Raw genomic sequence first — 72,089 nt, forward strand, 5'->3', positions numbered from 1 at the left:
TCATCACAGAAGTGGGAGGAATTTTAACCAATGTTGTATTGGACACAGCTTCATCTACAGACGTAGTATCCGGAACTTTGTTTCGCAGAATTAGTAAAATTAAGAAAATCCCTGTCCTACCAGTACAAAATTGTCGAGTTATAGGTGCAGTGGGAGTAAAATCCCGGAACGTCAAGATACAAACGCTTATAGAGATAAAATTGGGAAATGTAGATAAACAATGCACATTCCTTGTAGTGGAAAAGTTGTTAGTAGCTTGTATTCTTGGCATTGGAACTTTGCAAGCCTTCAATTGCAAGTTGGACTTGGTAGAAGGAAAGGTGCATTTTAAAATCTAAGATCAATTTGTTACACTGATCTTACTGAGAAAGGAGGCAGTGTATGAGCGATATTTCCGTGGTGCTGCTGTGCAGTTGATTTGTGCTGAAAATAATAATATGTGCCGACTGCCGATCAAGTCCATTCAAGAAGAGGATTTCAGACAAACAGTCGAACAGAAGATTGCTGAGTAAGATTGCCTAACGGATAGTCAGAGGGAACAATTATTCAATATATTAACAGAACATGAGTCAGTTTTCGATGAAAAGCCCGGAATTATTAGAGGATATGTTTGTACATTACAGATTAAGCCCCATAAGACATTTTGCCGCACACACTATCCCATTCCCTGGCGATTAAAACAACCAGTTCAGGAAGAGATACAAAAAATGTTGAACTGGAATCTTATTGAACCGTGGAACAGCCCATATTGTTCTCCGTTGCTTGTTGTACCAAAGCCAGGAGGAAAAGTTCGATTGGTATTAGATGCAAGGGAAATTATCAAAATTATAGTACCTGTGCGCACACATCCGGAGAACATCGATGAGTTAATACAGAAATTTCTAGATGTATCCTATTTAACCAGCATTGATTTGAGAAGTTCGTTCTGGCAAGTCCAGTTAGACAAGAACTCAAGAAAATATACTGCTTTTATATATGGAGGGAGAAGCTATCAGTACAAGGTCGTTCCGTTTGGTCTCAATATCAGCTCTGGAGTTTTTATTTCTGCGTTGGACTATGCCCTAGGACCAGAACTACGTAGTCGAATAACAATTTTTGTGGACGATCTATTAATTGCCTCTAAAACTTGGAGGAACATGTACAACTTATTAGGAGGATTTTTGCTGTGTTCAAACAAACTGGTAAAACTGCAAATCTAAAAAAATCCCAATTTTCTCTACAGAGAATTAAATTCTTAGGACATATGATTAATGCAAAAGGCATTCTTCCAACAGAAGCGAAGATTAGTGCGATAAAAAATTTTTCAACTCCAAGAAACAGAACACAACTGAAAGGCTTTATAGGCTTGGCTTCATTTTTTCGTCGATTTATTAAAACTTAAGCAATGAACTCTGAAGCACTAAACCGGCTCCTGAGAAAAGATGTACCATGGCAATGGTCTAATGATTGTGAAAAGGCTTTTTGTGAAATTAAGGATCAACTGATAAATGCTCCGTTATTATAGCACCCTGATACGAATGTCGGATTCTGTTTAGCCACTGATTCATCAGATGTCGGATTAGCATCTTGTTTATTTCAAATTAGGTACATCGATGGTGTAAAAACCTTTTGTCCAATTGCATTTGCTAGCAGAGTCTTATCCACCTGTGAAAGAGCATATACCACTACGGAATTGGAAGCTTTAGCAGTTATTTGGTCTTTGAAAAGGTTTAATTATTATGTATATAGCTCAAGGATAGCCGTTTATTGTAACCACCAATCACTAGCCTTTTTACAAACTTGTAAGTTGCTGCATCCTCGCTTGTCAAGGTGGACGCTGGCGATGCAAGAATATCAGTTCCAAATTATTCATGTAGCCGGAAAAGAAAATATTATAGCTGACGCGTTGTCAAGATCTCCAGAAGGAATAACACCTGACTGGATGTAAATAATAAGGCAGAATTTCCAGTGCTTCTTCTTCAAGAAAATAATTACAAGTTATATTATATTCATTTATGTAAGACAATGGCTCAGCTTCAGAAGAAGGATCGACGATGGAATGCTATAATTCGACAATTCAATCAACAAAATCCTGTGGTCAATTTGGAATACTACCGGCTTGTGAATAATATTTTATTTTTTAAATCTGGGAAGGCTGAGAATCCAAAGTGGTGTGTCTGCATACCCGAAGAATATGAAGAACGATTGATTTAGTTTACACATTTGACCTGGGGTCATGTTGGTGTTGTAAAGTGTGCTAATAAGATTAGATATTATTGTTACTTCCCAAATATAAGGCGAAAAGTGCACAAAGTCATACAGAAATGTATTCTCTGTCAAAAGGCTAAGCCGGACAACAAGGGATATAAAATTGCGCTTCACTCAATAATACCTGAAGCACCAAGATCACTTATATCATGTGTTATTTGTGGACCACTTCCTAGAGCCAGAGGTGGTGTTAAGTACATTATTGGATTCTATGATGGTTTACAAAATATGTTAAACTATATCCTATAAAATCAGCAACTGCAAGAGCTGCCGCAGTAAAGTTTATAAATGACTACATTCCACATGCAGGAATTCCAAAATCTATAATCTCCGACAATGCGAAGATATTTACTAGATATTTATGGAGAAAATTAGTATCACAACTAGGAATAAAACAGATATTTACATCTTGCTATCATCCACAAGGGAATTTAATTGAACGGGTTTTTCGAGAACTAAACAGATTCATGAGAACGTACTGTCATGATAAACAAACTACCTGGATAAACTATTTGACCGAGTTTGAGCAGATTTATAAAAATTTACCTCATAGTTCTACAAACTTTACCCCGAATGAACTGATGTTCAGAGATAACGAAAGAAACTTTTGGGTAGATAACTTGCCTAAACTTGAGGACACCAAAATGTCATTGGAAGAAAAAATTCGCAATGCTCTCATTAATATTACGGAGAAAGCAAGACAGCGAAAGGAAATCCATGACAGAAACATCAAACGGATTCAGACTTTCAATATCGGACAAAAAATTCTTTTAAGAAGACACATCAAGTCATCAAGGTTGAAGAAGACCATCAGAAAATGGAATCTAATTTATACAGGTCCATATATAATAGTTGATATACCGAATCCTGGTGCGTATTTATTAGCATATCCGGATTCTGGAAGAATAAAAGGATTATTTCCCCATGTAGACCTAAAGAGGTACTTTTAAGGAAAGTGTTTCAAATTAAATGAAAAGTTTGTATGAAGTAATTGAGTGTTAAAGAAAAAAAATTTAAGTGCGAAGGACAGTATGCCTCAGCTACTGTGATAGGTTAAATGACAGCATGCCAAGCATCTGTGGTAGTTTAATGAACAGTAAGCGATTGCTTCTGTGATAGTATAGGAATATTTAGAAAAGTTAGTGGAACTGTAGCTATTGCTGCTGTGAAAACTTACGGATTATCTGTCTACACGATGATCACCAAAGAAGCTTATGCGTGTGAAATAATATACATTCAGGGAGTGTTAATCACCAGTGAGAATAAGTTTACTGGAACTATATGATCGAATACGGCGCTTGCGTGTGAAGTTAGTGTTTGTAAACTGACAGTTCACAGGAGAACAAATGAACTGCGTTAGGAAATTAGAATCGATTGCTACTGTCCACAGATATAAAGACTCGCTGTTTTTTTTTTTTTTTTTTTTTTTGCGCGAGCTAAATTCTATTCAAGAGAATTTAATTAACCAGCTTAGTGTGCGTTTATAAATTTGAGTTAATAAGAAAGTTCTTCGTTCAATTTGTAATAATGTGTCATTTTCCAGTTGGATTTGTTTGTTTGGTTGGTTTTGGGGAAGGAGACCAGACAGCGTGGTCATCGGTCTCATCGGATTAGGGAAGGATTGGGAAGGAAGTCGGCCGTGCCCTTTCAGAGGAACCATCCCGGCATTTGCCTGGAGTGATTTAGGGAAATCACGGAAAACCTAAATCAGGATGGTCGGATGCGGGATTGAACCGTCGTCCTACCGAATGCGAGTCCAGTGTCTAACCACTGCGCCACCCCGCTCGGTTTTGTTATTGTTATATTGCATTCATATATGTTCATGAGAAAATGCGGCATTTGGAGTATAAAAGAGAAAATTTTGATGGTCAATAAATACTAATTAAGATTAATTTCAGCTGGAGAGGTCATGCAGCAAGACTTAATTAAACGTTCTCTTTCAGCAAAATTTCATTTTCATCATGTATGAGTAAGATATAATTTTTTTTGGAAATTGTTTCAAATAATAAAATTTTTAATATTCTGACATGCTATCCACATTCGTACTTGAAACCAAATTAGGAAAGATTCAGATCTACTTCCACCTGGAAAAGCCAACGAAAAAACAAATTAAATAAATAAATAATTAAAACCAGGATTAGAACCTTTCGGCTTACTCAAGAAGATTGATGAAATTATCCATATTTTCAAAAATTGTTTTCCGATCTGGAGTTGTGATATTGTGCAACTACAGTATCGATTAAGACACATAGGTGTGGAAAGTATAAGACGAATGGATTTTCCCATTCCTTAGATGGAAGATTGGATGGATCAGGACCATATTTGAGTTCAAAATGAATCTGGAAAATTCGACTAACCCTTCTCTTCCAGGAATCTTAAATAGTTGACCATTCCTTAGACGAATTTTGATTGTTTCATGGCACAATCCTGAGTACCTGTTCCTGAGATTCCTTCTGGTCTCTCAAATCCGTTACGTCTCCTGTCCGGTACGCCAATGCAACGCCTGTCCTCCGTACCGTGTCCCATGTTCCTGTTCGATCAGTTTCACCGCAGTTCAGCAAGACATCGATGAAGAAAATTTTTCAGAAGATTGTAAAATAAATTTGCATGTGTAAAGTTTTTTTTTTTTTTTTTTTTTTTTTGCTGTGAGGTAGATTATATCTTTCCTATGAATTCTAGATAACTCTCAAATTTCTAAATTATTCTGTCTTTCCTATCATCTGTGATACCTAGTTGGGGTCTAAGCCTCCAGGTTTTCCGAGGTTTCCCTGTGAAGGCCACTTCCTGAATAGGTAGACCTGATTAACAACTATGTAAGTCCATCTTCCCTGGTTGTGTACGTGGGATGCGGGTATGCCCCAGTACACGTGAAAGCAACAACTAGGTATCTAGTAACGAAGATACAAAATTTCTTTCAATTCTTGTAATAAAAAAAAATCTTACTAACTTCTTAAAATTTATAGGAACGTATGTTCCACAAATTCTAACGAGTTAGCTAAGCCAATAGTTAGCTCGCAAAGTGGATACATATCAACTTTGCTCGCTGCGAGGGGCGATGTAATGTCTCTTGCAGCGGTCTCTCCGCGATATTTTCAGAAATTTTATAAATTATATAACTCAGTACATATCTCGAAATATCTCTTCTTATCTTACCGATTATCAATGCAAAGTAGTTTCAAGCCCAATTATTCCTTGGAGCGTCCATTTACTCCATGGAGTAGCTTCTCTGCTATCTATGTTTTCTCTTATGAAAAGAATAGGGGACTTCTTGCCGATTAGTCGTGAAAGGGGGATGTATATGGATGTATTGTTGGGCTAGTCGCCATCTTGATGAGATTCTGTATGAGAAGGAATTTAATACATGAACTAAACTAAAGTAAGTGTGTTCGCGTATTATTTAACCGATTATTATTGACAGTGTCTGCTTACTACGCTGTGTTGCACGGGATCAGTGGGGAACGTCTGATTTACACTGGACGGACCTGCCGTTTTGTAGCTCAAGATATCCAGTTACTTCAAATAAATAGGCTAACATGGTCTTACCAGCAGATCTCCGGTCTTCCCCATGTGATCACCGAAAGTTAATAATTATTACAAATGTTTCCAGGAGATCGACTGACAATTTTTGGCGCACCGAGACTTCTAAATTGCTTCACTGCCTTATGGAATTTAAGTTAAGCTCAATTTAATCAGGTTAGAACAGTATTGAACTGTGTGAATGTGATAAGCCTGCTTTGTCAATGAAAATTCCCTTAATATACGCATGTTTTTACTATCCTGATCAGTGAAGCTAAATCAGGCCGGTGTGAGAGAGGTTTTTAAATTTTAGATCCCACACAAAATATATTAAAGCTTGTCGCTGTGCCCATGGAAAGTTACACTCTGTGCGAAGAAACTGATCTAGGGCGTTAGAGTATTTAACAGAATAATAAGTGAAATGGAAAACAGATTTCACACGTATCTAACCAATTCATCTGACTTTAATTTCCTGTCAGGAAATCCCATACGTGAAATCTCTGTATCTTGAGTTGAAATATGTACGGCCTTTCGGGTGTGCCAAGGGAGGAGGGGGGGAGGGGATGGTGTGGTTGCCTGCCACCCGCCCTCCCCCTTGGAATTTGAGTATAGAGTGTATTTTTTATTCATAATAGAATTCTCGTACACGTGTAGACGTGAATAGATAAGCATTAGTCCGCTGCGTCACAATAAATTTTCTTTTGTCACCTCTAAAATTTCATTCTTGTGGCTTGACACGTCTCGAAACTGATGTACTTATTTAAGTTAAGAAATGGTAATTTTACAATTTCGTAATTGAAATCACTTTTCCTTCGGATGACTTCTCTCCATTGAGAATGACATGCTGCGTTCTCTTACCTAGAAACTCTTCAATCCAATCCAACAATTGGTCTGATAGTCCATATGCTCTTACTTTGTTCATTAAACGACTGTGGGGAACTGTATCGAACGCCTTGCGGAAGTCAAGAAACTCGGCATCTACCTGTGAACCGCTGTCTATGGCCCTCTGAGTCTCGTGGACGAACAGTGCGAGCTGGGTTTCACACGATCGCCTTTTTCGAAAACCATGGTGATTCCTACAGAGTAGATTTCTAGTCTCCAGAAAAGTCATTATACTCGAACATAATACGGGTTCCAAAATTCTACAACTGATAGACGTTAGAGATATAGGTCTATAGTTCTGCACATCTGTTCGACGTCCCTTCTTGAAAACGGGGATGACCTGTACCCTTTTCCAATCCTTTGGAACGCTACGCTCTTCTAGAGACCTACGGTACACCGCTGCAAGAAGGGGGGCAAGTTCCATCGCTTACTCTGTGTAAAATCGAGCTGGTATCCCATCAGGTCCAGCGGCCTTTCCTCTTTTGAGCGATTTTAATTGTTTTTCTATCCCTGTGTCATCTATTTGGATACCTACCATTTTCTCATCTGTGCGACAATCTAGAGAAGGAACTACAGTGCAATCTTCCTCTGTGAAACAGCTTTGGAGAAATACATTTAGTATTTCGGCCTTTAGTCTGTCATCCTCTGTTTGAGTACCATTTTGGTCACAGAGTGTCTGGACATTTTGTGTTGATCCACCAACCGCTTTGACATAAGACAAAATGTTCTTACGATTTTCTGCCAAGTCAGTACGTAGAACTTTACTTTCCAATTAATTGAACGCCTCTCGCATAGCCCTCCTAACATTACTTTTCGCTTCGCGTAATTTTTGTTTGTATGCAAGGCTTTGGCTATGTTTATGTTTGCTGTGAAGTTCCCTTTGCTTCCACAACAGTTTTCTAACTCGGTTGTTGTACCACGGTGCCTCTTTTCCATCTCTTACGATCTTGCTTGGCACATACTCATCTAACACATTTTGTACGTTGGTTTTGAACTTTGTCCACTGATCCTCAACACTATTTGTACTTGAGACAAAACTTATGTGTTGAGCCACCAGGTACTCTGAAATCTGCTTTTTGTCACTTTTACTAAACAGAGAAATCTTTATGATCGCTGATTCCCTGTTCTGCGTTAACTGTTTCAAATAGTTCGGGTCTGTTTGTCACCAGAAGGTCTAATATGTTATCGCCACGAGTCGGTTCTCTGCTTAACTGCTCAAGGTAGTTTTCAGATAAAGCACTTAAAAAAATTTCACTGGATTCTTTGTCCCTGCCACCCGTTATGACCGTTTGAGTCTCCCAGTCTATATCCCGCAAATTAAAATCTCCACCCAGAACTATAACATGGTGGGGAAATCTACTCGAAATATTTTCCAAATTATCCTTCAGGTGCTCAGCCACAGCAGCTGCTGAGCCATGGGCCTATAGAGACATCAAATTACCAAGTCTGAGCCTGCTTTAACCGTGACCCTCACCCAAATTATTTCACATTTCGGATCTCCGTCAATTTCCTTCGATACTATTGCACTTCTTATCGTTATAAACACGCCTCCCCCTTCACTGTCAAGCCTGTCTCTGCGGTATACATTCCAATCTGAGTCTAGAATTTCATTACTGTTTACATCTGGTTTCAGCCAACTTTCTGTCCCTAGTACTATGTGGGTATTGTGACCGTTTATTAATGAGAGCAATTCTGGGACCTTTCTATAGGCGCTCCTGCAGTTTACTATTAGCAGATTAATATTGTTATTCCCTGTTGCATTTTGCCTACTCCTACCTTTCTTCGTCTCAGGAGGCGTCTTGTCGGGCCTAGGGAGGGATTTCTCTAACCTAAAAACCCCACATATGCACTCCACACGTACTCCGCTACCCTTGTAGCCGCTTCCTGCGAGTAGTGCACGCCTGACCTATTCAGGGGGACCCTACATTTCTCCACCCGATAGCGGAGGTCGAGAAATTTGCACCCCAGATCTCCGCAGAATCGTCTCAGCCTCTGGTTTAAGCCTTCTACTCGGCTCCAAACCAAAGGACCGCGATCGGTTCTGGGAACGATACTACAAATAGTTAGCTCAGATTCCACCCCACGAGCGAGGCTTTCCGCCTTCACGAACTCCGCCAACCGCCTGTATGAACTGAGGATGACCTCCGTACCCAGAGGGCAGGAATCATTGGTGTCGACATGAGCAACAAGTTGCAGTCGGGTGCACCCAGTCCTCTCTGTCGCCACCGGCAGGGCCTCCTGCACATCTCAGATAAGACCCCCCGGCAAGCAGACAGAGTGAACACTGGCCTTCTTCCCCGACCTTTCCTCTATTTCCCTAAGGGGCTCCATCACCCGCCTAAAGATGGAGCTCCCAATCACTAATAAACCCCTGCCACCCGTGTACCTGCTCGGACCTTGCTGAAGGAGCAGCCACATGTCCACTCACAGGCAGAGCGGGCGATGCCACAAGCCTCCACATTGACCCTCCGCCTCGTGCGCCGCGAACGCCGCTGAACCCACCACTCCTCTTGGGGAGAGGGTGGCCCAACCGCGCCGGTGCCCGCGAAGATGTATCGACAGCAGGGACAGTGGGTGAAGCATGTAACACCTGGGGTGTACCATGCGACGCACCAGACTCCCCACTGCCGCTACACTCCAAGGCAGCAGCCTGAAGACGGCTGACCGCGGCCATCAGCACGTTCAGCTGTTCGCAAACAGTGGCCAGCTTCTCCTGCGTCCGTACACAGCAGTCACACATCCTATCCATCCTAAGAAATCAATTTACTGTAGAGAGTTAATCAACTTTTAACTAGACTACTAATTCACTAAAGGGGGCTGATAGTTGACTAAACTGTGGTTACTAGAAACAATGAAAATAGCACTACCTGTCTCTGGACTGTATTCAAAACAAACACTAGCACTACTGGCACTGTCGCTGACTGAAGGGACCCTCTCTGACTGTATTCAAAACAAACACGAAATCTATGGAACACTATTACTAGCACTCGACAATTAAAGATTCCTAAAAGCAAAAACACACGGAAGAAGAAGTGCCAAGTAAGAAAAATATACAGTTAATACTTAAATTAACGTAGCTCGCTGCACAGCAGACGTGACACAGACGGCAGTTATGACGATACTGAGCGGCAGCCGCCAGTGTTCCGAAGCCATGTCTTTCTGAGTGAGTGAAATAATTACACTTCGTTCCTATTATTATTACTGACATTGATCCCATTCTTTTAATATCGCAGATCATTGGTTGAGTAATCCGTAATAATCCGCCCCGAATAATCTGCAATTAAAATAAGTAGACGAGATCAATCTTCGCCATCTTATGTTCCGACATGGAGGCATCTCAGATCATCTTCAGAGATACTACATAACACTGAATTCAAATCAACGCAATGAAACGCTGTGAAACGTTACAGCCTCACGGTTGAATTAATTAGGACAATTCACGTCTCACCTGAACAGAGGAATTGTTCCAACCAAATATTTGAAATGTTAACGTTAATTTTAACCAATCCTAGAAAGTGAGGAATTCATACTAGATGTTCAACAAAACAGCGTCCGTGAGCGCAGGCGATTACGTAAACAGTAATGATTTGTTAACAGTTGATTAAATTCTCCCTATCACCATATATACACACATATATGAAAGTGTGAAATAAAACTCGTAAATATGTACAAAGGTACATAATTTTAACTTTTGTCTCACAAAGTGGACAACGTCGCACCAAACAAAATTTAAATAATTCCATGGTATCTCGTGTTTCTCTCGATTATCATGCGAATGTCAGAACTTGCAATCCGCCCCAATTTATTCCCAAGGGAACCATTCTTCTCCAGTACCAAATCTCCTGGTAATTGGCTGAAAAGAACCACAGCTCTACAAAAGGTCGTATCTAAAACTGCCAGCTCTACTCCCTGGATTACAGAATGCAATTGAAAAATTAAACCTCTGCTCCACAACGGAAATTAAAATTAATAGTTACTCTAAGTACTTTTGCGTTAAAAACATGCAAGGTCACTGACAAAAATGTAGCAGAAAAATGTTGTTTGCTGATTTGCATTCAAATTGTTTGGTTTCAGCTATAATTTTGGCGTCGTTGCTTACACTGCGAGGAGCTATACCAGTACTTTCTATGGTGATACGGTGACACCAACGAAACAGAGGTATTCTGAGGCAGAAAAAAGTAAGAGAAGGAAGGAAGAAAAGTAAAAGGATTCGTGGAAGAAAGTGATAATCTTCAGTATAATGAAAATTAGTGGGGTCACGCTACCTGTAGGGACTACAGCTGCTGTACATCCTGGAAAAAACTTGTTCCATTTGCACTCCTAGAAAGCATTTTACATTGTTTTGCCTTACCATATTATATGTTCTTCTCTTTGTATAAAAACAGTGCAATGTCACACTGTCAACGTGACAGTGGAATCGACATCTTGTGATCGAGTACAGAGATGACAGTTTGGTGAGGATGTTAATGATAACACGTATCCGTTTTTTTGATGACTCTGCTTGCAGATCCTGATTACACACCAGAAAATTCATCACATGTTAAAAATACTACATTTGTGGCGTAGCATTGTATTGCCAAAGTGTAATTTCAAAAGGTTTACACGTAGAATTTGATAAAATTTTAGGGAATGCCTTAACATTAGTAGTATATAAATTTAATGTGAAATGTAGAATGAAAGGCTGTAAATTTCTTACAGCCACTGGTTCGTTTTACCTTGTAACAGCATAAATAGCTATAATAAATTAGCATTACTTCGACCCTAAAGTTAAACATTGTCGGTCAGCACTACATTTATTTTGTTTTATTTCTCTACAAACGTTTGTGCATTTTTATTTTTAGGAGGTGTCAAAATCTACATCCAATGAAATACAAGTAGGGAGCAGGTGACAATGCCAACGAAAACCACGTCAATGCAGATTTTTTAAACGTTTCATTTCAAAACGAGAGGTAGAGAGGCAATTGCTGCGTAGTTGACAGGAAACTACAATGGACCCCGTTTTAACCAAAAAAAGTTGTTAGTTACAGCCATGCTATAAATAAATATTACTCTGAAAGACTTCAAGTGAATTTTCAAGAAAGCGAAAACCCAAAATAGTTTTATTACTGATGTGACTACACTAAACAAAAAAATCACATAGTTCATTGGTGTGTGTTTTACCCTTATTGAGTTTTAGTTTATTTATGTGAAAAGTTGTGATTCCCTAATCTTTTGTTTCGTAATGCAAAAGAAAATGATCACCAAAGTTCGGAAACACTTTATTAATTCCTTCCCTACATAAACAATTGACAGCGTTTATTTTTGAATAGTACTGTAACATTTTTCGTTCTTTCTTATATTTATCGCCTGTAGTATATTAGTCTCTGATGTAACTTTGTAAAAGTTGCGTACTTGCTATGCAGCTTTTACACGTTCTTTCTGATGAAGTCAACTATAACTCACAACAGGAGGGACAAAGTTATAAGTAAACAATTTTACAAACTTATTAACTATTTTGTACCCATATGAAATATCACATAGCTAAAAAAATAGTATAACAATTCGCAGAAAACGATACGAATAACGCCATAATGATTTACAGTTTACAGATTTAATCAAAAATATAACACTCAGTAGCTCAGATTTGTGCTCTTGTGCATTAGCAGTGTCTTCAGCCGATCTCTTCAGTTATATTAAGTTATTTATTGCTTATTTAGCCTGACCAGATTAGGGCCTTCAGCCCTTCTCTTATACTGAGGTAAGTTACGGGTTATCTCTTAATGTCGTGTCAGACCTCTTTTTTCCCGGCGTAGTGCAGCAATTCGACGTGGCATGGACTCAACTAATCCCCTACAAAAATGTTGAGCCATGCTGAATCTTAAGCCGGCAGGTGCACGATTTTGTGCAGGAAATTACCTCTCGATTATTTCCCATGAATTTTCGACTGGATCTGACTGGCGAAATCACTCGCTCGAATTGTCCAGTATGATCTTCAAACCAATCGCGAACAATTGTGGCCCAGTGACATGATATATCGTCATCCATAAAAAATTCTGTCGTTGCCTGAAAATGGTCTCCAAGCAGCCGAACATAAACGTTTCCAGTCAGTGACCGGTTCAACTGGACCAGAGGACCCAGTCCATTCCATGGAAGCACAGTCCACACCATTACAGAGCCACCAACAACTTGCACGGTGCCTTGTTGACAACATGGGTCCATGGATTCGTGTCGTCTGAGCAACACGCGAACTTTACTATCAGCTCTTACCAATAGAAATCGGTGTCCGTCTAAGCAGGCCATGGTTTTCCAAACGTCTAGGGTCCAACCATTATGGTCACGGGCCAGGAGAGGCGCTGCAGGCTACATCATGCTATTCACAAAGTCACTCGCGTCGGTCGTCTGCTGACATAGCTCATCAACGCGAAATTTCACAGCACTGCCCTAACGGAAACATTCGTCGTGCGTCTCACCATTGATTTCTGCGATTATTTCGCGTGGCGTTGGTTGTATGTTAGCACTGACAACTCTACGTAGACACCGCTGCTCGTGGTCGTTAAGTGAAGCTCGTCTGCACTCTGCTGATCGTGGCGGAGGGTAATGCCTGAAATTAGGTATTCTCGGCACACTTCTAACGCTGTGGGTCGTGGGATATTGACTTCCCTACTTATTTGTGTGTGTGAAATCTTATGGGACTTAACTGCTAAGGTCATCAGTCCCTAAGCTAACCTAAATTATCCTAAGGACAAACACACACACCCATGCCCGAGGGAGGACTCGAACCTCCGCCGGGATCAGCCGCACAGTCCACGACTGCAGCGCCCTAGACCGCTCGGCTAATACCGCGCGGCCTACTTATTTCCCAAGCGTCTAGCTCCAATTACCATTCCGTGTTCAAAGTCTATTAATTCCCGCTGGGCACTCATAATCACATAGGAAAACGTGAAACGTCCCCTTAGACCAATTTCTGAATTACTGTGCTGATAAACCTCTTACACTATTTGCTTTTCAAACAGCTGAGCAAAACTGAACGTACTCAAACATTCACTAAAGTGACACACAATATTTTTAGCGCAACGCAATCTGACTTTCAAAAATCCCTACAAAAGAATGGCCCTGACTAACATTAACCTATACCTTTCACAAATCACTTACCTCACAAAAATCTTCATTACTCGAACTACTGCAATACAGCGAGCGCCACTACTGCCATCTAAATAAAAGATTCAAAGTACTGAAGGCACTAACTACTGATAGGGATAGTTAGCAAATGAAAGATTTTAATAGAGAACAAACAATGTATTTACCTTAATAGTGTTCGAAAGTCATAATATACATAGCAGTTCATGATATCCAGTCTTACAAATTTCAAAACTCCGCCATTTCTCTCCCCACATCCACCACTGCTGGCGGCTCACCTCCAACTGCGCAACGCTACGCGCTGTTCACATCCAGCTGCCCAACACTACAATGGCAGACAACAATGCAAACTAGCCACAGACTGCACACAGGACAGCCAGTGATTTTCATACAGAGCGCTACGTGGTGGTGGCGTTACCAATAAGAAAACCTAAACAGCCTACTTACAACCGTTTCACCTGAATCATCTGAGTACGAGTGACAGCTGCGTCGATGCACTGCTCTTTCATTCCTTATGTGTGTTACACTACCAATGTCTCAGTATGTGCATATCGCTATCCAATGACTTTGACCACCTCAGTATAACCTCACCAGGAAGAACACATGCCAAAAATATTAGAAAACAATCATAGTAATAACAATAATAGTAACTGAAAGTAATAACTATAATAATAGTAATAGGTATTTAGAATGATATACTCGTAGGCTAGCTTAGCATATTTGAAGCCATGTTTAGTATTATCGGAAGCGGAATGGATAAAGGAAGAGACAAGATTGCAATGACAGTGACAGTAGTTGTAAGAGAAGAACAAAATATAAACAGGGAAACTTCCAACACAGTAGGAAAAAGTTGTGGGGTGGGGGAAGGACGAGAGTGAGCTGCACAGGGCGTGGGAGAGAGGTGTGATTTGAGGTACTGTGAAACGCAGGGCCAAACTCGTTTGTCGGATAGTCTTCTTTTCTCAGCGGTGAATGTTCTTCATACTTTCAGTATATTATTCCCTTTTTCCCACCTTCCCAGGTACTGTAGACCTCTAAACTGGATTTTTTGTGGAACGTGAACACGTTTACTCTTCCAGGCATACGTCTATTTCAGCCGTCATTGTATGCGTCCTATTTTCTCCCTAGTTCTTTATTAATTTTTAGATCTATTTCCATAACTCAGGCCAACCGCAGTAGTTCCTTTTCCAAAAACAAAGGGTTTATTAACTTATATACTGTATGACGCAGACGACACGACTTCCGTCATAATATCTCTAGAAATCGCTGCCTAGATAGCTCAGCACTAGAAGTTATGCAATTTAACCACTGAATAGTGGAGAGCTAAGAACACACGTAGGAGGAGGATTGGAGACGTTCTAAAACCCGTCAAAGGAAATGTGACTATATGGTAAACTCAATTAGAAGCATATACATAGCACCAAGAAGTTGTAAATTTGAACGCAGCGACTACGAGGGAAAGCACATAACGTCTACAATAAGACATTACTTACGTCGTAAACAGCTTGGGTATTGTCCACGGAGAACCCTTCTTCTCCAAAGTAGAAATCCTCCACCTTTACTGCCGCTTTGGTTTGTTGCTCCACAGTTGGCAACGGCAGCTGGGAGCCCACCAGCAGTGTGAAGTTCTATCTCATATCCGCTGCGTAGATTTAGTCAGGTATCCGGACGTGCGTTGTCTGTGAAATGCCTCATCCCTGGATAAGCATGTCGTTTTACATGTATTTTATTACAACAGTATTTTACGATCCATAAGACGCACATTTTTCTTCCAAAAATTGCGCCCAAAATTCAGGTGCGTCTTATACTCGAAATTAATGTAAAAACGTCCAGCGTTTTATTGAAAATTCCTGCCTGTCTTAAAAATGGCCATATATCAGACGCCACGGTATCTCTATCTGGCAACACTGGAGTCAACTGGTAGTAGCAGTGCATCAATGCGACGAACGTGGATTGCGGGGATTCACCAGCTGGCTAACACTGTTTTCATGCCACGCCGCCAAACCCACAACTCTTTCTAAGCTACGATGTGTCATTGCAGTCTACGGCGCCATTAAACTTGAGCTGGAAGTGATTTGTGTTAACGGCAACTGTACAATATTTTTGTTAGTAGCTAGTTTGGTAATTTGAAAAAAAATTAAAGGTGTTCGTATGATGCGACCTATAAATTGAAAGTAATAACACATGCAGAAGAACGAGGAAACAGAGCAGCTGAGAGGCATTTCGCCCCTCCACCAACAGAAAAAAAGCCATTCATGATTGACAAGCTAATAAAGAAGAAGTGAAAAAACAATAGGAAGCCTAAACGTGAAAACAGAGGGCTGAATGAAAAATGGCCATTGCTAGAAGATGACGTACTGAAATGGATTCATAGACACCACCAAAATGGCACTGGATTTAATCCAAAAAGGAATCAAAAACATTCTTGTAAGCTAGGGCTGTGAAACTTGACAGACCTGAAGGGTGGAGTTGATTGGTGCAAAGGTTTGTGAAGCGACATGGACTTAGGGTGCGAACCAGAACCAAAATATCTCAGAAAATGCGACAAGATGATGAAGGGAAAATATTATCTTTTCATCCCATTTTTATTCAGCATTGAAAGAAAACCGGTGCGTAACAAAGCCAAACAGTGAATATGGACGAAACTCCTCTGACTTTTTATGTGCCGAGTAACAGAACTGTCGCCATGAAAGTTGCTAAAATTGTAACTACAATAAGAAGGACATGCAAAAAGCACTATACTCTTGTATCTTCATGTTATGCTGACGGTAATAAACTTAATCCAATGATCATTTTCAACCGCAAAACCTTCTGAAATATTGTCAGCTGTTGTTGTTTATGTACATGACAAGGGTTGATGGACGAGGCTGGTATGAAATTACAGATTAAAGGAGCGTGGGAGAGATGGATAGATGCTTTACTGAAGAAAAGTTCTCTTCTTGTGCAAAATGAGTCAAATATCCGTTTGAAAAATTCTGTGGAAGAGAGATTAAGATAGGGAAGTACCAAGCTTGCTCTTACTTCACAATTGCAAGCTTTTGATGTCTCGATAAGTAGACAATTTAAAGTATGTATGAGAGAGGAATGGAACAAATGGATGACGAATGAAACCCAACATGAATTCAAGCCGAAGGGAGGTTTAAGACGACCTACAATCAAACAAGTGTGTCAGTGGATAAAACAGTCGTGATCTAGAGTGGGAGAAGATATTACTGTTAAATCTTTCAAGAACTGCGTCATATGTAACGCTCTTCATGACAGTGAAGACCCTCTTATATACGTAGATGACATACCTAACAACGAAGGGGAAGATGCAGAACAAGAAGAAAGTTCAGATGACAATTTTAAGGAATTCAAAAACTCATTTCGGTTTTATAAACTAAAATTTTTTTAGTTTGGCTGTATAATATAATAATAAAAATGGTAAAAATATTAATTAAAAATGTTACTTGAAAATGAAGGTGCGTCTTATAGCGCGTAATGTCTTATAGTCCGTAAAATACGGTATGTACAACATATGCTGTGCCAGTCATAATCCATCTCCTGCAGAAAACGTGTTAAAATTATTCGACAAAGAGGAAGCTCTCAGATAACCCTTTGGAAAAACAAAATAGTTCCAAAAGTAAACATTGCCTTAGAAAATCCAGAATATTACAGTTACGATGAAAAATATGTACAAAACGCAAACTGAAAGGATGATGTCAGGACTTAAATAAGGTCACCATTTTTCGTAGGACTGCAAGAACAATGTTTCCCACAGAGCGTTGTCCTTGAGGGTCTCTGATGAGTGCCTCATTTTGACTGAAACAACCTGTATCAGACCGAATGCCAAGGCCAACCACTCAACCACATGTTGATAGCAGCGGTTTCCGGCACAGACTGTGACAACTCATATGTAGACTACAGTACAACAAATCATATTCCACTTCGGCGCTGGATAAACCTTAGTGATTCATATTTTTAAAAGAAAATAACAAGCCTGAATTCTACCGATGAACTTCTGAAGGATGACTGGTGCTGACATAGTGCGATGACAGCAGTTTGAGCGTGACAGATTACAGCGTACTTTGGCCTGTTGTCCTAATCACTGATTAACATTTTATCAGCTTATGTAAAGAAAAGATAATATGGTTTTGTGTATTGTATTTCCATTAGCTCTTCCTGCACTGATGACGATGTCTTATAGTTGAAACATCTCAGTTTCAAGGTCAGAGAGACTATGGAACTTTAGACGTGTTGCGACAGGGGCTACCATAAAGCAGTCAAAACGTTTGCTTTACAGACACGAGATACATATTTCTTACATATATGTATACTGATTTGCAGGAAACTGAGTCGTAAAGGTAATTAGGATAGCGCGCCAAAATAACTGGACTGCAATGAGATCGTGAAGTTCAAGAGTTCCTCACACTCAAACAGTTGATAACTCCTGAAGATTTCTGACATTAGCTGCATTAGAAACGACGATATAACCTTTTAGGTAACACATGAAAATTTGTGGCGGACCGGGACTCGAAACCGAATGTTCTGTTTGGAGCGAGCAATCACGTTAACAACTTTGGCTATCCGAGCACGCTTCCAAGACAGATCCAAATTTCCGTATGTCATTCTGCCAACGACCCCATCTCTCAGAACTTTACCTGGATTCTGCCCATAGGGTTTCAAGGAGATAAACGTAATCAATGTTAGTATTATGACCGTCAGTTTGTCTATTGAGGGTTTCAAAAATGATTTTTGACAATGCCTGAAGAAACACATTCGTCACGATCCTGAAGCTGTACTAAATTTATGAAATTTCACGTGTCATCAGTAGGTAACGCCTTTCGAATAAATTTCTGAAATGTAGTACAGCTGCAGGTTCTTCCCCCATGTCTGTTTCCTCATATATTGTTACAAATTAGTGTAATAATGATGATAATAATGATCGTGTGGCATTGGTGGCCGGGAGACCCCTCGCGGGGCGGTTCGGCCGCCGCACCACAAGTTCTTTAACGCCACTACGGCGACTTGCGAGTAAATGAGGATGAAATGATCATGAAAGACACACAACACCCAGTCATCTCGAGGCAGAGAAAAACCCTGACCCCGCCGGGAATCGAACCCGGGACCCCGTGCGCGGGAAGCGAGAACGCTACCGCAAGACCACGAGCCGTGGACAAAATTAGTATCACAAGCCTAGATGGCCAAAATGACGATCCTCTAATATTAATGTTGAATACGTTTGTCTCCCTGAAATCCTATTGCGGGAATCCAAGTGAAGTTACGAGCGATCGGGTCATTGACAGCCAGTCTTACGTACTGAACCAACACGAAAGAATTCTGGCATCTCTGGAAGACATGTACACTGATTTGTAAATTATATCAGTGTGAATGAGAAGAACATGGTTAGTCGTTTGCAGATTAATAAGCTAAGTCAGTGGATATTGTTTATTATTACAGAGGATCCCTTTCATCACTAGTTGTTAATTTTGTGTGACGGGGTATTACAGGTACGTCATGGGCCATAGAAACACGGTTTTATCATTTTTCCAGCTGTGATCAGTATTTAAGTTGTCTCCCTTCGAAAGAAACTATTGCATTCAAATTAAACGTACTTCATAGTTACGAGAAAGATGGAGGAGAAACATTCACAACGACTATGTTCGTTACACAAATTGATATTTCGCCTTACCGCAGGGGTAAGCGGGACAAATTTTCGTTGTCGTCATTCCATTACACAGCTGGTGGTTGTTCATGTTCGCTATTGTAGTTGTAATCGCTAGTCTAAACCGACAGATTGGAGTACAAGTCAAAGTCGTATTGATAACCTAACGAAAATTTGGTGTAGGTGGGCAGGTCATGTATCTAGCCGAGTCAATTGTACATGAAACAATGACTTTCCTTGCTGGATTTCTAAGAGATGAGTGCTTCTGCACTACATCCATCAGCACCTCACACTCATCCATCCATAGTATTGACAGCCGCTGAGATAAGCGCTAAAAACCGGCCAGAACTTTGCTTCTTATTAGTCCCGGAGCAGACGGAGAGCCATCTGCGGACAGGCAGAAGAACGATGCGCCACAGGCACTCCCTGAATTCCGATCCTGCAGTCAGACAGTTCGGTCCTCTGCCTGCAGTCAGCTTAGTACAGTTGATGCAGTTATGCTATGGAGCACAGTTCGGTGATTTGTGTTCTGAAGACCACGTTCCAACTGAGAAGTCGCTATTTATGAAGAACTAGGACAGACAAAGGAGTGCCTGTATAATTGTATTCAGTCGTAGTAATACGATTGACTGCCAAGAGACAGTAAAAGTGCTTGGATTTCATTATATTAGGTGCAGGACACAAAATGCGACACACACAACTCTTACCAAAGGTAAGTAAAGTTTCTGTCCAATCTCTTAACAAATATTATTGGGTATTTTTATTGTGTTGCCACATTTTTTTATTAGTGCCGCATTGTCAAGCAAGTGTATAATATGATAGTAATAGCGTGCAATCTGCCATCAGTTTTAGTGAACTGTGGCAGCAGACAAGTTTTATACTACTTTGGATATTTGGACTGAATTAATAGTAAATTACAACATCCAAACAGTCTGTGGGGAGGAGGACTGTTGGTCTCCGTGAGAGCACAAATCTTTCTTATTTTACTTTCATGGTCTTTCTGCGAGATATACGTAGGACGAAGCAATACATAAGTTGACTCTTCTAGGAATGTTTGTTATGGATTTCTAACAGGTTACCACATACTCGTGTAATGTCTGCCATTGTAGTTGGAGGAGCATATCTGTGATACTTTCGTGTTGAATAAAGGAATCTACCGCTCTTCTTCAGATCTCCAATTTATCTTCCATCTCTTATTTCAGTTATGGGTCCGAGAATATTCAAACATCGGTCGAACAATCGTTTTCCAGGTTGCTTCGTTCAACATATCTTTACAGATTGTCAATATTTGCCAACTATCCACTGTGGATTCATAAATTTAAATCGCCATTATTTTTACTACGTTGAGATATACACTATGTTTTGATTTCTTGCTGTTGTAATATTTCCAAATAATGATCGCATAAGTTATTTATATGTAGATGTTACCTATGAGTGTTTATCTGTGCTCTGGTTGGCTGTAATGAAGTAATGCAGGAACTATATTTTCTGGGGAAAATTGAACAAAAAGTTATCACTGATGCCTTTGTAGGAAATTAATTCGTTTATATCTCTAATTCTGCAGTGTGAAGTCTACTACAGCTTGAAGCGGGATCTATTTACATGACCTAAATAAGAAATTTACCCGGTTATTACAATTTCTGTATTTTACTGACACTGCAAAGTTCGAAGCAATTGTCCTTGAGACATGCATCTACGTCTGAAGGACATTTGCATCGAACTATACAGACACTGTGAGATACAGACACTACAATCACTGTCTTTCGCGTTAAAGCAAGGGCAAACTGACGATCAAAACATTGTCTCTCCCTGTGCGACAGTCACCTAATGTGCGAGCAATATGGGACGTAAACACTTGGAGGTAAGGATGTTTGGATCGGTTCTTGAAGCCTGTGCGCATTGCTGAAGTGACAAAGGTGACTGCTCGCGACAAGTGGAAAATCACGGTTCGAGTCCCAGCCCGGCACAAATTTTTATGTCTCTCTAGTAAGTGGTAGACCTGAAATATGATCGTATTCGCAGTATGCGAATAAAGTTCATAGAAAACGTCAACTACTTATGCACCACACCCAATTCTCAGTATATTGTTGCGTCAAATCAATGAGCAACCTTAATGAGGCACCGAGTAAGATGAGCCACTGGTAAGACACTGGACTAGCAATCGGGAGGACAGTGGTTTAGAACAATGTCCGGTTACCAGACATTATGTTGTTTACCTGAGTCGCCTAAGACAAATTCGAAGATAGTTCCCTCGAAAAGGATACACCGATACTCAAAATGTGCTACATCTCTAATGACATTTCTTATTTGAGTGATGACTTTTGTATTCATGATTATTCTTCAATCCCCACACAATCCATTCGCTAGAAATCAACTGAAACATGTAGCTGTAAAGAAAATCTATTTCTTCTCTGGGGATGTAAATTCTGACAGTAACATAATGTCAGATTCAATTTCCACTTTCTCCCTCTTCCTTAATATTTTTATGTAACAAGCTCATTGAGCACTATGATGCATTTCCCATTTACTTTCAGGATTGTTCTTTAAATTGGCAGACCTTTGAGCTCCGGGCGCACCAATCACTTGTAAGCTGAGCGATCCACCACTTACCAACCTCATTTAATATTTCTGTCCCAAGCAGTGATTTGAAAACGGAATCACTTGAACTCCCATCAAACAAAGATATGATAGTGAGGGCTATGAGTCAGCAGACTGAGGCACTCTGCTCGTAACACCGACTGCGGATATCGCCAGAGTAAACAACTATGTTACGAAGATTCTTTAATGGATGCGACATAATAAACACAGCAGCGCACCAGACCAGCGCCCTATGCGAATTAATTCCCTCCTAGAGAACAAAAGGTCCCTTCACGACCGTTTCAACACAACCAACCACTCTGCATCTTACTTTCACACCTCAAGTTTCATTACTTCTTGAATCCCTGTGTCTACAAATGCACAAATCATAAATGTCCAACCTCTTGCACTTCACATCCGTTACTTACTAGGTATTCCACAGACAAGTCAAAGACACCAATTTGACACAAACAGCAAATGAAGACAGCAGAAACACTCTCTATAAAGCGAAATACTTTGTCCGGGCCCCATATCAACGAATACTGTTGCCTCAGAAATCGCCCCATGTTTTTTTACGAATCCTTGTCATCCTTTGCAGTATCATCTTTTACTCAAGTTGTGGAAATCAGGCACAGTTCAAATTTTCCTAAAATCTAATCCTAAGGACCTGTCAGCCTCACGTCTGTTTTTAGGAGAATCCTTGGAACTATCCTTACCCAACAACTTTATTAACACATGGCAACACAGCATCTGAGACCCATGTGGCCTGCGACGATCAGCTAATCAACTACTTCAACCTCAAGGTAAACCAAAGAAAAGCCAAGACAATGATGCTGGCTTCACCTATCGGTGATTACGTCGTCCTGAATCAAATCTTCATATGTGCAAAAAACTAATTCCTTTTACTAACACTGTAAAGAGAACTACACCAATTCCAATGTAAAAAAGAATAAAAACTATTTTGAAATGTGGAAATATGTCTTAATACCAACCACCGAGGTAAAACAGATAATTGTGACTGGCAGAATCACATTACCCATAAATGAGGCATTATCTGTCAAAAAGCTACACATTAGTTTGGAATAACATCTGTTTAATTCTTCCATAATCTGTTACGGTATTGCAAATCTCAGGTTTCAATAAAGAGATTAACACAAAGTTGAATGGAGTAGTTCATGGCAATTCTCCTGACAATGTGACCACTGTGGATTTTGAAATTAGACTACTCCTGTATGAATGCTCTGAAAATGATATGGGGGGGGGGGGGAGGGGGGGTGACTGTGCAGTTTAGTTACCAAATCAAAACATGTGTTATGTAATTACCTCTTGTATGTAGGGACAATGCGGCGTCGTGTTAGACACTGACACCGGTGCAGCTAGAGGAACGAAAACAAAATGCAGTGGGATACTGTAAGGTAATTCGTTTTTGACAGCAGCGGAAACATTGCATCTGTGTCAGACCAGTCCTCACGAGTAAAGAAATCATCTGGATTGACCTGACACGACAAAATACTTTAAAAGTAAGGTATAAAAATGTAGCTCTTAGTTGAACTCTCCTTACAATGAATTTCCCTTCAGCTGTTAACATATTGGACTCTGACGCTTTTACATTGTATAGTTTTAAAATGTAAGGCCAAATCAACCTAGAATCACCAATCAGTCTACTGATTAACAAAAAATTACGTTGATTGCCATCAGTTATTCAAAATAGTGTCAACTTGGGTCCACGTCGTTTAAGGCGTTCCCATGGCTTCATCAGCCCGTACCCTCTACAGTTAAAAGACGTAGCGAAAGAAAAACTAGACCGGATGCTAAGATTACAGGCAACTCCTATGACATGATTCAGTCCTTGGATTTCAACCTTCATAGCCGCAGGCCTACAACAATAATCTTTGTGGTAAAAATCAATGACCAGTAGAATTCGGATATGCTATTTGACATATTCCAAGCTAACATTCTGCAATGTAGACGGCGAAAATATAATTTTTTCGTGCTGGACCTTAAATAGTTACGGTATATGTTGAATGAAAATGTTCTTAATCCCACTGGCGAACAGATTCATAAGATGAAAAGAGTACTGGCTCTAAAAATCTAACAGTGTCACAATGTTGCTCAGTAAAATAATGAAGGGCTACATTTCATACCCCATAAAACAGATGTCCAAATATGATATTAAAAATAGGCTATTGAACAAACATCGGAAAGGGTCCTTACTGAAAGAGGTCTAACTTTAGCTGCTTGCTTGTAAATTTTAATACCAGGAACTTTCTGGTATTGGTATCAGTCGTATCAGAGTATGTCATTGGCACGTTTCGGTGGAATAAAATTCCCTACAGGACTGAACAGCCAACAGCTTTCTCACCAAAGGAAAGCAGAGAAAAAATATTCACATGTCGGTAAGGAGAACTTGGTCACAACATATGATGTAAAGAAATTTCATGTTTTCCTGTACAGTGCAAATTTACATTTAGTAATAGATAAAAAATTGCTTTTTATTCTGTTTGCATCCACGTTAAACCTCAAAAACATCACATCAAAAATGTCTTATTGCCTAGTTTGGAACGCAGCTCTAAAAATGCTGATTACATTCATTAGTGACTTTAATTAGAAAATTTATTAAGGCCCAACTTGCAATATGCAAATACCCAAGTAATGTCCCATTTCCTAATTGAACCGGACTGACTTCGAAAGATGGTTTGAGGTGGATGATAACATGAAACTGACGCTCTGTAAGACTCACCTTTCGCAGCCGGAGAGAGGAACAAGTGTGACGTGGAGGAGCCGCCTGTGCTCTCCCCGAAGATGGTGACCTTGTCCGGGTCGCCGCCGAAGGCCGCGATGTTGTGCTGCACCCACTGCAGGGTGAACACCTGGTCCTTGAGGCCCGCGTTGCCAGGGATGTCGTCGTTCTGCAGGCTCAGGAAACCTAATACATGCCATAGCGAGCGAAGAGATGAATATCATTAAGTTGAGTGCGGAATTGCCTTATCAGTAAGTGAGACTAAATTTGGTAAATTCTCGTGATATATGTGCAATCTATACCAGTGCTATCCTGAAAGTAATCTTCATTTTCATGTAGCAAGGAAAGTACTGAACAGAACCAAATTGTCGGAACACTGATTTAGGAGGTCTGGTACAAATAGAAACTTGTTTGCCTGCCGCGGCCATTCAAAATAATTGTTGCAGTTGTAAACCGAGACAGATGTTAGATACGTTCTGTACTATACTTTTTGGTGGTAGAAAATCTTAGAGCTACCGACATTCGTCATGAAATATGTGCTGCGTACGGTCGAAATGTGATGAATGAGGTTTAAATGTGCTAATGATGCGTCAATGCCGTCACTAGTTTTAGAATGGAAGGACAAACGTTCATGATGTCGATTGAAGTTACCGTTCGACTCTAGTGAGGAACGAACTTGTACGGAAAATTCACAGAAATATTCGAGGATCCAGCACTTTATGATGTCTCAGTTGCCGGGCATCTTTTTGCCGATATATTTGAGAGTTTTGCGCGAGATCGTAGCCAAGTAGTTAGGTAACCTCACATTCCGTTATATTTCAAAATTCTGAGGTAACATCATTTTATGCAAAAAGCAAAAAAAGAAAAAAAAGGTTGAAATGGCTCTGAGCACATGGGACTTACCATCTGAGGTCATCAGTCCCCTAGAACTACTTAAACCTAACTAACCTAAAGGACATCACACACATCCATGCCTGAGGCAGGATTCAAACCAGCGACCGTAGCAGTCGCGCCGTTCCGGACTGCAGCGCCTACAACCGCGTGGCCACCGCGATCGGCTGCAAAAAACACTTTTCAATTCGTTAAGAGATACGATAAATGTTTAAGGTGGAATGTGATTATGTCAATAACTAATAAAGTAGTGCAGCCTTAAGATTTTTTAATAAACTTGAATTTATGTTACAACCTGCGTGAGATTAGCTTGAGTGAAGTAATTATATTACTTGCACCAGTGGTCACTTATATCTGTGTATGACAAGCCACCAATTATTTACGTTCGATAATGGAATAGCGCCTAAACTGTAAAAGTAAAGTAATCCCTATAAGCGTAGTATGACGTCCTTTCAGCAGTCCACACAGGTCAAAGACCCATTTTGTAAAAATGTAACAAACACCGTTTGGTCCCAAAATTTATTTGGAATTATCCACATTCCATCAGCTTCTATATTCTCAGCCCGAATCATTCATCTCAAAGTTCTGGCTGAATCTGCGTATTAAACTGGAGAAATGCCTTGGTTTACACCACTCTTAAGACTATGGCCAGCGAGTGGTTTCCTACAGTTCGAAGAAGGAGAAGTTGAATCCGTTTGTTGAACCGTGTTGGTTTTATTTAATTCAAGACATTTCATATAACGACTATAGTTATGTTGAAGATATTACCCGTCATCTACAAGAAATGAAATGAGCGTATGGCATCGTTGGCCGGAAGTTCGGCCGCCAGGTGCAAGTTCTATTTCAGTCGACGCCCCATGGGCGACTTGCGCGCCGGTGATGTGGATGAAATGATGATGAGAACAGCACAACACCCAGTCCCCGAGCAGAGAAAATCTCCAACCCTTCCGGGAATCGAACACGGGTCAGCTTGCAGGAGAGGTGAGTACGTTACCATCGAGTTAAGCAGGCGGATATCCACAAGAAATGCTTTTGATAGAAGAAGAGAAACTGTCAGTGTGGACGTACATCCACTCCCATAAATAAATAATAGGGAACTGGAAGGAAGAGAGATGGTACCTTTGCTTGCACCTTATTATTAGTAAATACTCTGTTCAGTGGCAACGAACATCAGAACTTGTAAAATTCATTTCTGATTTAGATTACCATAGTCTCTACACACCAAGCTTCTAAGTTTTGCACATACAGTTTAACGTATTATACGAGAGTTTCTTGAGGTACTCGCTGTGAGTAGGAATCCATGCTTGAAAGCTCCATCCGGTCAAGGTAAAGAATGCAGAAGAAGTGAAGACCAATTGCATGCCACTCGAGCATGAATTATAGCTGTGGTCAGCATTGGATACTGCGACAATGAGCCCAAGTTCTTTAGTAACAATACAGATTTTGTATTACGAGACTCTCTGCTGGAGAGATAAGCTTTTGAACTTTGTTCCTGGTTCATTACTGCCATGGAAATACTTACCAATAGAACCGAGGCGATAGTTGAATGTGACCAGCAGAACCCCCTTGTCCATGAAGAAATCCGGCCTCCTAAATCTAGAGGAACCCGTCGTGTAGCCGCCACCGTGGATGTTGACCATCACGGCCAGTGGAGAGCTGTCGTTCACAAGGGGCGCGTACACGTTGACGTACAGGCAGTCCTCGGAGCCACGGCCTTTCTGAGGGCACCTCGAGCCGTAGCTCAGCGCATCCCGTGTTCCAGTCCAGCTGGCCGCCGGCGTTGGTGCCTGTGGGCATAAATTACCCAGTCCTCTGATGACAATTTGATTTTCAAATGTATTCTGACCGTAAGTAAAGAAAACTTAGCATAGACAGTGGGTGGAGGATGAGCACGGTAAGGACGATAGTAACAGCGACTTGCATAACATCAAAACTGTGGACGGGTTTTCGGAAAAAGCGAACGAATTATCCAGTGTAAGAAGCATATCAAGCAATGATAGCGGAGGCAAGAAGACAGTAGATGTAGCTTGGTAGAGACAAAGGTTTCTTCAGTAAAAGAGCTCTCTGTCAAATAATGATATGGAATTGAGGAATACTTTCCAAAATGTGTATAGCATTGTATGGAAGTGGACGTACTATCGGGAATCTGAAGAAGATCAAAGTGCTAGTATTTGAAATGACCAAGATATACTAAAAGTATATGCAAGGAAAGGAGATTATATGAAATTCGTAGGAGAAGAAGGGACAGGTTAGTGGAAAATACACTGGGGAATAGTTAATTTGGAACTAGAAGGCGCGAAAAGATCAATAATAACAGAGGTAGGTGAAAATTCGAATACCTCAGACACATTACATAAGTGATGATTGTAATCTGGAAGTAAATATGAAAAGATCGGAACAAAATGTGTGTGTGTGTGTGTCTTTGTGTATCATTGACTCACACCTCGCCATCACTCTGTCAGGCGGAGGAGACGTCTAGAGCGCTACAATGCAAGACACTGGTAGAATCGCAGGCATTGGTAAAAGGGTAAAAGTACAACATCCTGGGGTGGAAACTGTGTGGCCCAGTGATGGAGGCAGGAGGTACGTAGATGACCTTTCTTGCCGCATCTGGAACATGTTTTACGCTGGCGTCATAAATAACTATGGCCTGCAGCCTCCTATCTGAAGTTCAGTGCACACCAGCCGTATTCCGTTGAGGCTGAATTGGGTTCACTGTCCGACATGTGTTCTTGCACCGTGCCGTAGGGGCGGAGCGATGCCACGACGTCTGCCTCTGGGAGTTCAAATACACTACTGGCCATTAAAATTGCTACACCAAGAAGAAGTGTATATGATAAACGGGTATTCATTGGACAAATATATTATACTAGAACTGACATGTGATTACATTTTCACGCAATTTGGGTGCATAGATCCTGAGAAATCAGTACCCAGAACAACCACATCTGGGCGTAATAACGGCCTTGATACGCCTGGGCATTGAGTCAAACAGAGCTTGGATGGCGTGTACAGGTACAGCTACCCATGCAGCTTCAACATGATACCACAGTTCATCAAGAGTAGTGACTGGCCTATTGTGACGAGCCAGTTGCTTGGCCACCATTGACCAGACGTTTTCAATTGGTGAGAGATCTGGAGAATGTGCTGGCCAGGGCAGCAGTCGAACATTTTCTGTACCCAGAAAGGCCTGTACAGGACCTGCAACATGCAGTCGTGCATTATCCTGCTGAAATGTAGGGTTTCGCAGGGATCGAATGAAGGGTAGAGCCACGGGTCGTAATATATCTGAAATGTAACGTCCACTGTTCAAAGTGCCGTCAATGCGAACAAGAGGTGACTGAGACGTGTACCCAATGGCACCCCATAACATCACGCCGGGTGATACGCCAGTATGGTAATGAGGAATACACGCTTCCAATGTGCGTTCACAGCGATGTCGCCAAACACGGATGCGACCATCATGATGCTGTAAATAGAACCTGGATTCATCCGAAAAATGACGTATTGCCATTCTTGCACCAAGGTCCGTCATTGAGAACACCATCACAGTCGCTCCTGTCTGTGATGCAGCGTCAAAGATAACAGCAGCCATGGTCTCCGAGCTGATAGTCCACGCTGCTGCAAACGTCGTCGAACTGTTCGTGCAGATGGTTGTTGTCTTGCAAACGTCCCCATCTGTTGACTCAGCGATCGAGACGTGGCTGCACGATCCGTTACAGCATGTGGATAGGATGCCTGTCATCTCCACTGCTAGTGATAAGAGGCCGTTGGGATCCAGCACGGCGTTCCGTATTACACTCCTGAACCCACCGATTCCATACTCTGCTAACAGTCATTGGATCTCGACCAACGCGAGCAGCAATGTCGACATGCATTAAACCGCAATCGGGGATAGGCTACAATCCGACCTTTATCAAAGTCGGAAACATGATGGTACGCATTTCTCCTACTTACAGGAGGCATCACAACAACGTTTCACCAGGCAACGCCGGTCAACTGCTGTTTGTGTATGAGAAATCGGTTGGAAACTTTCCTCATGTCAGCAGGTTGTAGGTGTCGCCACCGGCGCCAACTTTGTGTGAATGCTCTGAAAAGCTAATCATTTGCATATCACAGCATCTTCTTCCTGTCGGTTAAATTTCGCGTCTGTAGCACGTCATCTTCTTGGTGCAGCAATTTTAATGGCCAGTAGTGTAGGAGTACGCAGCCACATTCTGGCATGGTCAGCCTCGACAACAATCCCGTACGCGTGGCAGAAGCAAAGTCTGTGCTTCATCTCTCGAAGAACCAGGTCGTATGAAGCGCCATTAGTAAGTTTCAAAGAGACCGTATCACTCGACATCGAAAAGTGGACGCTGACGATGTCAACAGCCAGGACCTTGGCCTCTTCCTTTAAAAAGCGCTTGAGTGCTTTTGGTCGAGTAAAGTCGTTTTGCAAACCGAATTCCAATGCTGATTTTCGGTGTTCATTCGCCATGATCTTGCCCCTCTACGGCGTCACGTTAATGTCGGCTGTAAGAAGTAAACAAGGCGCGCTTGCTCGCACTGTGTGCGGACGTACACAGCACGTCCACTCCGCTCGGCTGCTAAAGCCGGACTACCACTAGACCATCCGGCCCGACACTGTAGTCTACCATCCATCAGAAGACGAGGTAGTAATCTGTCGAATCGAGTTGTGGAAGAAAATAAAGGTGACACCAATTTTTGTCTTAATTTATATCGTAAACAACCAAATCACTGTCTAAAATGACGACATAGGTTATTGACTTTCGAAATCAGTTACAGCTCTTCGAATGTTGTCTACGAAAATGGTAAAAAGATGCGACGTTGCTAAGCAACAACTTTGCTAGTGATGAAACAAATAAGTACCGATGAGCAAATCTGTTTCCGTAATATGTACTTGTGGATAGATGAAAACCCACGCTGTCTGAGAGGTATGTCAACAAGTGGTGCCTGCGTTTCAAACTTCAGTTCCTAACTGATACGCTGCTGTATTTATTGGAAGATATTCCACTGAATATAAGGCTGTAGATTTGGTACACAATGTCGGATGACTCCTCAGTTCCGGACAGATAACACAGATCTACAAATTTATATTTTACAGTTTTTTTCTTAACGATTTCTAGTGATTGCGATAATTTTTGATACGCTAAGTTCAGAAATGCTAAATATTTCTATCACAGAACATGAGATCGTGATAAAATATGGCACTGCTAACATTATATAAAGTATTACATTCTTCAGAACCAATACAAATACATCTTTCTCCTTAAACGTCCATTGCGTTTTCTTCTGTGCTCTGACTGAAGACACTCGTTGTCCAGTCTGCAACAGTAATCAGCTAGCACACTGGCATCCCGTCAATCCTGGTGACCACATTTCATTGGTTTTAATGTCTTGATGGAGAATTTTCCCTGTTCCTCACTCATAGTACCTAGACTGTCTAGAAGACAGCTGATTTGGGAGTCCTGCAAGTGCAGCTTCACTCTGATTGAGGCATCAATACCTTGAAATTACCCAGCATATCTCTTACTAATATTCGTAATCAAAGTCTCTGCAGTTGCCACGAAACTTGTTGACAATTTGTTTAAAGGATATCCAAGATTATCTTTAAATTTAATACACTTTGCCTTGAAATATTTCTTGTTTCATTAGTTTCGGAAGGGTGTCGCAAACCTCTTTCTATCATCTTAGTCTATGATAGCCGTAGTCACTTATCTCTTACATACATGAAACTGTTAGCAGTCTATTGTAATGTTTTAATAAATTGTTTCATAATAACAAGTTTTATGTGAAGCGAATGCAGAAGAGCTTTTTTTATTTTTAAAAGGTCGAACAATGCACTCTAGCCTCCAACATTTGACATTGTAATTGATGAGATTTTTTGAGAACAGTGCTCATCATTCGCACGAATATCCCATCTGGGCGGGAAGGAGAAGTCCTTTCCCACAATTTGAGCCAGGGCTTGTCCTGATCCCAACCAATATGCCATAGTACGCAAAAGTCTGGCATTTACCACTACTGCCTTTTTGACTATGAGTTTGCCAAAGATGCAGCAGAAATGGTCAAAAGAATTAGTAGAACCTCTCGAAGCCATAAACTCCGCAAAAGAAGTCATCACTCAACTTCTAACTCGTTGCTAAAGCTCGAATAAAAACTATAAGTAAAATAAACATATCGGCAACATTAGAGTATCACCCAAATATATACACTCCTGGAAATTGAAATAAGAACAACGTGAATTCATTGTCCCAGGAAGGGGAATCTTTATTGACACATTCCTGGGGTCAGATACATCACATGATCACACTGACAGAACCACAGGCACATAGACACAGGCAACAGAGCATGCACAATGTCAGCACTAGTACAGTGTATATCCACCTTTCGCAGCAATGCAGGCTGCTATTCTCCCATGGAGACGATCGTAGAGATGCTGGATGTAGTCCTGTGGAACGGCTTGCCATGCCATTTCCACCTGGCGCCTCAGTTGGACCAGCGTTCGTGCTGGACGTGCAGACCGCGTGAGACGACGCTTCATCCAGTCCCAAACATGCTCAATGGGGGACAGATCCGGAGATCTTGCTGGCCAGCGTAGTTGACTTACACCTTCTAGAGCACGTTGGGTGGCACGGGATACATGCGGACGTGCATTGTCCTGTTGGAACAGCAAGTTCCCTTGCCGGTCTAGGAATGGTAGAACGATGGGTTCGATGACGGTTTGGATGTACCGTGCACTATTCAGTGTCCCCTCGACGATCACCAGTGGAGTACGGCCAGTGTAGGAGATCGCTCCCCACACCATGATGCCGGGTGTTGGCCCTGTGTGCCTCGGTCGTATGCAGTCCTGATTGTGGCGCTCACCTGTACGGCGCCAAACACGCATACGACCATCATTGGCACCAAGGCAGAAGCGACTCTCATCGCTGATGACGACACGTCTCCATTCGTCCCTCCATTCACGCCTGTCGCGACACCACTGGAGGTGGGCTGCACGATGTTGGGGCGTGAGCGGAAGACGGCCTAACGGTGTGCGGGACCGTAGCCCAACTTCATGGAAACGGTTGCGAATGGTCCTCGCCGATACCCCAGGAGCAACAGTGTCCCTAATTTGCTGGGAAGTGGCGGTGCGGTCCCCTACGGCACTGCGTAGGATCCTACGGTCTTGGCGTGCATCCGTGCGTCGCTGCGGTCCGGTCCCAGGTCGACGGGCACGTGCACCTTCCGCCGACCACTGGCGACAACATCGATGTACTGTGGAGACCTCACGCCCCACGTGTTGAGCAATTCGGCGGTACGTCCACCCGGCCTCCCGCATGCCCACTATACGCCCTCGCTCAAAGTCCGTCAACTGCACATACGGTTCACGTCCACGCTGTCGCGGCATGCTACCAGTGTTAAAGACTGCGATGGAGCTCCGTATGCCACGGCAAACTGGCTGACACTGACGGCGGCGGTGCACAAATGCTGCGCAGCTAGCGCCATTCGACGGCCAACACCGCGGTTCCTGGTGTGTCCGCTGTGCCGTGCGTGTGATCATTGCTTGTACAGCCCTCTCGCAGTGTCCGGAGCCAGTATGGTGGGTCTGACACACCGGTGTCAATGTGTTCTTTTTTCCATTTCCAGGAGTGTAGGTAGCTTATTACAGACGATGAAATTAAACACATTTTTGTAATACGTTACATTTCAAACATTCACAAGACAATGTTGACGTTATTTCAAAGATTAAATAGTTGGATTTTGGATACCTCACACAAAAGAAAATTGTGTCAGAACTACTTGCTATTGAACATTCTAAGAACTTTAACTGAAATGAGCCTCCAAAACTAAATAGAGAGACCCTTTTTCTTTAAGGAAAATAATTCAATGTCAGTCTGTGTAATTACAGACCAAATCGTTAAATTGGTTGGAAATACAAAACTGTCTGCATGCTTTAACATCTCTGGACCTGTAACATGTGCTACAAATTGAATCTAGAGGACTACAAGGAAACACTAGTGACTCCAAAAGGCAGAAGTGAAATGTCACGTTTCGCTATGCTGTGATAACTCCAGATGAAATTTAACGTGCAGTGTTACCTGACCAGATTCCTTATGTAACTCGCGTCCGTGCTCAAGGTCACCATTTTCGGCACTTGATACGACTCTCACAAAACTAAATGCACGAAATGAACGAGAGTTAAGTGCTGTCGTACACTTGGTACAGTAGGGCATCGTTTGTGAGCCATCTCCTCCTAACGGCCGGACACTGTTTTGCGGGAAGTTACTATTTGATCACGCTTCCTCAGAAATGCCTATCCAGTGCCACAGGAAAAATGTTATAGTTCTGTTGACGAAAGAATATAGGCAGGGTACTGTTAACTGGGTACCATTAAATGCTAAAAACTACCTGGATACGTCAGAAAATTCAGCGCCACATTCAAATTAAGCATCGATACTTTCGCCTGAATTGATTCAGAGGAGACATTTGAAAACTAGACCTATATGGCCTGGCTGCAGCGTGAAAACTGCTCTTTGCGCATGTGAGACCACTACATTTCCTCTCTCAATATAATATTTTCATTGCGAAGAAATTACGAGGAAAGTCCTCATAAATGTGTCTAAGGGTCATAGAGAGTGCTGAAATACCGCTAACTTTAGGAAAGATTTACTGCAAAGACTCGTTACTTAGGGTTTATAATTTATATTCATCAATTGGTTACGCAGAAACTCATTTCATAATTTAATTGTGAGCACAAATTTATACAAATACTGGGAAATATAATGTCTTAGAGGGTTTCATTACAAGAAGAAAAAGCTAAAAACCTTAGATTCTTCGTGAGGTATAGGTATCGATAAGGATCATATATTTATCTTGTATCAGAAAGTAAGTGAGAAATATCTTGAAACTCCCCGACTTATTGAATCTCTATGCCGAACCGAGACTCGAACCTAGGATTTTGCCTTTCACGAGGAACCGTTCACCCAACTGAGCTACCCAAGCCAGACTCCCGACCCACCCTCGCAGCTTTTATTCAGCCAGTACTTTATCTCTATCTTCCAAACACTGATGTTTCTCCTGAGAAACTTACGGGACTAACATTCCTGAAAGGAAGGGTGTTATGTAGATACAGCTTTCCCACAGTGTGGAGGATGTTTCCAGAACGGATTTTTCGCTCTCCAGTGGATAGGAAACTTCCTTCAATATTGAAACTATTTACCGGATCTAGACTCTAACTCTGGACCTTTTTCTTTCCGGATCAAGAGAAACTTTAATAATTTTTTACAGACCCCCTTCCTTTACAAAATTCGCCTAGAATATTTGTTCGGAATCTTCCTGTAACCATCAACAATTAAACAGTATATATATTATGTGATGTCACCGCAAGGCACCACACTGGCTAGGTTGCAGGCTTCAAATCGGCCGCGGTCCGTCAGTACACATCGGACCCGCGAGTCGCCACTGTCGCCGCTAGCAGACCGAGCGCCGCCACTCGGCTGGTCTTACGAGACAAGCTAGCGCACTGTCCAGTTGTATAGCCGATTTTAATAGGAATGGTTCAGTTGTTATAGCTTCAGAGATCTCATTTGCAGTGACGCTAGTTAGCATAGCCTTCAGCTAAGTCAGTAGCTACGACCTAGTCAGGCGCCACATACAGTTTATGCATTGCCGATTGATCTATATGTGTGAAGCAATCAGAAATGTAAAGCAGTATTCGCAGTTCAGTCTATAACTGCACTTGTAAATATTATTGTACGAAGTCAAGATCAACGTTCATCGCTGATGCTGAATTAAAGCTAAGTATCTAATTGTATTCCTGTCTACTAGCTTCTAATCACCTAAGATGTTCCAGATACATCCCGTCAAGTATAGCTCATTGATCCTCACGTCAGCCTACGTGATCAACACCTGCAATAATGGCCACCCCTTGTGATCAGACTAAGAGTCAAATTGTGTGACTCAGCCCGGTCACCCTTTTTCCATGAGGCCCTTAGTTCCGCCTCATAGACAACATATTAGTAGTCTTCCTTTTCTCATGGAGCTGAACCACTAGACTCGGGTTCCATCCCTTAGTGTGAATCTCTGTGGAGAATGGTTTGACTGAGCTCTCAGTGTTACTCTGTCCTGTGTAAGCCTTCTCATCTCTGCATAACTTTTGCAACCTACATCCATTTGAGCGTGTTCGCTGCCCCACCGCACTTCCTTCTACAACCAAACTTGTGATTCCTTCCAGCCTTGATACGTGTCTCGTCAACCGATCTATAACACGGACAGAGCAAGTAATATCTTATGTAGTAAGTGTATTTTATTAGTAATTTTTTTGAGTGTTTACCACAATTCTGTTTCTATTACTTGACGTATGACGCTCACTGGTGCGTCGGTTCCACCAAGTTGAGCTCCTGTATGTTCAAGACTAGATGAAAATGCACTTCTCAGAGTAGCACAATGTTTGACGTTTGTAGATAATCTGGATAGGGAAATTAAAATTACTGCGATCTGGGCAAATGAAATTTCTGTTACAAGAAAATTATATACTTCATAATGAGAGACAACTCTCCTGCTGACAATATCAGGTAAACATTATGTGAACACATCTTGAAAGGGTGTCATTGTGGCCGACTGTGGCCGACTGTGCAACATCCAGATTTGTGTGCCATTTCGAAGTGGCAGTGGTCCGACGTTGGACTTTATGATAACATTAAGGCTGAAATACTCGACGTCTAGACGTCTACGTTCCGGTCGTATATGTCTCACCGCCACAAGGGAGGATCGCTGTATGGTGCACAAAACAGACCGTAATCCCTCCGTATCTGCGCCTGCCGTCCGAGAAGAAGTAACGAAATCCATGCAACAATCTGTGTCATCCCACACTGTTTGGTCGGAGGGAAGCAGTAGCCGGACTAGAAAATCACCTTCCGTGCGTACGCTGCCGTTACCACAGCAGTAATGGCTGCTTTTGGAGTCGTGCCTTGACCGGTGTGCATGGACTACAGATGAATGGCGTGGCATTGTCTTCAGTGATGAATCACCCTTCTACATTGCCCCGGGTTGCCAGCGTCGACGACTGCGCTGGCGACTTGGGAAAAGGTTCGACCTTCCGGCGTTTTGGAAAGGCACAGCGGCGTTACTCCTGGCGACATTGTTTGGTCAACCATCGTGTATGACTTCACGTCGTGGCTGATAGTGTTTAATGGACCTCTAATGGCATAATGGTACGTCACAGACATGCCGTGTCCTCATATGTTACCTCTCACGCGACAGAATCATGGTGCCATTTTTCAACAGGACAAATGGCACTTATGAACTGTGTGGGTAATGTAGCAGTACCTCCAGGACAGCATGATTCATCCCTGTCTTCGATAGAACACGCGTGGAACCAGCTCCTATCCCGTCACAATTCCAGTATCAAGAGTTGTGGGATAGTGCCTCAGCAGATGATTCAGCTTCAAGACACTCTTCTGATCCGAATCCGTGCACCCAGACCAGAGAACGGGCAACTTCTTACTGATAACTGGGCTCATAATGCTGAGTTATTTGTGAATTTGACTCGATTTTGTAATCACTGCAACAACATTATACACTCCTTCAACCCGTGAAGTTTCATTTCGTTTCCACCTTCCTTTCTGGTTACTTCACTTTTGTTGCTACACAGTGTTGTACAGAGAGATAAATCTCGTGTATCATCCGCATATAACAGGTAGTGCACACCACATATCGTTTGGTGGCTTGCGAAATGCGTGTGTGGGTGATATTTTCTGTGTCACTAATCAATAGCGTGCGGTTAACAGCAATATAATCTTACTAGCTACTTGCATGATTTCATTGACTTCTTTATGTCCGTTTCAGCTTGAATCGCTGTTAAACACCTCTCGTATGAAACTAAAGTGTTTTCTTGTGTCTGAAGCAATAGCACTGTTTGACTCCAATTAAGGTACTGGTTGTTTGTTAGTAGTGGTGTCGCACTCCGCAGAGTTTCCTGTAAGATGAAAGAGAGCGCTAGGTTTAGCAGAGGTACTTACCCTGAAGGAAGCGGAGGTCACCGAGCGGCGGGGTGGCGAAGGGGATGCCGACGAACTTGCTGTAGAGCGTGCCGTTGTGTGACGTCGACACAACGCCCCTGAGGGCACCCGTCTCCACCGTGACAAACACGTCGTCCCCCTAAAACAGAGTAACGTATAGCGAACTCTGGGAAACAGTGAGCAGTGTATACAACAACATAAATATTTAAGTGTAACTAAAGATACTGACGTGACGGTTAAGATCTGCATATTAACTTGCACAACCATATGTAAAGGGAAACACGTTAGGCGTGCCGATAATGTTTCTACCAAGGTTTCACTCGGTTTTAAAGAAAATTTTGGGATGAGAAATCCCCTCCGTTTTTCCAGTTGCAGATTCTGTTTGTGAATCAGTTCACTGGGAACAGACTGAAAAGAACCCAGCACCATAACTTGACGAGATCTCAAACAATGTGGACAAAAAAAGAAGAACCCATTTTCAGCAAGTTGTCGACCTGATTCTGTTGCAAAGAGCACAATTACACACATTGCCAATGAAACATGTATCATCCTAGAACTGAAATGAATATATATCCAATCATCCATTTCCGATCAAGGTTATCGAGAGGTTTTCCTTTGTTGTAAAGCGTAAGTCAGAAATGGTAAACCTGTCCCAAACACTTGCAATTGGGAACTCATTTGACCCACTGTGGGATTTGGCTGGAAAAAACGGAGGTCTGCAATGGACCAGATCTCATAAAACCTGCCTTTTCTTCTTTTTTTCTAGATATAAAGAAACATGACACCTTGAGCAAAATCTTACTGGTATATCGTTTTGTGGTCGTTATGAGTGGAGCGTGGTGTATACTTGAAGCAAGACGACACTCAGCATGCCAGTACGAATGTCACAGAGTTAGGACAGACGAATGAAACTCCGATTCTTTAAAGAATCTAACTCCATCCATAAAACAGCATTAGACGTCTAAGTACTTCACGATTGCAGTTTTGAACCGTTAGCCGGCCGTTGTGGCCGAGCGGTTCTAGGCGCTACAGTCTGGAAGCGCGTGACAGCTACGGTCGCAGGTTCGAATCCTGCCTCGGGCATGGATGTGTGTGATGTCCTTAGGTTAGTTAGGTTTAAGAAGTACTAAGTTCGAGGGGACTGATGACCTGAGAAGTTACGTCCCATAGTGCTCAGAGCCTTTTTTTTGAACTGTTACTTAATGTATGTTGTAAGTCGCTAATTGCTCTCATTATGAAATACCGGATTAGTATAAACTGGGTAATTTGTGGTCCATTTCAAGAAAAAAAACAGTTTTTCACACGTCCGATTGTTTATGTTATATCTCCTGAGCTATATTTCATAGAATGATAGAATTTTTCAAGGTCATTCAATGTTTTATTACACCTGCAAGCAAATGTGTTACGAGTAGAGTTAATATCAAAGAAGAAATAAATTAAAACGTCTGGCCTGATGTTGAAGTCTTACTGCGCGCATATTTTAAGAAAAAACTAGTTTTTCACACATCTGAATGTTTACGACATCAAATCTCCTGAGCTATGCATCTTACAGTGATATAATTTAGCAGTTACACTGAGCAGTGTTTGTGGATACGGTCTGCCAACTGTATTGCGAAAAGATTTAGCAGTAAGGAAGTAATAAATTAAGAGGTCATGCCGGTTGTTGGAGTGCATGAACAGCGAAAATGTAAGCGATAAAATTTGTATCCTTTCATCATTTTGTGCTGTGCGTCAGCGAAAGAAATTTCGTAAAGATTTAAAATTACCTGTAATTTTTTGAAGCTATGTATAATCTTCTTTGGTGAGCGCTACGTTCTTTCATTTTCAAATATTAGATGAATAGAGTCCATGTATTTGCGCCCTGTCGATTACTCTGACACAAGACCAACACACATTCTCCTTCTCCAACTGTTCAAATGGTTCAAATGGCTCTGAGCACTATAGGACTTAACATCTGAGGTCATCAGTCCCCTAGAACTTAGAACTAACCTAAGGACATCACACACATCCATGCCCGAGGTAGGATTCGAACCTGCGACCGTAGCGGACGCGCGGTTCCAGACTGAAGCACCTAGAACCGCTCGGCCACATCGGCCGGCTCTCCAACTGTAATCCCTTCCTTATTGTGTTATACTTTCATTATAAGATTATACCTCTTAAAGAGTAGATTATGACAGTGTTTTAAACTACGTGAAATATTGAAAATCGAACTGGTGACTGGGTTTTGGGTTCCTGGTTCCCGTTTCCGGGTAACCGTTTTAGTAACGTAGATACATGTGAATGTAGTAGATTAAACTGAGTTTGCGAATAGTTTTCAACACATAGTAAAAAGGGAGTTGTACGAATTCTTAGCAGCTAACGCGGAGTTACACTGCGTGTCTACCTTTATCAGATACTGCAAGATATAAAGTATTGTACAAAAAGAAGTAACGCAGAAATAGTCCTAATAGTAAGAAAATAACAATGCGAGTAAGCGACTGTAAACAGTATAGTGAACGCATTGTAGTAGCTAATATAGAAGTTGATGAACAATTCGTTTGCCTGCTAGCTCCGCAGTCCATGAAGATACTGAAAGAATCTGTGATGAGATAAAAACGATTAATGGGGAATGGAATTCGATGATAGGTGAAGTATGAGAAGACAAACTGGAAGGAGAATACGAAGTGGGGAGAGAGGATGAATGGGGAAACCGCCTGGTAGAATTTAGCAAAGAACACAATTTAATAATTGCTGATAGTTTGATAGTCATGAAAGAAGTTTGTATACTAGAATGAGACCAGAGGACACGCCAATGTCTCGGATAGATTACATTAATTGTTAGACAGAGATTGGTAAACTAGATTTAAAGCTACAAAAAGTTATAGGGATGGCCGTGGACTCTGTTCATAATTTACTAGTCACCAACTGCAGATTAAAACTGAAGAAATAGGAAATTAAGGAAATGTGATCTGGATAACCAGAAAGAACCGCATGTTTGTCATAGTTTCAAAGGAATAATAACGTAACAATGCAGTTTAACAGGGGAAACGTACACAACAGAAAACGAATGGGTGGCCTTGAGAGATTAAATAGTGAAGTCAACAGAAGATCACATACAGTAAAGGACGAGACCTAGTAGTAAACTTTGGATAACACACGAGATGCTGAATCCAACTGACGGAAATGTCTCCAGCATAGGCGACAGTACCTCAAAATTCTTTGCTACCATGGGAGATTCATCTATAACAAACTATTCCAACTAGGGTGCAAGATAAATGAAACTAGAGAAGTACCCTGAGACCCAATGAAGAATGTAATAATTCCTGTTCAAAACAAGGAAAGTGTTGACAGATGTACCAGGTGATCAAAAATTCAGTATAAATTTGAAAACTGAATAAATCACGGAATAATGTAGATAGAGAGGTACAAATTGACACACATACTTGGAATGACATGGGGTTTTAATAGAACCAAGAAAATACAAACGTTCAAAAAATGTCCTACAGATGGCACTTCATTGCTCAGAATAGCAGTAATTAGCATAAAAAAAGTTGGACAAAGCAAAGATTATGTTCTTTACAGGAAATGCTCAATATGTCCACCATCATTCCTCAACAATAGCTGTAGTCGAGGAATAATGTTGTGAACAGCACTGCAAAGCATGTCCGGAGTTATGGTGAGGCATTGGCGTCGGATGTTGTCTTTCAGCATCCCTAGAAATGTTGGTCGATCACGATACAGTTGCGACTTCAGGTAAGCCCAAAGCCAATAATCGCACGGACTGAGGTCTGGCGACCTGGGAGGCCAAGCATGACGAAAGTGTTGGCTGAGCACACGATTATCACCAAACGATGCGCGCAAGAGATCTTTCACGCGTCTAGCAATATGGTGTGTTTTTTGTCATAAAACCCCATGTCATTCCAAGCATGTGTGTCAATTTTTACCTCTCTATCTACATTATTCCGTGGTTTGTTAAATTTTCAAATTTATACTGACTTTTTGATCACCTGGTATATATTAATAACTCGTTGTTGCAAAATAATGACGTATTTAGAATGGAAAAACTAGTAGAAGCCAGCCTCGAAGAAGAAACATTTCGGTTCCAGAGATACATAGCAAAACGCAAATCAGTACTAACTAATGCGTTTTATATTTGGGCATATGAAGATAAACTGAATAAAAGGAAATGAACTTTTATAGTATTCCTAGATTTAGAGAAAGCTCTTGACAGAATTGATAAAAAAGACGCTTTGAAATTATGTAAGGGTAAAGTACAGGGAGCGAAAGGTTATCTGTATTTTGTACAGAACACAGACTGTCATAACAAGAGTCGAATGACATGGAAGGAAAGCAGTAGCTGAGAAGGGTGTGAGAGAATGCTGTAGCCTCTTCTCGATGTTATTCAATCTGAACATTGAGCAAGCAATGAAGGATATGTTAGAGTAATTTGGAACTCGATAATGTTCAACGAGAGGAAGGAAAAAAATTGAGTTTTTTTTTCTTTTAGGACGTTTTCATTCTGTCAGAAATGGCAAAGGACTTGGACGTTGAGGTGAGCGGAATTGATATATTACGAAAAATAAAACAAGGATTGATTACAAATATAAATTTAAGTGCTACGAAATAGTTTCTAAAGGTATTTCTATGGAGAACTGCGTCGTACGTAAGAGAAGCATAGCTGCTTTCGACTCGTGATGCTATAGCAGAATCTTGTAGATTAGGTTGGTAGAATGAATAATTAATTAGATGATACTGAATCGAACATAAAAAAAGAAATTTATGGCACACTCTGCCTAAAAGAAGGGATGGATAGATGGGACACATTCTAAGGAATCAACGAATTTCCATAAAAATTCCGAGATAAAATTCGATGCGACTTTTCTAAGGGATGGGGGAGTGAAGTTTTCCTTGACCAGCGCCGGCACGAGAGTTGAAGCCAAGGCAAGATAGTGCACAATATTTTATAAACAGATTAAAAACAGTCTTGACTGCAATAAATTACTATTTACAATGGTTACCGGTTTCAGTCTGAATGTTACCATCTTCAGACCATTTATACCATGATGATGGGCGTTGGCGGCGAACGTAACAGGTGTTGTGAATACGCGAACGTCAACTGCTGAGCAGTTGCGAACAAGATTGTTTTTAATTTTGACCAGACTGTCGTTTTTCTTTACGAGAAATGTTCTAAAAACTAGTAGTACACTATATCTAGATTGAAATGCCAACAAGAAGAACAGCCGATATTGCACGTAGCATGGGCATACTGCCACACAACATCTGAGGTGGATGACCAAAGTGCCAATGCAGGAGAGTGACCACATGCAAAAGGGAAAATTTCGGAAATTTGTGTTAAGTTCCTATTGGATCAAACTGCTGAGGTCCCTAGGCTTACCCGCAAATTAATATAATTTAAACTAAATTACGCTAAGGGCAACACCCACACCCATGCCCGAGGGAGGACTCGAATCTCCGACGGGATGGAGCCGCGCGAACCCTGATAAGGCGCCTCGGACCGAGCGGCTACCACGCGCGGCTAAAAGGAATCATTATGCTGACCACACACAGTGGAATACTAACACGTAAATCGTACGCAAGAGTGGCTTTACAGCACACAGAGGTTGCAGAATAGCTAAACTGTAAGCCTGAAGAGAAGAGTTGTTACACTGCAGCATGATGCGAGCTGTTTACGGGTTCAAAAAACTAGGTCTCATTAGGTCATTCTTGCCACATTGTAACGTCGTTGACATAGACCGACAGGTATAAATACTCTCAGTTCCATAGCACCGCTCTACGACGGACCTGTGACGCTGCATATGCAGTCTGTCTGTCCGCCCCCGTCGGCTGAGTGATCAGCGTGGCGGAATGCCATGCCAAGTAGCCCGGATTCGATTCCCGGCTGGGACGGGAGATTTTCTCCGCTCAGGGACTGGGTGTTGGGTTGTCCTCATCATCATTTCATCCACATCTCCGACGCGCAAGTCACCCTAAGTGGCGTCGAATGCAATAAGTGCTTGCCCTCGGCGGCCGAACTTCCTCGAATGGGGGACTCACGGCCCACAATGCCATACGCTCATTTCCATTTTTTGCAGTTTGTCTAGACGTCGATCTATGATGCAACAGCCAGCACAGTCCGAAGGACTTGGCTGCCATGGGCTGCTGCCCCCACATCTGACAAGGAGACTTTGGTGTTGCCTACCACCAAGGCACCCGGAGGCGCAGCTGATGATACCTGTTGAACTGCCATCGTCTGAGAGGAGCGCAGTAGGTGCTGCACCCCGACTTGCAGCTACGAGCAGACAGTGTTAGTTGTCTCACTGAGAAACCGTGAGGTATCTTCTCAGCTAGTCAACCTGTGCAGAGCTGTTTGGTGCCTTCTGGGGCACCATATACGTTGACAACTATTGTGTCCTAGTAAACTTGTAGGCATGCTGCTGGCCACTGAGACATGCGGACAACGCCCGTAGTGCGTCCAGTAAGCACCTCCTGTGACGTAGCTGTCCTCTGCGTGTGCAGATCCATCACCTTGGCCGAGACTACTTCGTGTGCAGACATCAGCGCATTGCAACGTGGCTAGCACGCTTCTGCTAGCTCGACTGCTGGCACCAGTGAAAGAAGAAAACTGTGTATCTATGAAAACATAAGTGTATCCTCTTAAGGGGCTCCGGAACGCCCTATACTTGCAATGTTAAAATAACGCTTATAAATTACATCTTTCCTCACAAAGTATTTGAGGTAGGAAGTTGAACTTTTTACAGATTATTTATTGGAATAAGGGCTACAACTTAACACAGGGATTTTACAAAATTTTAGTTCAGTTATTAAAGAAGATTTTTTTCAATTGTAATGAAAATTCACAACATTTTTTTGCAATTTTTTATTTATATATTCAAAAATATACAGTTTTTTGGAAAAAGGCTGTGTTAAATTATGCAGAAGGTACTGTGTAACATTTACTGAAAGTTTGAAACAAATATGTTTGGAAGATCCTTAGAAAACATGTAATTAGTATGAGAAAATAAAAGTTTTGGGAATCGAGCGACAAAGATTGGATTAACTTTTTAGTGCATTCCAGGTCCATAGGATGGATTATCTTCATCCTCTGCAAACTCCTCCTCCAGCTTCCTCTTGTTCCTCCTCCTGTTTACTCTTGCTTGTATTTCTAGACTCTTTATAGCCCTGTCTGCAGCCCGAAAGCGTTCCTTGTCTAAAGCAAGCATCGCTCGTACCATGTTAGAACCTATCTTCATTCCCATATTTCTAAATACCTTGCACCTTACAATGTTGCCATCATTGAAAGTCGCAACAGTATCATACACACCAAAGTGAAGTGTTTCTACTCCAACAAATACAGTCTTGGGCATTCTCGACCATATAACACTATTTACACTTTCATTGGGGTTTTGAGTTTTTCCGTGAATACACTTTTTCAACAGTTCAGTTATTATTAATAATAATAATAATTATTATTATTATTAGTAATAATTATTAATAATTGGTTAATAATAACACCATTTGACAGCAGTTTAACAGCGCCACAGTGAGTCACGCCCATGTAGAACACATTTCAAAAAAAATTTAAAAATAGTTGTAGTCTTCGGAATTGAGTAAATTATATATCTATTAAAAGGTAATAGTTTGCAGATTCAGAAAACGCAAAAAAGTAAAAATTGAACTTTTCATGATTTTGAGCCATTCCGGAGCCCCTTAACAATGTCTTATAAATAAATCTACCTAAGGGACACACTTCGATTTGATCGGCTTTGAATATGTTGCAGTGTAGAGCAAAATAAGTGACACATATTTTTTTGCGTAACCATGCGGCCGTTAAGGGGATGAAACAACCCCGTGAAATAAATTAAGTTTAATATTTCTGAATGAATACCGTTGGAAGGGTAACATATATATGAAAAAATTCAAATAAAAGTACTATGGTTTTTAATGTACGATAAAATGGTGCATCCATATTTGTCGAATAAGTAATTTTTTCGAAATCCCGTCCTCCACACAATGTTGATTTTCAGTTACACATTCCACTGATAGCAAAACGTATACCATTGTTAACACCAAATTCAATCACACATACTGAAGTGCTATTACAAAGACGCATTTGTTAGAAATAAACTAGAAATATCTCTGTGTCACTGTATGCATGTCTAATATGTGTTCGCTTCATTGCCAGTTGTAATGTTGGGTTGTTTAATAAGTCTTTCCCAGATAAATATACTCTAAATATATCTTCTACATACATTACTCCATATACTATCTCCTTTTAACTTCATGAAATATAAAATATCTTGTATTTGTGCTTTCTTTTTAAATTCTGTGTATTTTTTTTCTAGTCGTAGCTTTTTAGTTTTAATTACGTTATATTTGAAATTTTTTGTACATTATTGTCGTAAAATTATTGTAAATCTGTACAATAATTAGGAAACACAGAACTGTTTGGGTCAATAATGTTTAATCGGAGGCTAATTTGAAAATATTACTCTTTCGACAAATATGGGTAAACCATTGTAGCATACATTGAAATTCATAGAACTTTTATTTGAAGTACTCTTTATCTCAGTTAGCGTTTCAAGGTATTCAGTCAGAATTACTAAACGTATTATTTCCAGGGGATTTTAACACACTTAACAGCTATACGGGGCACATATGAAAAAAACGTGTCTCTCATTTTCCTCTACACAACAACATACTCAAAGCCGATGAAACTCGAAGTGAACTCCTTGCGTGGGTTTACTTGTTAGTAGCATCTTTGGCTCGGCAGATACTCAACGCTGCACTCCGCACCACGCCATCTTGACAACGATAGAGGTCACAGATTTAACCCTCTGTAGCACTAATGAAGTAATATTTTATACCCAATACAACAAAACATCGTCAATGGCTGTATTAAGTGGTTTAACCAAAACCTTTACGCTCATGGGAAGAAACTCCGTATGTTTTGATACTAAGAATGAACATTACCGATAGTCTTATGTACAACAGCAAAAGAGAAAAATGGCCGGAGTATAGAAGAGCATCACAAAGAAAAGCAGTTGAGATTTTTTCTCAGATGCTGCTGCCTCTAGAAAAAGCGAGTACCCACTGCTTCAAAAGTACACGTAATTCACTGGCTACGAGAAGCATTACTATATGTCTCTCATGTCCCATTGCACTTCCCAGATTTGCTGTGAACAGGACGTGTAGCTTGTTTCTGACGTTTTCTACGTTACTCCACAGGAACATCATTTGACTGTTCTTTGTTATAATTGACCGTAGCCTAGTGATACGTCATATCGAAGTCTCAGCAGAAAATATCATTTCAAGGCTGTAGTGATGATTCCCGCTCACTAGCAATGTTCAAAGATGACCATAAGAGGGTCGATATTTAGTCTTATCTGGCTGACGAAACCCAACCACGCTGCGCAGTTGCAACCACAGCCTAACGATTTCACATAGCTTGCAGTTTGCGTAGAATTGTGTCGGCGGATCATAGCAGATAATCCACATAATAAGTCTGCTAATGTGCGCTTGACCGCATGAAATGGACAGTTAGTTCTCCGTACTTGAATCTATCAACCGTGGGACCGTGGGGACTGTTTATTTACTTTTTTGTCAAGCTCTTCGGCAGATATACAGATTCTACCAGTGTTGGCACAGCTCTCAGGAAAAGTCTCAGCAGCTAGTAGAGATCTGGAATATCCTGTTATAGAGTATGACACGCAGCAGATCGCTGTATTTAGAAGTAAGCATAGCTCAGAGTTGTTCTTCTGCATGCGACTTTCTGAACTTGCTTCTTTTCAGATTGGAGGGTCCATAAAGCATGTCGAGGGAACACAGAGACCAGCGCACTCGTTGTAATTTGGAAACTGCTTTGATTGACGTCCAAAACTTATGACCATTGGCTTTCGGGCCAAATGTGGAAGCATTTCCGAAAGGGCTAAGTGTGTAACCTGTTCGCGCATCACTGTGGTTGAAGTACACTATGCGTGGCAAAATGGTGCTATCCAAAACCGGTGCTGAGGCTACCGTGGTGCAACTTGGATCGTAGATGACAAGGGTAATATGGGCGAAAAGACGTACAGCTGACGACTAACCGACCACAAAGATGAGCCAAGTGGCTGTCAATAGTGTTCCTAAAAGATTGTACAGAGAGCGTTGCTGGCTATGGGCCACCGTAGCAGGTACTTGGTTCATGCACCCATACTGACTGCTTTCTTTGGCCACGAAAGCTGCAGTTTGCTCGCCAGTACCGCAGATGGAGGTCCACTGATTGGCAAAAGATGGCATTTCAGATGAATCACGTTTTATGCTCCATCGGAGAGATGGCTGTTGGGGTGTATAATGTGAAAAGGATGAAAGCAAACACACTGCAACAATCATCAGACTAGTCCAGGCCGGTAGAGGGAGCATTATGGTCTGAGGAAGGCTTTCGTGGCATTCTCTTCGTGATCTCTTCAGTCTGCAAGGCACAATAGATCAACACAAATATGGATCCACCACTGGGCAAGATGTCTATCCTTACCTGCAGATTGTGTTTCCTCATCAGGATGGTGAGCCGTGTGTGGCTTGTGTTCCCGCCATCATTTATTTTACACCCTGTTTTCAACGTACTTCAACCTCACTACGTTAATTTAAATTACTACTGTCAATGAGTTGCTGCTTTGCCTGACCATTACCAGCGCTAGCAGCGCGTATCGATATATCTCCTCTCGAAGTATCTTTGCTCGACTGCTATTACTTCCCAGTCGTTGTCTGTCATAAGTCAGTTCGGGGTCTCGATTTCGGGCTGCCAGTCAGTTGGAACGCGTCTGGAGCGCAGTCCGGACCTGCCAGTCGGGGAGTTGCTATGCGACACTAGAGCTTCCGGGTTGGAGCAGCAGTGAGGTCTGCGTCGACATGGCTCGCCCGACCAATGCTGCCACTCATTACTTGAGCCGGGCCACGGTCTTGGCGGATCGTCGTTCGGTCGTCCTACCGGACGACGCGTTTTTGCTCGCTGATCGTTCATGAGTCGGCTGTGTGTGTGCGTCGACTCCCGATTTGTCTTCGTGCATGCTTAGTTACTGTTGGGTATCGTGCAGGTCTCCGTGCAGTGTTTGTCAGGTTGTGTGTGTAGTTGGTGATATTTCCATTGACGACTTTTTTAGATGTCGGCATTGTGAGAGGAGTCGATCGATTGGTGAGGACCAGGGAGGATATCTCTGCACGGTGCAGTCAGCTGGGTTCGCTGGCGGTTTCTGTGCAATGTTGCAGCGTATGTGGAGCTGTCAACTGCTATGAACTTTGTGACTCGCCGACCCAGGACGTCAAAGTTGAGTGGTGTTTTAAGTACCCAAGCCACGTCCATTCATGTTGTGTGGTTCGTTTCGGTGGTTCGCTGTCGGGAAGGTTTACCTGTGAGCAACACCAAGTGTATGTATTGCTGAAATTTTGCATCCATGGGGAGGAATTAACTATATTGGTTGACTACAATTCAAATTCACCAGCGGAATTTTCTGCCTTGTGGCCGTTAGTGTTCCGGTTACCTGCCCTGGTTACTAACGTAATTTCAGGCAGGGTCGTTTCCTCACCTGTTGTCGCTGTCCAACACGGTGTGTAGTTTTGACAGCTTAATACATATACATATTTGATTCTGGATAATTATGTCCATAACATTTTGTGTTTGAGTTCTCATACGGATTGGTGGCAAGCAAGTCGTTGTGTCGGTCGGTACGTGGCTATCCCTTGGTTGGGTTCCGACGGATTAAGTGTAGTTACGCTCACTACCTGTTTCACCTAAGTGAACGAGGGCAGACCGACCCCATGGAGGCTTCTGAGTGCCGTTGTCTTTACTGTCTTTCTCACCGGTGTTTAATTATCTGTTTATAATCTGTCATAGCTAATGAATTAAAAATTCTTGGTTTTACTGTGTTTTATGCAAATCAAAGGCTTTCAGCCACGTATAAGTAAGTTTGAATTCCGGAAAGTGAATATCTGCTGAAAGGTTATTGCCGTTGCGTTGTCTTCTCTTTTTGTGCGATTTCAGCTACTTAAAACTTAAGGCTTATGGTTATATTATTTTAAAAATTTGGAAAATTAATTGTGGGCCTTCAGCCGCTTCGAACCTTATTCTTAAAATTACCTTTCAAGCTTAAATATTGCGGCCTTCTGCCCTTAAAGTTTTATGGTATTTTTAATTTTGGAAAAACAATTTTGGGCATTCAGCCGCTTAAAACCTTATTCTCAAAATTTTCCTTTAAGCAAAAACATTGCGGCATTCTGCCTTTCAAAGGTTATGGTAATTTATTTTAAAATCTTGAAAATCTTATTGTGGGCCTTCAGCCGTTTGTACTGCATCTGATTTATGTTTGTCTGTCTACTTTTACCCTGAGGTTTTCAGCCTATCTGTGATATATATTTTAATTATTATATTTGTAATTTTAATTGCGTGTCTTCAGTTACTTGAAATTTACCTCGTTGATTTTTAAGATTTCTTGTTTGGAGGCCTTCAGCCGTGAAGAAATTGGAGTTTGAAAATCGTAGTTGTAAAAGTTCGGCTGTGTGTCGCTTGGGTTATAAATGTGTAATTAAACTGCAATAAATTACGATTTGGGAGTGAAACTGACCGGCACCTTATTTGGCCCTTTCCATGATCCTAATCACCTGTTCTGTCCAGCGGGCGTTTCAGTTGACATCTACCAGAGGGACAATGCAACGTATCACAAACCTCGTAGTGTACCTGCGTTTCGAATAGGAGCAGGATGAGTTTATCGTAATCCTCTGGCCGCCATACCCCAAGCATTTAAACCAATCGAGAACCTTTGGGACCACCTCGATCGGCCTGTACACCAACCTATCGCAGTTGACAATGGCACTAGAGTCAGCATGGTTCCAAATCCTATCAAGAACCATAGGGACTCTCTTGCTGCGCGTCACGCAGTGGTCGGCGCTGTAAACTTTCAGACTTTTGACACATGGTCATATTAATGTGACTGGACAGTGTACGTCTTCTGCTTACGAAGTTTTAGTAATTACATTTGGCAGCTCCTTTAGATATTAAATATCTTGTGATTCACATGAAAATTGTCCTGTATTTCTTCGAATTTCCTTTTGGAAACATTTGTGTGTTAATCTGTCGTAAATAAGTTAATAAAGATTGCTCAGTTCGAACACATTTTCGTAAGATTCTTGTTGTCCGAGATCCACATTGTCCTCAACTATACACGGGGGACAGTGTATAGCTATCTAAGACCTGCTTTTTATGGATCTTGATGATGTTTCTAAATTTTTTTAACATCTAACGACGCTGAACAACATCAGTCATATTTAATATGCCAGGTTCAAATGGTTCAAATGGCTCTGAGCACTATGGGACTCAACTGCTGTGGTCATAAGTCCCCTAGAACTTAGAACTACTTAAACCCAACTAACCTAAGGACATCACACACATCCATGCCCGAGGCAGGATTCGAACCTGCGACCGTAGCGGTCGTGCGGTTCCAGACTGTAGCGCCTTTAACCGCTCGGCCACTCTGGCCGGATAATATGCCAGGAACGGGTTCAAATAATCTAAAAGATTACTGTCCCGGCTCACCACATTGAATTTTTAAGGAAATTACTAAACTGCCAATCTGTCACCATGCAAAACCAGAAAACTGTGCTTTTAATCAATATCAGGTGATGAAAGTTAAGGAAGTTAGAAGAACTGCATCTTTAGTGGCAGCTTTCTTGTATGCCATTATCTCACTGACATTGTGCAAGTTCTGCAAAAATTCTCCCATTGTCATCAACATCAAGGGCTTATTTTCACCATCTTTTGTGAATCGCACAACAGCCGCTTTGCAACATGATAATTGGCAGGAATGTAATGCAAATTTGTATCTTACTAGTGTTTTAAATATTCTATTTTTAAATTTTGTATGTTACTGCCGTATAGAACTAAAGAATTATGTAATATGAATTTGTGATACTTTTTTTCGCTGCCATTTACATATGTCTGCTATGTATTTTAAAGCTTTGGACCGGTAAGAAATATTATCTCTGTAAAAATTTTTGGAAGGAAAAGAGTGAGTGAAAGAAGTCAGTCTACGGAGGGACTCTGATATGTTTGGACAGGAGGCACGAGTTTGGAGTTAGTAGAAAATTAATTACTTTGTGGAAGGCAGAAAAGTTTTAGTAGCTATGGAATGTGAAAGGGGTTAACAAGATCACACAGAGATTGTACGGAGACAGATACTGCAGTAAGAACGTGAAGAGCAGATGATGCTGTAATTTACCGTCTAGTAAGGTCATCCGAAGACCAGTATCAGTTGCAAAGCGATTTAGAAAAGATTGCTGTATGGTGTGGCAGGTAGCAGTTGACGCTAAATAACGAAAAGTGTGAGGTGATCCACATGAGTTCCAAAAGAAATCCGTTGGAATTAGATTACTCTATAAATAGTACAATTCTCAAGGCTGTCAATTCAACTAAGTACCTGGGTCTTAAAATTACGAACAACTTCAGTTGGAAAGACCACATAGAAAATATTGTGGGGAAGGCGAGCCAAAGGTTGCGTTTCATTGGCAGGACACTTAGAAGATGCAACAAGTCCACTAAAGAGACAGCTTGCACTACACTTGTTCGTCCTTTGTTAGAATATTGCTGCGCGGTGTGGGATCCTTACCAGGTGGGATTGACGGAGGACATCGAAAGGGTGCAAAAAAAGGGCAGCTCGTTTTGTATTATCACGTAATAGGGGAGAGAGTGTGGCAGATATGATACGCGAGTTGGGATGGAAGTCATTACATCAAAGAGGTTTTTCGTCGCGACGAGATCTATTTACGAAATTTCAGTCACCAACTTTCTCTTCCGAATGCGAAAATATTTTGCTGAGCCCAACCTACATAGATAGGAATGATCATCAAAATAAAATAAGAGAAATCAGAGATCGAACAGAAAGGTTTAGGTGTTCGTTTCTCCCGCGCGCTGTTCGGGAGTGGAATGGTAGAGAGATAGTATGATTGTGGCTCGATGAACCCTCTGCCAAGCACTTAAATGTGAATTGCAGAGTAATCATGTAGATGTAGATGTAGAAGACTTCCGAACTTTCTAGAACATGATTGCTTCGTTATTACTGCAGTAGCTTTCCACTATTTCTATAAGAAGATGTATTCCGCAGAAGCGGATTTCGTAAGACCTGAAGAGCTTTCAAGAAAACAAGAACTGCAACGAAGACGATTATGGTCAAAGTCCGATGCAGTAGACATTGGGAACAGTAAGCAGACAATGAACGGAACAACCTAGAACCAGAGAACGCAAATACCCTGTGATTTCGTCAAACAGTATGTTTAGTTACTTCCTAGGTTCATAGGAATTCTGGCTGTGCATTTTACTCGTCTGTTGGACTGTATTACAACTGGAGACTTACTTCTGGTGTGCTTGTGTGGAACTGAAAACTAGTTAAAAAGTGAGCTTCAAACAGTGTTAGGGCCAAAGATAGCATCATTTTAACGTGAAATTAATAAAAGTAATATAAAATCGCTTTCATATATCTCACCCCAACATAATCCGGTTCTGTCTCCTACTCTGAAACCATTTTCAAAATTTTATAATATGTTAGGCCACAAACCGAAGCACTGGAGGACTTGCGGGAATTTAACCGTATTTCTGTCAGTTAATTTGCCGATAGATGAAATGGCGACTCCCATCTTCTAATCGGTCTTTTCTGAGTCGTCAGTCTTCTGACAAGTTTGATGCGATCCGCCACCAATTCCTCCCCTGTGCTAATCTTTTCATGTCGGGGTAGCACTTGCATCCTACGTCCTAAATCAGTATTTGCGGGGTGTATTACAATCTCTGTCTACCTGTACACTTTACCCTCTACAGCTCCCTCTAGAACCATGTTAGCTTTTTCCTGATTCCTTTAAATGGTTCAAATGGCTCTGAGCACTATGGGACTTAACTGCTGTGGTCATCAGTCCCCTAGAACTTAGAACTACTTACACCTAACTAACCTAAGGACATCACACACATCCATGCCCGCGGCAGGATTCGAGCCTGCGACCGTAGCGGTCACGCTGTTCCAGACTGTAGCGCCTAGAACCGCACGGCCACTCCGGCCGGCCCCTGATTCCTTAATAGAAGCCCTATCGTCGTGTCCCTTCTTCTTGTCAGTGTTTTAAACCTTCCATCACCGACATTCTACGGAGAACCTCCTCATCCCTTACCATATCAGTTCTCCTTATTTTCAACATTCTTCTGTAGCATTGCATCTCAAATGCTTCGATTCTCTTGTGTTCTGGTTTTGACACTGTCCATATTCCACTACCATACAATGTTGTGCTCCAAACCTACTTTCACAGAAATTTCTTAATAAAATTAAGGCCCGTGTTTGATATTAGTAAACTTCTCGTGGCTAGGAATGCACTTTTTGCCAGTGTTAGGCTGCTTTTTACGTCCATCTTGTTCCGTCTGTCATGGGTTCTTTTGCTGGATAAGTAGCAATATTCCTTAACCTCATCGACTTCACAGTCCCCAGTTTCTTGCTGTTCTCATTCCTGCTAATTATTTTGGTCTGTCTTCTGTTTACTCTCAAACCAGATTAAGTATTCATTCAACAGATCCTGTAACTGTTTTTCTCTTTCACTGAGGATAGCGTTTTCGCAAGCGAATCTTATTATTGATATCCTATCACCTTGAATTTTAATCCAACTACTGAATCTTTTATTTCCGCCATTGCTTCTTCGACGCACAGATTGAGACTACACTCCGTCTTACACCCTTTTTAATACGAGCATTTCATTCTTGGTTTTGGAGGCGTATTGTCTATTACTTGTCTTTACCCATAGTTTACCATCCATTTTTCTCAAAACTTCTTCCACAATTCATGATGTCTAACGATTTCTCCAGGTCGACACATCATATGATCGTGTCTTTATTTTTTTCAGTCTTGCTTTAGTAAACAACCACAACCTCAGAACTGCCTCTATGGTGCTTTCATCTTTCCTAAAGCCCAATTGATCGTATGAAATAGACCCTCACTTTACTTCTCTTCATTCTTCTGTATATTATTCCAGTCAGCAACCCGGATGCATGAACTGATTGTGTGACTATTCTCGCTCTTGTCAGCTCTTCCTGTCTTCGGAATTGTGTGGTACATTCTACTCTCCAACTTGAGTATTCGTTTTGTTGCCACTCACCACCCTCCCCGCCCCCTCCCCCCAATGATTTTTGAAATTCCGACGGAATTTGAGCCGTCCATTGTGTGTGATCTTAAGTCTTCACTTTTAAATTCTGATTCTAATATGGCATCCCCTATCGCTTCCTTATCGACCCCTGGTGGTTCTGTCAGTCATCAGTAAGGTCTTCCATCTCTGGAGCCCTTCAATGTATTCTTTCTACCTATCCGCTCTTTCATTTGCATTTAACAGTGGAATTTACATTAGTCTCTCAACTTTACCGCCCTTGTTTTTAATCTCACCGAACGCTGATTTGACCTTTCTATATGCTGAGCCAGTCTATCCCTTTTTAGATTTCTTCAGGTTTTTCATGCAGCCATTTCGCCTTAACTTCCCTTCACTTCCTATTTATTTCGTCTCTAAGTTACTTGTGTTTCTGTATTCCTGAATGTCCCTGGACATTTCTTGTAGCTTCTTCTTTCGTCAATCATCTGAAGTACACTCCTGGAAATGGAAAAAAGAACACATTGACACCGGTGTGTCAGACCCACCATACTTGCTCCGGACACTGCGAGAGGGCTGTACAAGCAATGATCACACGCACGGCACAGCGGACACACCAGGAACCGCGGTGTTGGCCGTCGAATGGCGCTAGCTGCGCAGCATTTGTGCACCGCCGCCGTCAGTGTCAGCCAGTTTGCCGTGGCATACGGAGCTCCATCGCAGTCTTTAACACTGGTAGCATGCCGCGTCAGCGTGGACGTGAACCGTATGTGCAGTTGACGGACTTTGAGCGAGGGCGTATAGTGGGCATGCGGGAGGCCGGGTGGACGTACCGCCGAATTGCTCAACACGTGGGGCGTGAGGTCTCCACAGTACATCGATGTTGTCGCCAGTGGTCGGCGGAAGGTGCAAGTGCCCGTCGACCTGGGACCGGACCGCAGCGACGCACGGATGCACGCCAAGACCGTAGGATCCTACGCAGTGCCGTAGGGGACCGCACCGCCACTTCCCAGCAAATTAGGGACACTGTTGCTCCTGGGGTATCGGCGAGGACCATTCGCAACCGTCTCCATGAAGCTGGGCTACGGTCCCGCACACCGTTAGGCCGTCTTCCGCTCACGCCCCAACATCGTGCAGCCCGCCCCCAGTGGTGTCGCGACAGGCGTGAATGGAGGGACGAATGGAGACGTGTCGTCTTCAGCGATGAGAGTCGCTTCTGCCTTGGTGTCAATGATGGTCGTATGCGTGTTTGGCGCCGTGCAGGTGAGCGCCACAATCAGGACTGCATACGACCGAGGCACACAGGGCCAACACCCGGCATCATGGTGTGGGGAGCGATCTCCTACACTGGCCGTACACCACTGGTGATCGTCGAGGGGACACTGAATAGTGCACGGTACATCCAAACCGTCATCGAACCCATCGTTCTACCATTCCTAGACCGGCAAGGGAACTTGCTGTTCCAACAGGACAATGCACGTCCGCATGTATCCCGTGCCACCCAACGTGCTCTAGAAGGTGTAAGTCAACTACCCTGGCCAGCAAGATCTCCGGATCTGTCCCCCATTGAGCATGTTTGGGACTGGATGAAGCGTCGTCTCACGCGGTCTGCACGTCCAGCACGAACGCTGGTCCAACTGAGGCGCCAGGTGGAAATGGCATGGCAAGCCGTTCCACAGGACTACATCCAGCATCTCTACGATCGTCTCCATGGGAGAATAGCAGCCTGCATTGCTACGAAAGGTGGATATACACTGTGCTAGTGCCGACATTGTGCATGCTCTGTTGCCTGTGTCTATGTGCCTGTGGTTCTGTCAGTGTGATCATGTGATGTATCTGACCCCAGGAATATGTCAATAAAGTTTCCCCTTCCTGGGACAATGAATTCACGGTGTTCGTATTTCAATTTCCAGGAGTGTATTTCTTCTGTTACCCATGGTTTCCTCGCTGTTAGCTTCCTAGCACTATAACTACGTTTTTATTCCCAGTTTCTGTGATTGGCCTTTTCAGAGATATCAATTCCTCCTCAACTTCACTGCCTACTGACCCATTCATTATTGCAATGTCGATAGCCTCAAAGAGCTTCAAGCACATCTCCTCATTCCTTAGCAATTTCGTATCCCACTTCTTTGCGCAGTGATGCTCCCTGACTAGTCTCTTAAACTTCAGCCTCGTCTTCATAATTACTAAATTATGATCTGAGTCTGTATCTGCTTCTGGGCACGTCTCACAATCCAATATCTAATTTCGGAACCTCTATCTGACCATGATGTAATCTAACTGATATCTTTCCGTACCTCCCTGCCTTTTCCTACTGTACCTCCTCGTTTGGTGATACTAGATCAGAGTATTCGCTGTTACTAGTTCAAATTTATTACAGAATTAAATTAGTCTTTCTCTTCTCTCACTCCACTACCAAGTCCATATTATCCCGTAACACTTTCATCTAATCCTTGCCCTACAACCGCATTCCAGTCCCCATTGTCTATTAGATTTTCATCTCTCTTTATGTACTGTACTATCCTTTCAGTATCCTCGTATACTTTCACTATCTCTTCATCTTCAGCTTGCGACGTCGGCATGCGTACCTAAACTATCATTGTCGGTGTTGGTCTGCCGTTGATTCTGATAACAACAATCCTACCACCGAATTGTTCACAGTAACTCACTCTCTGCCCCACCTTCCTACTCAACGAATCCTAGTCCCGTTATGCCAGACGAGAAATCATTGTCTTGTTTCCATTTCACTTCACTGATCATTCGACATCTAGATTGAGAATTAGCATTTCCCTTTTCAGATTTTCTAGCGTCCCTAAAGCGTTCAGGCTTCTGACATTCCACGTCCAACTCTTGGAGCGTTACACATTCATTTCTTCGATATTTTTCCCATGTTCAGCTCCCCATTGACAGTCGCTCCCAAATAACCAAATGGAGGTTAGTCCTGAATCTTTTTGCCAATGGATAGATCATCATACCAGTTTCATAATAACGTGTCACACGTCCTGTGGATTCACATTATTTGTCTTTAATGTAGTTGTCCCACTGCCTTCTGCATCCTCAGAATGTTGATCGTTACTGATTCTTCGACCTTTTTGGGGCCAGTTTCCCACCCCAAGAGACTGGTCTCTGCTCTGTCGGTTGCTCTGCTCTCTTTGAAAAGGCCGTTGACAGAACGAGGGAGACTTCTTACGTCAAATGTCTTCTGTCGCCATTGATGATGATTTTTATTCAGAATCTAAGCAAAGGGGATGTTCGAACCCGGGACGGAGGACGTTTTTATTACTTTTCAAAAGCGCTACTTCCAGACCTTGGGTCAATGATCGTCATATAGGCCGCGTCGTCACAGTATCAGAGTGTATCCATCACTGTTGGCTGATGCAAAGTGAGACATTTAAATGTTACAATTACCAGTACACAGCGTCCATCATTGTTTTGCGAGTGTGGAAGCAGAATTTTCACGAACTATTAAGTAAGCGTGAGAAAGCCAGAGGAACAGTGTTAGCAGCCCTTAAGGGAGATAATTAACAGAATTTCATTGCATACCATTCCATTAACGTTACAGAAATCTCTTTCAGTTGGAATTTGAATACGTACAGTGTAACAGGAAATGTGTATAATTAGAGTTTGTACATAAACTAACATAGGTACGGACGGTAATTATCATCTCAATAGATTAAATATGTACAGTAGAAAAGATACGAACATAATTTCGTCTAGACAACGTGGTTAAATATAGGCTTTACCGTAATATATTACAGAAACAGCCAAAAACATAGTTTCTACTTACTAGTAATCTTAATCGTAGGTTTGATTAAAAAGTGCGTTCGTCATTGAGTGTATTAAGTGTCATTTTATACAACCATAACCTAACTCTTCTTACGCTTCCCACATTCATGCGCAACCAATATTTTCAATGGCCAATATTGTGTCATACTGAATGGACGATACATATCAGTAGCGCCCTTCTATTCACTTACATTTAGCGTAACACTGCATGAAACACAATTTATATACTTCTCCACATAGCTGTTTTTTTGTTTTTAGTAATCATCATTTCAGTACACCCTCCGACATGTATATATATGTATATATTTGCATCCATTATCTTGTAAGAGTACATGTGAGTATGTGAGAGTGTTGCTTTGACGTTATCCAATAGAAGTAAGAGGGAGGCTGGCGACAAAACAGTTTCGTAGGTATCTTCCTATTTATTCGGATTTGAAGCATTCTATGTTAAGTGTAGTCTATAAAAGGGTGTGGCACTTTCAATTAATTTTAATTACAAAGTTGAGTTGAGCTGAGGCCACTTTGTGTGCTAAGGAGTTCGACATTTCTGTTAACTACTGGCGGTTCATTACATCCAGTGAGGCCAGAGTAGTGGATTCTGGTACACTCGTCAGTTTCAGTAGTTGGCATTGTGCTTTACGTCAACTATTTACAAGCTTAAACAAATTTTGTGAAACAGCCTTAAGTAAACAGCAGTGAGAGAACAAGCAGGTTAGAACAGTTTCCAAAACACACCATTAAATGGCAACAACCATCATTTGTAATTCTGCTGCGTAAGCGGTTTAGAAATTCAGCTTACACAGTAACTCATGAAATGGGACATCACCCAGAAGAAGTAGTAAGACAGGATTAGAATTCATTGCAACTGTTGTAGAACAATGTTAGGTATAGAACTGTATCAAACGGGTCGTTATAGAACCGAAAAAACAAGTAGGACGTTCAAAAATGGTTCAAATGGCTCTGAGCACTATAGGACTTAACTTCTGAGGTCATCAGTCCCCTAGAACTTAGAACTACTTAAACCGAACTAACCTAAGGACATCACACACATCAATGCCCGAGGCAGGATTCGAACTTGCGACCGTAGCGGTCGCGCGGTTCCAGACTGTAGCGCCTAGAACCGCTCGGCCACTCCGGCCGGCTAGGACGTTCAAATGACATTCACCTAAATGGTTGCGAATGCACACGTAACAACATTCTCGCCATGGGTGCAGTCATAGATGTGTCAGTATGTACCGCAAGTAACGGTGAAGAGGTAAGTAGTAAAGAGAACCGTCGGAGTACCTGCTGAAGCTGGGGTCGAGATGCCGAGTCTGACACTCCCACACAGAGGACGCCGACCAGCAGAAGTACCGCACTGCGCATATTTCCTTCTGTGTCCGTGCTGTCTGCTTACTCTTGTAGCCAGAAGCTCACGTTACAACTTTTTCTATAACAGATCAGTCATTTATATACGCCTTAGTTATATCACGTAAAGTACTTCCTATTAGCCTACGTGATGAGTGCTAAATGTAACTTATCGTATCAGATGTTTACGTGATAGCTGTTCAAACAGAACCGGAAATCCTCTTGCAACACGTCCAACAGTTTAATACTTCGCTAAGTGCAGCAATAACAGTCGCATTCAGCTGATACAAACAAACAAAGCGAGAATAGCAGAAATTAGATTAGCCATGAACTTAACATGAAAACTGGCGCCCACGGAGTGAAGAAAGTGAAGACATTTTGCTACCTTGAAAGCAAAACAACGCATTTCCGACGAAGCAAGGGGGTCAAAGAAATCAGATTAGCCCATTCAAAGAGAGCATTTGCTGTCAGAAATGGCAAACATCGGCCTTAACTTGCGGAAAAGTTCCCGAGAATAACATCAGCAGCACGGTATAGTATGGAAGTGAAGAATGGAATATGGGAAAACAAGGAAAGGAGAGAACTGAAGCGTTTGAGATATGGCAGTACAGAGGAATGTGGAAGATCTCCGCAGAATCGATGAGGAGAGGAACATGCCTACAACATTGACAAGATTATGGAACAGGATTATAATTTCCATGGCACTAGACCGAGCTGCAGAGGTTAAAAACTGTAGGGAAAGACAGAGACTGGAAAATATCCGACTAAAAATTGAAGACGTAGGGTCCAAATGTTACTTTGAGATGAAGAGGTTGGTGCAAGATAAGAATTCGTGACGGTCTGCAATAAACCAGTCAGATGACTAATGAAAAAAAAAAAAAAGAGAAGAAAGTACTGAACGTGGAGCTTGTAGCGTTACGGCAGCGTGATGCGTTACACTCACTCAAGTCTCACTCGGAAAAGACGTCAAAATGACACGATTAGGCCGTGTACCCGTGAGCGTACGTAATGCATCCCTTACGGTAGCAGCTTTGATGTGGCAGTAGCTGTGTAATAAATGCATATAGCAGACACAGTGTGAATTGAATTACCGTCGTGGATAATCTGGCGCTATTTTACAGGCAAGAGAAAATGATTTGACCTGTATCTTATTGGTGAGTTACTTTTTCATCTATTCTTTTACAAATCTTATACAATTGTAATATGTTTCGATTCATGCATATGCCTTATTGCTAGATGTCTTGGTAAGAAGTAAGGATTACTATGCTTTCAAAGTCAGCTACATATTGTAATAACTCTGTGCTAGGGTATTAATTTTATCTTGCAGTACGAAAATATGCGATTTTTTACTCATGACGCGAAATACGACGTTTTAACTACTCAGTTTAAAAGCCAGTCAAACATTATTGTGATCCATTGCTTAGGTATTAACATTCTATTGCTGCAAAGTACTTTGAGGAAATACCGCAAGTTACACCCTTTATATAATTTTTTGGATAAACACTTTTTGACAAGATGCCAAAAAAAGGAAAGAGTAAAATAACCTTCATAGCATTCAGATACTTACGGGCGTATTTAGTTGTTACATTTTAGTGGTCTGTGAAGTACTAGGCTACGATTGGAAAAGGGGACAGGAAGGGGAGGTCTCTTAAATCACAACCAAACTAGGTCCACTATCTTGAATATTTTTATTTTTTCTTAAATTTCCGCCATGTTGCATTATTAAATATCCTGCCCGCACAATAACTGCTTTATAAATTTCCCACCAGTGTCATCTTCGATTTTTAAATCTCCCACCAATGCCACCTTGCACATTTTTAAATATTACACCATCTACTACCTCTGCCGATGTCATTGAAAGTGGGGTGTGGCTTGTGACGTCATGATGATAACATCATAGAGCATTAGGTGTGTCGTGTGGTTGCAAATTTAAACAAATTGAAATTTTCTGATTTGCAAACATAGTGCGCCATGGGCCATTGACATAGAACTAGTAGTGTGCCCATGTTCTTTCTGTTCGTGACTTTATGACTGAAGCTTGTAATAGCACAATACAAAAGAAACTTTTATCAGTTTGTGCAAATATTTACTTTTCTTTCAATACTAAAAATGTAGTTGTGACTTTAAAAGTGTTAACATCCTTAAATTGTTATAAAAATGTTGGTCTTATTTCAGGGAACAAAATTTTCTCAGCCATTGTGTGAGCACTACCATGTCCCATTCACATCTCCTTAGTATACCGCAGTAATTTCGCAGCTTGCACTTCATGACATGCTCCCAGATTTCTGTTATTTTGCTCACTCATCATTTTGGGACACTGTTGACAGACAGATTCTTCATTATGTCCCACAGAAAATAATCCAGTACATTTATATCTATACCTAATCTCCCTTTCCAATACGCTAACCAGAAAAGATTATATTTGTGTAACTTCAACGAGTGTGTAGTGGCCTACAGAGATATTGGATTTCATTATATAGAGGTCTTCAACAAGAAGATTTTCATCGCCCTTGCTAATATTTGGTATGGAATGAAACTGGAACTGACGGTTTAAACCTCTGGAACACAAAAATAGAGTTAAAACCACACTTTCGTCCACCAATGGCCACTCAAACATCCAGCGCCGGTTCTCGATTTTTACGCTATTGGCCATTAAAATTGCTAAACCATGAAGATGACTTGCTACAGACGCGAAATTTAACCGACAGGAAGAAGATGCTGTGATATGCAAATGATTAGCTTTACAGAGTATTCACACAAGGTTTGCGCCGGTGGCGACACCTACAACGTGCTGACATGAGGAAAGTTTCCAACCGATTTCTCAAACACAAACAGCAGTTGACCGGTGTTGCCTGGTGAAACGTTGTTGTGATGAAGGAGGACAAATGCGTACCATCACGTTCCCAACTTTGATAACGGTCGGATTGTAGACTATCGCGATTGCGGTTTATCGTATAGCAACATTGCCGCTCCCGTTGGTCGAGATCCAATGACTGTTAGCAGAACATGGAATCGGTGGGTTCAGGAGGGTAATACGGAACATCCGTGCTGGATCCCAACGGCTTCGTATCACTAGCAGTCGAGATGACAGGCATCTTATCCGCAAGGCTGTAACGGATCGTGCAGTCACGTCACGAACCCTGAGTCAACAGATGGGGACGTTTCCAAGACAACAACCATCTGCACGAATAGTTCGACAACGTTTGCAGCAGCATGGACTATCAGCTCGGAGACCATGGCTGCGGTTATCCTTGACGCTGCGTCACAGACAGGGGCGCCTGCGATGGTGTACTCAACGACGAACCTGGGTGCACGATTAGCAAAACGTCATTTTTTCGGATGAATCCAGGTTCTGTTTACAGCATCATGATGGCCGCATCCGTGTTTGGCGACATCGCGGTGATCGCATATTGGAAGCGTGTATTCGTCATCGCCATACTGGCGTATCACCTGGTGTGATGGTATGGGGTGCCATTGGTTAAACGTTTCGGTCGCCTCTTGTTCGTACTGACGACACTTTGAACAGGGGACGTTACATTTCAGATGTGTTACAACCCGTGGCTCTCCCCTTCATTCGATCAAAATAAAAAAAATAAAAAATTGTTCGAATGGCTCTGAGCACCATGGGACTTAACTGCTGAGGTCATCAGTCCCCTAGAACTTAGAACTACTTAAACCTAACTAACCTAAAGACATCACACACATCCAGGCCCGAGGCAGGATTCGAACCTGCGACCGTAGAGGTCGCGCGGTTCCAGACTGTAGCGCCTACAACCTCTCGGCCACTCCGGCCGGCTTCATTCGATCCCTGCGAAACCCTACATTTCAGCAGGATAATGCACTACCGCATGTTTCAGGTCTTGTACGGGCCTTTCTGGATACAGAAAATGTTCGACTGCTGCCCTGGCCAGCACATTCTCCAGATCTCTCACCAACTGAAAACGTCTGGTCAATGGTGGCCGAGGAACTGGCTCGTCACAATACACCAGTCACTACTCTTGAAGAACTGTGGTATCGTGTTGAAGCTGCATGGGCAGCTGTACCTGTACACGCCATCCAATCTCTATTTGACTCAATGCCCAGGCGTATCAAGGCCGTTATTACTGCCAGAGGTGGTTATTCTGGGTTCTGATTTCTCAGGATCTATACACCCAAATTGCGTGAAAATGTAATCACATGTCAGTTGTTGTATAATATATTTGGTCAATGAATACCCGTTTATCATCTGCATTTCTTTTTCGTGTAGCAATTTTAATAGCCAGTAGAGTAATCTGCTAATACTGTTCACGATGCTCCTTCGACATATAAACCTGTTTCTGCTACTTGCCTCAGGTACTTTTCTGAAATGTGCAGCCCCGCATGATTCTTTTGCTCTTTGTGTGATCTAGAGGCAGACTGTACATACTTCGCGCCAGAAATCTACCGTGATTTGCTGTGTCCGTTTGCTCTACTGAGGTTTAGTTGAGAAACCATGTCTGAAGTATAACGGTTTAAATTTCTGTTTATTGTTATGTTAGACACAGCCCAGTTACAGAAACACTGCAAACCAAGTTAAAGCTCACTGAACAGACTAAAACGATAGAACTGTACCAATGAGGATTCATAATCCTATGAGAAGTTTCAAGTCCATAGGCCCAGGAACAAGGTCTATAATTCTCGTACAACACTCTGAAATTCGGTGACAACAAGTCCTACTGCCGAAAGCCATTCGCTCCAAAAATGCCCGCTCCCCTGCCAGATGCAATAGAGCACAGCACAGTCCTTCTAATTTATAGGCACTCCCCTGCCCCTTCCAGTAGAATGTCGTACTGCCAACGCAAAATTACATATTTATAAGTGTTCGTTCAATACTACACATTATTTAATCAACGTTGTGGTCAAAGTAAGCTCATTTGTGCCTTTATCTTGTTGGTGCCTCACATATCTCTTTTGTGTGAGAATTAAATAGAATTCAAATAATAATTACTGTATGCGACGTACAATCTACTTAAGATCTGAATTACGCTACTTTAAATTACTGTAAGATTACTATCTATCTGTCCAGTGCTTTATTATTCATTGCACATGATGTACCGTGGTTCAAGTGGTTCAAATGGCTCTAAGCACTATGGGACGTAAGGTCTGAGGTCATCAGTCCCCTAGAACTTAAAACTAGTTAAACCTAACTAATCTAAGGACATCACACACATCCATGCCCGAGGCAGAATTCGAACCTGCGACCGCAGCGGTCGCGCGGTTCCAGACTGTAGCGCCTACAACCGCTCGGCCACTCCGGTCGGCTGTAGCGTAGTTATCACTTGTTATTGGTCTCGCTGCTTCGGCACTAGAAACTAATTTAACTACGTAAATGGTACTTTTGCTGATTGTGGCTAAATCTAATTACTAACATTTGCAGTAGTCCACTCCACTTATAATGCACTGCTACATTTTTTGCAGTAGTGTAGCTTTGTGTGTGACGTGATCTCAAGATTCTGACACAAAATCTCATATAACCTGATGCTACTGGTGCAAACTTTTACTGAGGTGATAAAAGTAATGGGTTAGCGATATTCACATTTAGAGAGAGCGTCAGTCTCCGGTACCCAAAGTATTAAAGACTACTGCATTTGGAAGCTGTCATTAGTACGTACTCAGATGATTCATGTAGAAAGGTTTCCGACCTGATTAGGGTGGCACGACATGAATTAACAGACTTTGAACTGGATGCATGGGAAATTCCATTTCGGAAATAGTAAGGGATTTCATTATTATGCGATCCACAGTGACAAAGAGTGTGGCGAGGGTACCAAATTTAAGGCATTACCTCTCACCTCGGACAACGCAGTGGGTGATGGACTTAAGAACAGAGAGCAGTAACGTTTCCGATAAGTTGTCAATGCCACAGACAAGGAACACTGTGTGGAATAGCCGCAGAAATTATTGTAGGATGTACGACGAACGTACCCCTTTGGACAGTGTGGCGAAATCTGGCGTTAATGGGCTATGGCTGCAGACGACCGACTCGAGTGCCTTTACTAACAGCACGATGTTGCCTGCAGCATCTCCCCTGGACTCGTGGCCATATCGGTTGGATTCTAGACGCCATGATCTGGTCAGATGACTCCCTATTTCAGTTGAGTAAGAGCTGATGGTAAGATTTGGGTGTGGCACAGACCGTACTAAGCCATGGATCCAAGTTGTCAACAAGACACTGCACAAGCTGGTGGCTGCTGCTGGTAGCTGCATAACAGTTGTAAGTAGGCTGTTTAGGTTATCTTATTGGCAAAGTTACGTAGCGCTCTGTATGAAAATCACTGGCTGTGCTGTGTGCAGTCTGTGGCTAGTTTGCATTGCTGTCTGCCGTTGTAGTGTTGGGCAGCTGGATGTTAACAGCGCATAGCGTTGGGCAGTTGGAGGTGAGCCGCCAGCAGTGGTGGATGTGGGGAGAGAGATGGCGGAGTTGTGAAATTTGTAATACAGGATGGCATGAACTGCTATATATATTATGATTATTAAGGTAAATACATTGTTTGTTCTCTATTACAATCTTTCATTTGCGAACTATGCCTATCAGCAGTTAGTGCCTTCAGTAGTTTGAATCTTTTATTTAGCTGGCAGTAGTGGCGCTCGCTGTATTGCAGTAGTTCGAGTAATAAAGATTTTTGTGAGGTAAGTGATTTGTGAAAGTTATAGGTTAATGTTAGTCAGGGCCATTCTTTTGTAGGGATTTTTGAAAGCCAGATTGCGTTGCGCTAAAAATATTGTGTGTCACTTTAGTGAATGTTTGAGTACGTTCAGTTTTGCTCAGCTGTTTGAAAAGCAAATAATGTAAGAGGTTTATCAGCACAGTAATTCTAAAATTGTTGTAAGGGGACGTTTCACAGTGTGTACTGTGTTCACATGCAGTGGACTGTGTTCTCTGATCCAACTGAACCTATCGTTAACTAACTATAAATGGTTACATTCGGCCACTTGGAGACTCTTTGCAATCATTCGTTGACTTCATCTTACTGAACAACTATGGAATTTTTATGATTGACAGTACGCCATGTCACGCTGCCACAGTTGTTCAAGATTGGTTTGAAGAACATTATGGACAGCTCGTGTGGCCAACGAGATCGCCCGACATAGATCCCGTCGAACATTAGTGGGACAGCTCGTGCACAAAATCCTTCACCGGCAACAGTTTCACTATTATGAATGGCTATGAAGGCAGCATGGCTCAATATTTCTGCAGGGGACTTCCAACTGCTTGTTGAGTCCATACCACATCGAGTTGTGTACTACGCCGGACAAGAGGTTGACCGTCTCAATACTGGGAGGTATCCCACGACTTTTGTCACCTTCGTATACATGCATGTTGCACATTTCACGCCCAATCGGCTTAATTGATTCACTCGTTACTTTTCAATTAAAAGCGGTGATGCAACCTTTGTACAGCTGATACAAGACTGATGATTAAACATCATTGGTTATCATCTGGTGGCCGTGGTGGTCATATGATGTTTCAGGATATGCGATGAATACGAAATTGCTCGTAGCGTATGGAGTTTTTAGAATACACAAGAGAACTTAGCTTCGCTGCTCTTGTCGCATTGGTATGGTAAAATATATGTTATTATTTGTACTAGCATGTCCTGTGGTCGAAATGCGACGAAGTGTGGTTACGAAATAACGAAACTCTTTTTTTTTTTAAATATTTGTGATTAGATATATTTGTATGCAGGTTCTCAGTCCTTAGCAGAACAGCATGTAGATTTTTAGGTCTTGTGTATTGTGTACTATGTATTAAACCAGGGACCTAGGAACGTCAGAGGGGCTTCGTCCCGTCATAGCCCTCAGTGGTTCACAACCCCACAGCAGTCCACCCACCCCACTGCCGCCCCTCACCGAACGCAGGATTATTGTGCAGTTCGGTCCCTAGTGGACTCCCCTGGAACGCCTCATACCAGACAAGTGTAACCCCAAAAGTTTGCATGGTAGAGTAATTATGGTGTATGCATATGTGGAGACAGTGTTTGCACAGCTATCGCCGACATAGTATAACTGAGATGGAATAAGGGGAACCAGCCCGAATTCGCCGAGGCAGATGGAAAACCGTCTTAAAAACCATCCACAGACTGGCTGGCACATCGGACCTAGTCACTAATCCGCCAGGCGGATTCATGCTGGGGACTAGCATGCCTTCCCACTCGGGAAGCAGCGCGTTAGCTGCGCGGCTAGCCAGGCAGGTGTTTTTAGGTCTTACTTGTGTGCTATGAGGAAAGGAGTGCGAAGGGATTGAGAGGTAGCACAAGACACTGAAAGCCAAAAACGAGGGAAATAATTGCTTTATTCTACAATTTAAGGGTATAGAACCTCAGCATAAACAAATTTTTAGTAAATATTGCTTCATCATTCGCTAATTGTCGGTACTCACTGTGTTCACAAATATAAAATTTAAACCCATCAAAAGAAAAACTCTATCTTTCGTAAGATATAACTGACCATGTGTAAGGACAGGTTGTCTTAATAAAATCCCAACTTTTCGAATGTTTGTCCTTATGACTTATTAACAATAATAGAAACTGCAGAAACAGTTGGGAATTGTTTGCTCTGAAACTGAAAAGGTGAAAGCCAACCTCGATAAGTCATATGCAGGTGTGGAATCAAAATTCGTTGGTTCTGTATGGCTGCAGTAAAAACAGAGCAGTCAGTGGCATTATGGCATAAAAATTTTAATGCATTCTGATTCCATTAATTAATCCTCATTCTGTATTTATATTTCTAATAAGGGCAATGAATTTAATTTTTAGCTGTAATTGCTTTGGTGCTTATTATTACAACTTGTTTTATCATAGCTGTAATAAGTTTTGGCTTCACGTATTATAGGAATGAGTATATCGTTATTTATTGTGACACAATCTCTCCTTACCTGACAGGTTAGCCGAGAGCACTAATGCGCTGCTTTCTGGACTCGGGTAGGCGCACCAGCCCCAGATCGAATCTGCCCAGCGGATTACTGGCGTTGCCCGGTGTGCTGGCCAGCCTGGATATGGTTTTTAGGCGGTTTTCCGCATCCTGCTAGGTGAATACTGGGCTGTTCGCCTCGTTCCGCTTCAGTACACGATTCGCAGACATTTGAACACCTTCGCGCTATTCCATGGATTACACTAGATACAGACAGCTGGGGTACACAAAACACTACTCGGGGGTGTGGGGTGGCGGCAGGAAGGGCATCCAGCCACTCCTTAAAATTAACCATGCCAAATCCGTTCATAAAAATTCCGACCCTGCAGAACCGCGGGACAAGGCACTAGCAAAAGAAAGAAAGATAGCAAGTAGGAATCTCTCCTTCTTTTATCTTTTTTCACGTGTATTCAAACATAGTGCAAAGGCATATCAGTATAACGGTCAGCAATCGCCGATGGATCGGTTTCATCTAATGCAGACAATGAAAATCATTTGATTTTTTTCGCTTTTTCAACTGCATTCCAATCTCGTCTTACTCTTAAGTAAACATTTTGTCTATGTAAAAAACGATTATCTCACCTAGTGATAGAGCGCTACTGAAAATGCATTGGAAATTAACAAATACACAATACTGCTTCAGTTGATCTGACATTACAGTCATTCACGACGTTGCTCACTTCATGAGTCTGAACTTATTCACTCCATGTATTCTTTCACTGCGTACTTCTACTAGGCCACTTCTACTAGCTACACTATCGTATCCTTTGCATATGTATTTATAAATGTATTCAACGCTTTAAAACTTAGTGCAAACTTGAACATTCACATGGCAATCAAATTTGGAAAGTAAATATGGATTATATTGTACAACATGACGATAGTCAAGTGATTGTCCTCAAATATTAACGCCGTCTGTAAAATGGAGATCCATTAACAGATTGTCATGTAGATTTATTGTTGCACTTGCTATCTCTCATACACACAGAATTTTAATTAAGTGCACCAAATGGTCCATCCATGACACGTTTCGAAACACATTCGTGTAATTTATAATGTGTTCAAATATCTGGAATTTCTGCATGTAGGACTTTATCAATATCACAAATGTATACTATTTTATGGATTTCACATTAAGTAATTGAAATATTGGCATGTGGCAATCCTTGTTTTCGAAACTAGGTACTGTAAATAATTGCCTGAATTTGATCAAAAACATGCTTTGCTACTACTTCATCAATTGATTCCTTTAATTTAATCTTGAATACATGCATAATAATTTCAGGACAGAAACGCAGATTCATGTCGATCAATGTTCTTAATACTTTCTGGCCAATTTGCATGGGAAGTCATTGTAACATATAATGAAGGTTTCCAAAAATGTTGAACAATGGACATTGAATCTAACTAATTTTGATACATATTTCTTGGAGAACCATTAAACGAAGAAGGCAAATAACTCTTCTTCCAATATTTACAGTCTGATTCAGGTTTAGTTGTAAATGATTATATAAGGTATTATAAATTTCTACTCTTAGAACCGACTGATTCTGTCTAATGAAATGGAGTCTCATACCTTCAATATGTACATAAACATCAACTATCAACTTTGTGGATGTTGTAAATGGCTGAAATAATTTCTAACTGAAATGCAGTAGTATGTGTAGTAGAACATAGTAAAGGTATCTCTAGGCTGTTGGTGTATTATGGAACAAATTAGCGTTCCAACCAGATTCTCTGTTAAGAAATAACAACCGATATGCTAATGGATCCAGTGAGCAGTCTGAAACTGGAACATTTTTGTCATCACCACTGTTTTTTTTTAATATACCGCATTTCTTTTGAGCAATCAGTCGCCATCACGTGTGGTAAGAATAGCGCCATCGGTTTGAATTACAGCATTGTAATGCATGAAACCTATATTTTATTAATTGTAATAATCATACAATTCCTCTATTTTCATTTTCCACTTTTGCATCATAATCTTTCATCACAGTAAAAGAATATACCAAAGGATTAGCGAGCTCTAATTCAATAGAAATATTGTGCATTACTTAGTTATCACTATAACATGGGTGTTTTCATTATTAATTCAGTCTATAGTGAAAAGCAGTGCCGATGTCATGAAAATAGCATGGTGAATCACCACACATATTAGCCATTGCACCTGACTTGTATTCAAAAATTTCATGTATATTAAAGTGATACACTCCACGTACGTATGTGCCTGAGATTTTGGCCTCATAACTGCCCATAGCAAATGCTGCGTTCAAGTTATGAATATCACTGAAGTAATTCTTCAATTTCTTTTGAAAGCTAGAATCATCTGAAGTGTGTCTGTGATAAGGTGCACTCACAAATAAATTTTGTGTTAATGCTAGCAATTTTTTTCCTTATGACAACATAATGTGAATGCCATTGCATCATGTACAGTAACTTCTCATGAGAAATGTTTTGCATTACAAAATCTGCACTGTAAATTCATCAAACCGCAATTGTAACTGTCCAAATTTTGTGGAATTACTTTCAGTGCACATTTGTAGGTTTCATTCAATAAAACAGGTGCATCATCATTATGAATGTTCACATACCTATTACTTTGCCTATGAAAAAATTGTGTCTGTCTACCTCTGCGCCTTTCACTCCATCAGATGTCACAGTTTTTCTAAATAAAGGAACAAAGAATTAGGAAATTACTTCAAACTTTCTCTTTATGGCGACAAATGACCATAAAGCTATTCGTACAGGAAAGTAAGAGAAGTAACGACGTCAATATACAAGGTTATTCACAGACTGTTGTTATGATATTTTGATTTCTATTGTTAACATCATCAACCTAGCTTTGGTGGCATTGTTGCTGCCCCGTGTACATGTGTTACGGCGAAAGAACCATGTAAACATAAATGTGACAAGAATGTGATTTCACGAACTGTTATTACTTCCATACGTCATTTCTACTATAGTACTTGACAGACTGACAGGGCTGAAGTGTGTAGCACTTCAATTATCGGTGTTCACATATTGCAGATTCTAATGCGAGACAGAGAAGGCATCATTAGAGTTATGAATATGAAAGAATCTACTTCCTTTTACTACTCTTAATGCCTACGTACATACGATTTTTTCGTTTTGCACATCGTTGGTAGAGTACCTTTCGTATTACATACGTTTCATTAACCTCCTTGTCTAATTAATGTTAAAAATTGATAATTCAGTTTTCACGTTAACGCGTTAATATTGCGATACCACTGTTCAAATTTTGATGCATACTGAAGTAATTTTAGAGCTCTTGGCCAGCGCTTGGTGC

At 41.6% G+C, this 72,089-nt stretch overlaps 1 protein-coding gene across 1 annotated transcript; it reads right to left on the minus strand.

Annotated features, from left to right (window-relative positions):
* Nucleotides 1-23,845: 23,845 nt before the first annotated feature.
* LOC126095596 (juvenile hormone esterase-like) lies at nucleotides 23,846-44,149 on the minus strand. Its single transcript, XM_049910369.1, has 6 exons — nucleotides 44,078-44,149; nucleotides 37,616-37,754; nucleotides 35,494-35,504; nucleotides 27,136-27,400; nucleotides 24,723-24,908; nucleotides 23,846-23,859 (listed from the first exon to the last, which is right to left on the minus strand). Exons 1-6 carry the CDS (start codon nucleotides 44,147-44,149, stop codon nucleotides 23,846-23,848), a joined length of 687 nt encoding a protein of 228 aa, XP_049766326.1.
* Between the last annotated feature and the right edge of the window lie 27,940 nt (nucleotides 44,150-72,089).

The sequence above is a fragment of the Schistocerca cancellata genome, chromosome 8 (genome assembly GCF_023864275.1).
Source record: "Schistocerca cancellata isolate TAMUIC-IGC-003103 chromosome 8, iqSchCanc2.1, whole genome shotgun sequence".
NCBI lineage: Eukaryota > Metazoa > Arthropoda > Insecta > Orthoptera > Acrididae > Schistocerca > Schistocerca cancellata.

Bases quoted from the DNA above. Each gene is read 5' to 3' on its own strand.
- LOC126095596 (XM_049910369.1), bottom strand. From the start codon at position 44,149: ATGTCTGCACACGAAGTAGTCTCGGCCAAGGTGATGGATCTGCACACG. The intron at 37,755-44,077 runs GTGCTTACTGGA...ACTCTGTTTTAG, and splicing joins GGACAGCTACGTCACAGGAG to GGGGACGACGTGTTTGTCAC. The intron at 24,909-27,135 runs GTAAGTATTTCC...GGCATGTATTAG, and splicing joins CTATCGCCTCGGTTCTATTG to GTTTCCTGAGCCTGCAGAAC.